Source organism: Tasmannia lanceolata, unplaced genomic scaffold, assembly GCF_043159265.1.
Source record: "Tasmannia lanceolata isolate RefF3 unplaced genomic scaffold, GAP_Taslan_0.1 ptg000018l, whole genome shotgun sequence".
Classification (NCBI taxonomy): domain Eukaryota; kingdom Viridiplantae; phylum Streptophyta; class Magnoliopsida; order Canellales; family Winteraceae; genus Tasmannia; species Tasmannia lanceolata.
The window spans coordinates 49,644,636-49,716,724 of NW_027518695.1; the positions used below are offsets into that span (position 1 = coordinate 49,644,636).

Sequence of the window (72,089 nt, forward strand, 5' to 3'; positions counted from 1 at the left end):
CTAAGCTAATGCAGGTGGTTCCTACAACTTATGTGTAACTAGGCTGTGTTTCCTAAGAAAAACAAAGGGCAGACTAGCGCATCCTATTCTCATCAGTTGGCGATGTGGATAGCCAACTGACCGGACGGAGGCGTTCCTATAACTCTAGAACAAACCCCAAACTCTAAAACAAGCACACAACAAATCAAAGACTAAATCCTAACCCTAAAACTCTCTATCCGGGACAAAATCCTAACTCTAGAGGAAGATTTTTCGAAAACAGGTTTATGAAATATTTTTGTATTTTTTAAAGAGTTTGAATGATTTATTTACAAAGTTTGGCTAGACTTGGGATATGGATCCCAAGCTGCACTACGTACCTCGTGGAAGAGGATCAAGCCAACATAGTTCGAAACGAACTCTCCTAAAGCTTTAAAGCAATTCAAAAAGACTTAAGGTTTTTGATATTTTTCAACTGTTTTTGATATTTTTAAAGTTTCAAATGTTTTTGGATTTTAAACCTTTTCCAATATTTTTTTTAGATTTTAAAGCTTTTCCAATGTTTTTTTGGATTTTTAAAATGTTTTAGATGTTTTCTGAATTTTTAACCGCTTTCACCCTTTTGGTCAAAGGCGTAAGGGAATACACAAAGCAACACCCTAAGGCCAAACCCTAGGGTCAATAGGGGAAACCCCTAAACCAGGTAAACTAATGTCAAAGACAAGGAAACGATATAAGATCCCAAAAGGCAAAGCTCAAATGAGACTGTGCTAGTCTCTAACAAAGAAGATCAACTACAACACTACGGAGAAACTCCTAACTAATAACATTGAGGAGATGAACAAACAAGTCAAAGACTATCTAAGTAATATCATTTAAAGGACGCGTGAGTCAAAGACTCTCTAAATAATACCATTAAAAGGTCAAATGAGTCACAGACTCTCTAATAATATCAAATGAGTCAAAGACTCTCTAATAATACCACTAAAAGGACAAACGAGTCAAAGACTCGCTCCAAAAGAAAAGGGGGACTTTAACATGAGGCTGGATAAGCCTCCTAAGAGAGAAACTCACTAATGAGATAAAGCCTTTCTCCTTAAGAAGGTATGACTTTCTAGTGAGAGAGAACTTGTCTCCTCAAAGATGCAATTAAACTCTAATGAGACAGTGTATGTATCCTATGGGTTAATTTTCTACAAAACTAAAAAAGGGCTCCCCAAGGGATAGATTCTAAAATGACAAGGCATGTCTCCAAAGGAGAATCACCTTAATGAGACCGAGTGTGTTTCCTAATGGGGCTGAGGATAACTCTCTCATTGCCCATGCAATGAGGGGATCTAACGTCTAAAGATCTCTAAAAAGACTAGACAAGTCTACTATACAAAGGAGGGGAGATCTACTTGGACTTGAGCAAATCCCCTAAGGATGGGATTGGGCTAATGCCTTCATCGCCCTTGGCAATGAAGGAAGGACTACTATCTAATGTAAGAAAATATCTAAAAGACTAGAACAATCTTCTAAATAAAGGGGAAAATGCTATTGGGACTGTGCAAGTCTCCTAAATGATGGGCTTGGGATAACTCCTTCATCGCCCCAGCAACGAATAGGTAGAAAGCGATCTAAAGAACTAAGTTAATCCTCATTAAAAAGGGGAACAAGACAAAGAGGTTAAGTAACTAAGGACACCCTCCTCCAATAAGAAAACAACACAATAACCAGTTCACGTAAGGACTAATAATGCCTAAAAATGAAAATTAACTAAAGAATGCAACCAACAGAGCACAGTTATATCAAATGTGATGCATGAAGATTATCCATTATCTAGTCTCAACAATTCAACTATTCTTTTCTTATGAGAAAATCAACTTGAGGCTATGACCAACAGAGAGACACATATACGATTTCAAACATGAATCAACTGAATGCATTTGTCTCTACCTCGCATACATTAGTGGAGGCCAAATGATAAATCAATGAATGATTCCAAACTCTAAAACAGGTGGGTTGAATAAAAATTAAAAAAAAAAATTTAAAATTACCTCAGCAAATGAATAAACGTTCAAATTCAGATCTGACTTTTGATTTCCAGCCACATGAACAGATATCACAAGTGATGCTCCAATCTGAACTCGAAACCTTGGATCTAGTCAATTTCCAGCAAAACTTCTTGGATATTTATTGTAACTCACTAGATCTGAACTATGGATCTTCAGATTTAAAGCATGATGATATGGATCTCGGAGAATAAGCTCTGCAGCTTTACCTTCATCAACACAAAGGAGTTGTATGCCATCAAATGACCTTCTGTACAGCTCTTCACCACTGTAAGCCCAATGGTTTCCACCTTGGCATTCCCATCTTCTTTTAATGATTCCAATACACAAGTGATTTTATATCAATAATGTGTTTGATTGTCTAAGTTGTAGATCATGATTGTGTTGAGACAAGATTGCTTGGATTGAGGCCAAGAAGCTCTCATTGGACTGCATTCGGAAGACCAAAGACATTGGAGATCCAAGACGCATGAAGACTTGAAGCATTGCAATTGAAGATCGAAGTCGTTTTAAAATGTATAAGATCCAATCCTAGTTTCGGTGTTAAGAGGCATAAATAAAGTAATCACACATCCCTCATAACAATTCCAACCTTGTATAAAATGTGGAAGTCTTGAAGCCCAAAACAAACAGCAAAACATATTTGAAAACCAGCTGGAATTAGGCTTCTCGGAACTCCGAGAATATTCTCGGAGCTTGGAATTCCGAGAATATTCTCGGAGCTCGAAACTCCGAGAAATGGTCCAGTAACATTTTTCCAACTTCTGTTTGTATTCCCGGAACTCCGAGAAAATCTCTCGGAACTCTGAGACCACTATGTCGGGAACAAAATTATAGCCGTTGGGGATTTTGCCAGAATTACCACTATGCCCCTCAAACGGTCATATTTGGGTTTTCTATATATATGTGGGTTCTAAACTTCCCAACTATCAATCCTAACACTCTAAAATCCTATTGGAATATCCTAAGAGTGTATTAAGCTTGTTTATGCCTCTCATCCTCTAGAATTAGGATTTGGATCATAGGCTTCAATTTGTACATCTTCTACAAACCTTGTAAGCCCTTGTGAGGGATTTTTTGTTCTTTCTTTCTTGTTCAAACGATTGTATTCGGGCGAGTGTTCGGAGAAGCGAAGCCCACTCTCCGTGGTGAGGATTGCCACCAAGGTTAAAGGCAATTGGAATTGTAATTGGCACCAATCTTCGCCTAAGTTAAGAAGATCAACATAGTGAAGCTATCAACGGGTTTGGTTGGTGGACTGGAGTAGGCCTCGCGTTTTGAAGACCGAACCACTTTAAATCTCGGGTGCAATCTCTCTTATTTCTTGCTTTACATTTGCATTGCACTTAGGATTTAACTTGTATGCTTAATTGCCTTTTTGATCTCCTAAATCTTCAAAATTGGGTTAGAGTTTTCAAAAGCTTAAAACTTGTTAATTTTCCCTTCTCATAAGTTGCCATTAGAATAGTACTCAGGCCTACCTTTAGAATTTCAACCACAAATAACGAAGTTGACAGCCAATTTCTGAAGAGTCTTTCTTTCTTTACTTGAAGCTTCTGGAGGATGTCCCCTGCCTGAAATAAGATTTCTGATATCTGTGTACCAAGGCTTCCCATCTGGACACCTGACTGCAATCTCTATAGCATTCACATGCGCAGGAGCCCACTGAAGTCTGACAACTAGTGGCTGAACCTCCATTGATACATAAATGTCTAACATCGAGGCCAAAGTAGCCAAAGCGTTAGCAAAATGATTTCTGGTCATTGACAAGTGAGTGAATGTGATATTCTTGAATTTTCTGACCAAAGATTCCAAATAAGTGTTATAAGGGATTAATTTATCTTCTGGAGTTTCATTGCCCATTAATTTGACAAATGATCAAGATAGAATCTCCAAACACATCAATGTCTTGAATCTGCAAAGCCAAGGCTACCTCTAGTCCGGCAATACAAGCTTCATACTCTGCCATGTTGTTGGTGCACTCAAACTGCAACTTGATAGAGACAGGAATATACTTCTTCCGAGGGGATAAAAGCACAGCTCCTACTCCCTGTCCTCGATTGTTTACAGCTTCATCAAAGTACATAAGCCACTTAGTACTAGAAGTTTCTTCTTCAATATCCATTATCTCTTCATCTGGAAAATCTGTCTTCAAGAAAGCATTTTCCTCTACAGGAGCATTAGCCAACTGCTCAGCTACAACCCCGCCCTTTACCGATTTCTGAGTGATATAAGTGATATCAAACTTAGATAATAATAACAACCACCTTGCGGTCCTTCCTGTAAGGGCAGGTTTCTCAAACAAGTATTTTAACGGATCCATCCGTGACAGCAAAAGAATCTTATTTGACAGCAGATAATGTCTAAGCCTCTGGGTAATCCAAACTAATGCTAGACATGTCTTCTCCAAAGCTGTGTACCTTAATTCATACTCCAGCATTGTAGACACCCCCATTTTGCTAAACTTTAAAAAAGCAAAAGATTTGGTAGTTTGTCAAGTTTCGAGTTTGTATTCCACCTAGGATTAGGCATCTGTGCATTTTAAGGTAGATTTCGCTTCATTGAAGGAATTCTGAAGTTGATTCGCGATCCTAAAGGTTTCTAGGGTGTTCCAATAGTATCTAGAAGATGAAAATTCAAGTTTCCAACAAACTGAAAAAACCTGTTATTTTTAGAATTTTTGGAGTTTCCTTCATTTTTGCCCATTTTTACACTACAGGGGTATTTTGGTCATTCCCAATGTGTCTCGTTTGACCCCCGAGTTATATTTGAGAAATCTTGAGTGATTTTACAAAATTTGAAAAATCTGCTATTTTTAGAAACTCATGGGGCTTCCACATTTTCATCATCTTATGGATATTTCAATCATTTCTCATATATCTAAAACCATCTTGAAGGTACGGCTGATGGATTATGAGTAATTTCGTAAGATTTGGGAAACCTGCTAAATTTAGATCTCTCAAGATTTTCTCTTAGTCTTGCACTTCGGGGGTATTTTAGACATTTTCAATATATCATATTTGGTCCCTAAGTTGTGTCTAACAAATCTTGAGTCCGTTCATAAATTTTCAAAAATCTGCTATTTTTGGAATTTCTCAGGGTTTTCCCTAGTCTCGCCAAATTCTAGCACCTCGGGGTAATTTGGTCTTTTCCTGTGTAATTCTTTTGATCCCCGAAATATGTCTGAGAGATTATGAATGATTTTCTGAATTTTGGAAAACCTGCTAAATTTAGAATTCTCAAGGGTTTCGCTTAATTTGGAAATTCTAAGTGTTGAGGGCATTTTGGGTATTTTCAGGGGATACCAAATGATCCTGTTTAATATTACTCATCGAAAGGACCCAATTTTAAAAGTTTCTATTTTTGAAGTTTGACCACAAAGACTTTCCATTTTTAATTTTTCCTTTAGGGGTGAACCAATCTGAGGGTATTTTGGTCGCATTTGGATGTCTAAGAGTCAAATAGGGGCATTTTGGTCCGAAAAGTTGTTTCCCAAAAAAGATGGTCCGATCATGTGTGAGGGATGCACCATAAATGTCAAATGACCCTTATTGAATTTTTACGGGAAAACCCGAAACCCGTGTGAAATGTCCCATTGAGCTAAAGCCCGCAAAGATGGAGCTCATGTGGGTTCACCCATATGGGTCGACCACCATGGTGGGCGCCCCAGATGGCTGACCCACATGAGTTGAGCACCCAACCTTGATAATGTCACAATGGAGACATCATATTTGTTAAAAGAAAAATAAAAAGAATAAAAAAAGAAAAGGAAAAAAGAAAAAGAGGAATGATTGCTTAAAAAGGTTTTCTTCCAAAGAAGCAATGTGGAATGATAATAGCATGTCTTGATTGACAAGAAATTAAGATTGGAATCAAATCCAATTTGGAAACAAGAAAGAATGAAAGCAAGAGGGGAAAATTGGAAACACGCAAAAAATGAGAGCTCTCACATTGGAAACTACTATTTCTCTCTTAACCATAGCTTTTTTGTATAAAAATCAAAGCAAACAATCCTAGGAAGGATCCAAAAAAATCCAAATTCGTCCTTTTTCTCTCTCCTCCCAAGAAAAAAAAATAAGAGAAAAAAACCTCCTCTCTCTTGAAGTGTGTTCATCTCTCTCTCAAGTGTTCTTCACAAAAGGAATTCTTGAATTCCTTCTTCTTCTCCAAGGCATCACACAATCAAGGATTATTGGAGTGTTCTTTGAATCTTTTTTAGCATATAAAAGGGTTGGACAAAGCGTATATCTTGGATCACCAACCCTAGAGACAAGGATCGCGATCAACGGTAAGGATTCCTTATCTTTGTGAAGTAGAAAAAGCATGCTAGGGTTTTAATTTTAATGGATCAAATCAACGAGTTTTTCTTTGAAATTCCAGTATGTAATAATATAGATTATGAGTTTTCAAAATCCAAAATTTCATCCAAAAATTAATTTTCCTCCATTTAAAAATGGTTTTCGTTTGTTTTTATTCAATATGGATTTAAATTAGATTATAAAAGCAAGTATTTGAAAACATGGTTTTTTTTAAAAACTGATATTTTCTGGGCTTTATATAAAATACAAAACTATTGGAAACTTAATTTCCAACCGCAGTTCGGCCGTTTTATTTTTCATTCTATTTTTCAAAGAATAACCCCGAAAAGGGTTATTTCTTGATGAATGGAGCCAAAAGTATATCAAATCATGTCTAAATTTAGTGAAAGTTTGTTTCCAATAGTTTTACAAGGTTTTTAGATCACCCAAAAATTTTCATATTTTTTGGAGTTTATTTAATTGGATTATTAATTATTTTAAATTTCGGCCATTTTTAATAAATACCAAATGGTTTTAAACATTGATGAAACTCTCCAGAATTAAAAATTAATAATAAATGAAATTTTCCGTTGAAAATATTTTTAAAAAAAATATGGTTTTTACTGTTTTCTAATCGTTTCCCCGTTTTACGTGCCATAATTCTTTTTCTTATTAAATTAATAAATTTTCAAAATTTTTCCTTACAAACCAGTAACTTAGGTTACTGGAATGTTAGAGAAATATTTTTAATTTATTTTGCAAAGAGTTGATAAGGTTTTATAATTTATTTTAATAAATGGGTTTTAACGCCTAGGAAACAAATTGATCTCTTTTACTTAAAAATCAATTTTAGGGAGGAGCTTTAATTTTCAAATTTTGAAATTTTTATACAAAATCATATGATCTATTATATACCTACTGAAATTTTGACATGATTTTAGGATACCATTTATTCTGCCTTTTAATTAATTCATTGATTTTATCCGAATTTTGTGTGAATTGTAATTGGCATCAAATCTTAATAAAAACCTTTGAAATTTTTACAGTAGTCTAATACCGTGATTCTATCTATGCTGGAAAAGGTTTACTTGATTTGATATTCATATGCTAAGAGTTGATTTGTCAATTTGCAATCTGAACTAAATTTTAGAAATTAAGAAATTTATAGGAAAACTTATTCAAAATTCATGAAACTCTTCCCGTAGTCTAAAACCATTCATATCTTGTTACGGGAAAAGTATCAATGAATTTGAAGTTTGATTACTTTGGGTTACTGTGTAATCCTAGTAATCCGGTCTTAATGATATTAAATCACAATTTAATAGCATATTAGCACAAAAATCAGTAAACATCTCCAAAAAATTCTAACTTTCCATCATAAATTCAATCCCTAACTTGTTCGGAACAGAGACCTTAAAGTTCAGAGATCTCCCATGTAAATTTGCTATATCGCGATAGTTTAACTGCCGAGATCGCAACCGTAATCGTATACTAATTGCGATCAATCCTACATAATTGGAGTGCGTAAATTATAGTATATTATTGGCTCCGAGGTCCGCTGTCCACGAAAATCTTGAGAAATGTACCAGGCAATAAGATACTATAACTTACGTGCTAAATTATACAAGGATTGAGAGCACGATTCCCGTCCATGGTTGCGATTTGAGGTCAAAACTTGCAAACCATAGAGCCTTTGGTATTCCTTAGATGTTTAGGAATAAAAAATCCCCAAAAATAGAAAATCATTAAGTTCAACAAATCGAATTAACTCGATCTGCGTCTTAGGAGCCGTTGGATTACGGTCTCCTATCGCAGGAACCTTTAGGGCCCCTTCACGTCACGTTGTGTCTTAAGTTTTCGGGAGTCCTAGAGTTAGGAGTCCAGCCTCATCACGGCCGTTTGCTATGGATAGCAACCGTGTCATAGATCTAGTTACACTAGTCACCCAATTTTCCCCTACGACAAACCTAGTTACCTAGGATGTAGGTTAACCTGCATTAGTCTAAGGGACTTGCACTTAGATAGGACCATATAGCATCTTAGATGAAGTCCTAGGATAATAAAATCATCAAATTGAACTAAATAATTTCTCTTAAACTATTGAAACAGTCAATCCAATCTAGATCGGTGTCCTAAATGAGTTAGGCATAAGTAGCTTAGTTTAGATGCACCGAACTACGATCGACTCTGATTCCAGTGAGGCGGGGATACGTAGGCAACTTGGATACTTGAGTGGCATACCAAGCCCGAGTCGGCTCCACACATAAGTGGTGGGGTTTTGTACATTAATCCTTAAATTAAAAGTAATTAAATCACTTAGGACTTTCCATGAAATTAGAATTTTAGGAGAACTTTCACTTAGATTGAATTCAAACAAATTAAGAAAATCAAGATACACATTTAGGAATTACATTGAAATTAGATCTTAGGATGCATGTCACGTAGTTCGTACATTAATATAGAGTTAACTGAGCCATTTAAAAGAAATTCAAAAGAGTTAACTTTTGGAATTGAAGACCGATTATCGGGCAGGAATGGTGCATGTGGTGGTAACTTCCCATACCTTCCATTCTCATAACCAGGTAACGAGTCTAGATTTCTGATCAATTATGGGTCCTAGATCCCTCATCTAGGTGGCGACTCTGTCACTCTCTTTTGCGTGGAATTCGGATTGCCTTAGGGATCCCAAGTTCACGAAAAAGATGAATTAAATCACACCTTGCTAGGCTCAGCGGCTTACCCCTGCCCTTATGGGTACTGGATTGCACGTTTGTTTGCACCCTATGACTTGGTTGCTTCCTGCTTGGTTGGGTAATTAAAATCAATAATAAAAAGCACACGCCATTGGCGTGGGTACGAGAGACCAAGAGAGAGGGAGGCGGGTCGCGTCGCCCCTCTCGCGGGATCAGGTCCCACAAGCATATTCTTGCTGATGTAGTAATTAGGCTTCTCCCTTTTAGACTCAATATCTTGTTGAGCAAGCATGCAACCCATCGCTGTATCCGTGGTAGACAAGTACAACAATAACGGCTGGCCTGGCATAACTGGCGATAGAACAGGGGGCAAGGATAAGCATTGCTTAACTTTTTCAAAAGCCGCCTGACACTCTTCCTTCCACTTCTTCGAGGAATTCTTCTTCAAAAGCTTGAAAATGGGTTCACACGTCATCGTCAGATGTGCTATGAACCGTCTTAAATACTGAACTTTTCCAACGAAACTTTGGATCTGCTTTTCCGTCTTAGACGGCTGCATCTTTTGAATCGCTTTGATCTTTTGTGGGTCCACTTCGATCCCTCTTTCGCTGACCATAAACCCTAAGAGTTTTCCTGATGTAACACCAAAGACGCACTTACTCGGATTTAGGCGAAGCTTATACTTCCTGATTCTTTCAAAGAATTTTCTTAATAAAATTATATGCTCCGGTCGAGTCTTGTCCTTTACAATCATGTCATCTACTTAGAATTCGACATCTTTATGAATCATATCGTGAAGAAGAGTTGTAACAACTCTCTGATATGTAGCACCAGCATTTTTCAGACCAAACGACATCATTTTGTAGCAGTAAGTACCCCACTGAGTAATGAACACTGTCTTCATCATGTCCCCAGGTGCCATCTTAATCCGATTGTAGCTTGAAAATTCATCCATAAAGGATAGAAGAGCATGTCCAGCTATATTATCCACCAGGAGATCAATATTCGGAAGAGGAAAATCATCCTTAGGACTTGCCCTGTTCAGGTCTCGAAAATCGACACACATTCGAACTTTCCCGCCTTTTTTGGGCAGCGGTACAATGTTTGCAAGCCACTCTGGGTATTCAATTACTTGTATGAATTTTACTTCTAACAGCTTCTTTACCTCTTCATAAACTTTCAATTCCCATTTAGTTTTGAGTTTTTAGAGTTTTTGCTTCTTTGGTTTAGCATCAGAGATTAAGGGTAAGCGATGCTGAACAATTTCTTCACTTAATCCTGGCATGTCATCATATGACCAAGCAAAAACTTCCTTAGTCATCATGCTTTAAACCTGAAGATCCATAGTTCAGATCTAGTGAGTTACAATAAATATCCAAGAAATTTTGCTGGAAATTGACAAGATCCAAGGTTTCGAGTTCAGATTGGAGCATCGCTTGTGATATCTATTCATGTGGCTGGAAATCAAAAGTCAGATCTGAATTTGAACGTTTATTCATTTGCTGAGGTAATTTTAAATTTTTTTTTTTTAATTTTTATTCAACCCACCTGTTTTAGAGTTTGGAATCATTCATTGATTTATCATTTGGCCTCCACTAATGTATGCGAGGTAGAGACAAATGCATTCAGTTGATTCATGTTTGAAATCGTATATGTGTCTCTCTGTTGGTCATAGCCTCAAGTTGATTTTCTCATAAGAAAAGAATAGTTGAATTGTTGAGACTAGATAATGGATAATCTTCATGCATCACATTTGATATAACTGTGCTTTGTTGGTTGCATTCTTTAGTTAATTTTCATTTTTAGGCATTATTGGTCCTTATGTGAACTGGTTATTGTGTTGTTTTCTTATTGGAGGAGGGTATCCTTAGTTACTTAACCTCTTGTCTTGTTCCCCTTTTTAATGAGGATTAACTTAGTTCTTTAGATTGCTTTCTACCTATTCGTTGCTAGGGCGATGAAGGAGTTATCCCAAGCCCATCATTTAGGGGACTTGCACAGTCCCAATAGCATTTTCCCTTTTATTTAGAACATTGTTCTAGTCTTTTAGATATTTGCTTACCTTAGATCGTAGTCCTTCCTTCATTGCCAGGGGCGATGAAGGTGTTAGCCCAAGCCCATCCTTAGGGGATTTGCTCAAGTCCAAGTAGATCTCCCCTCCTTTGTATAGTAGACTTGTCTAGTCATTTTAGAGACCTTTAGGCGTTAGGTCTCCTCATTGCATGGGCAATGAGAGAGTTATCTGAAGCCCCATTAGGAAACACAGTCGGTCTCATTAAGGTGATTCTCCTTTGGAGACATGCCTTGTCATTTTAGAATCTATCCCTTGGGGAGCCCTTTTTTAGTTTTGTAGAAAATTAACCCATAGGATGCATACACTGTCTCATTAGAGTTTAGTTGCATCTTTGAGGAGACAAGCTCTCTCTCACTAGAAAGTCATACCTTCTTAAGGAGAAAGGCTTTGTCTCATTAGTGAGTTTCTCTCTTAGGAGGCCTATCCAGCCTCATGTTAAAGTCCCCCTTTTCTTTTGGAGCGAGTCTTTGACTCGTTTGTCTTTTTAGTGGTATTATTAGAGAGTCTTTGACTCATTTGATATTATTAGAGAGTCTGTGACTCATTTGACCTTTTAATGGTATTATTTAGAGAGTCTTTGACTCACACGTCCTTTAAATGATATTATTTAGATAGTCTTTGACTTGTTTGTTCATCTACTTAGTGTTATCAGTTAGGAGTTTCTCCTTAGTGTTATAGTCGATCTTCTTTGTTAGAGACTATCACAGTCTCATTAGAGCTTTGCCTTTTGGGATCTTAGATCGTTTCTTTGTCTTTGACATTAGTTTACCTGGTTTAGGGGTTTCCCCTATTGACCCTAGGGTTTGGCCCTAGGGTATTGCTTTGTGTATTCCCTTAGGTCTTTGACCAAAAGGGTGAAAGCGGTTAAAAATTCAAAAAACATCTAAAACATTTTTAAAATCCAAAAAAACATTGGAAAAGCTTTAAGATCTAAAAAAAACATTGGAAAATGTTTAAAATCCAAAAACATTTGAAACTTTAAAAATATCAAAAACAGTTGAAAAATATCAAAAACCTTAAGTCTTTTTGAATTGCTTTAAAGGTTTGGAGAGTTCATTTCAAAATATGTTGGCTTGATCCTCTTCCACGAGGTACGTAGTGCAGTTTGGGATCCATATCCAAAGTTCAGCCAAACTTTGTAAATAAATCATTCAAACTCTTTAAAAAAGTACAAAAATAATTCATAAACCTGTTTTTGAAAAATCTTCCTCTAGAGTTAGGATTTTGTCCCCGATAGAGAGTTTTAGAGTTAGGGTTTAGTCTTTGATTTGTTGTGTGCTTGTTTGTGCTTGTTTTAGAGTTAGGGGTTTGTCCTAGAGTTATAGGAACGCCTCCGTCCTGTCAGTTGGCGATCCACATCGCCGATTGATGACAAGAATAGGATGCTCTAGTCCGCCCTTTGTTTTCCTTAGGAAACACAGCCTAGTTACACATAGGTTGTAGGAACCACCTGCATTAGCTTAGGGCTAACCTGCATTTAGTTAGGATATATAGTGTGTCCTAAAATCCACAATTCACTGGAATTTAAATGATCGCTCAAGAAGATTTAATAATTAGTTCGGTCTTTTAGATCGAGTCTAGGATAGAGGTCTAGGTGTCCTAGGCATCATAGTTTAGAATAGGTGCGAAGAACTATGTTGCCTTGATTCTTAGGGAGGCGGGGATACGTAGGCTTCTTTGGATGAACATCAGACCATCCAAAGACTCGGGCTAAATCGTTTAGAGTCTTAGGATTTGTTGTGTTGTCATGATTTGTATTTTGTTGCGTCATCTTACTTTCATGCGCATACCTTATACCTTTAGCTGTAGCATGCATGCGTTTGTCCACCAGAAGTTAGACACCAGTTAGATATGTCACTCATAACCTAGTTGTGCTTTAGGTGACACATCTTTTATTTTATTTTGTGTGTGCTTATTATTTCATCCCCGAGTCATGCATGATTAGTTAGACGTCTTCTCGGGGATATTTTGTTCCCATTTCACATGATTTTGCCCAAAATTCTTTGGAGTTAATAATAAATGGCATAAGAGACCAAGTGTTCGCACTTGGACGAATTGGGGTGGCTCTTCGGACCTTCTCCATTCGTAATCAGGCACGGACCCATATATATTTCTGGTTATCCATTGCACAGAGGATTTGTTTTGGGGTTCCATGGCCTATCCATGGATGGCGACTCTGAGTTTTTTTTAGGTACGTCTTGGTTTGAGGATTCATCCTTGGATCAAGAGGTATCTCATTTATCGCCACTCGTGCTATGCTATGAGGGTGGCACCTGTTTTGGGAGTTCCTTGGTAGAGCTCTCCTTCACATGTGAAGATCTTTGAGGATTGCAGGGGACTCATCCCTCGGCACTCGTATTCTCTCGGATCGGGGTCCACAGGCTGGCGACTCTGTTGGGGAGTTCTTGAAACATTGCCTAACTCTTTAAAAATGTCATTTTTACTAACTTTGGAGAAATTTGGACTAAAATCATTTTAAATGAGAACTCTATAGTTAGAATCCAGGGGCACCAGATAGGTGTGTAATTAAAACAAATTATTCACATATTGCACAACATATGTTATCATATTCTTTATTTCTTTCATAATTTATTATTATTATTATTATTGGCTCTATGAAGATAGATACAATGCGTGCCAGACTGGGAGGTCATTACCCTGACGGAACTGCTGGATCTATTTTCAATCTATGCGCCGGTGCTGCAGTCGTAGACATTGGGCGTACTTTTGTCTACAGCAGCCGATGAGCAATGAAGCATACTATGTATAACATGGGGCGTACTTGTGTTATACATATTAAGTATGGTTCATACGCTTATTACACGATAGATTGAGTTTGGAGCCCTACTTGGTTTTATATATTATGTATATACTTACTAACTTAGTGAAACCCAACTAGGAAGTACATGTGTTTATATAAGTATATTGCATTCATATAGGGTCGAACATGTGGTACTTACACATGTGAAGCCTAGAGTTAGGAGCTTTGTCCCATTTGTAGACTAGGGTAGCTCATTTTATATGGCTACAAACACGGTCCTAGCACACTCATCAGTCTGTCTTGAATAAAAACTTGCTTAACTCCGCTAGATTAGAATTAGGGCTGGTGCCCCTGGTTAGGATATATGTGTATGTATATATACCTATATATACTGATTATATATATTAAGTTTCTCTTCTTTGTTAGAGTTTCTTATTCATTTCAATCGGTTATATCCATTCTTTATTCAGATCTATATCTAGTCAGTGGTTCTTTCTTGTTATTACCTTGGCCATGATTTGTTCTTCGATCTTTTGGTTATAGGATTTGACCCATTGTCATATGTTCTCACCTATGGTCAGTCCTTCACTTACCTTTCTTTGGTAACCATATTTCGTCTACCGATTATGAGCTGATTTTACCACCATTATTCATATACCTTTGGTTGAGTTGTGTGAATCCTTTCTAGCGTCGTCATGCTGCCGGATTTTATCCAGAATATTTTGAGCATGACTGCTATTCTTTAGAGTTAGCTAAACCATGAGTTTACCTTACCTTGACTTTCTTGTCTAGCCGTTATGATGCCGAATTTTTTGCAGAACATGTTAAGCATGATTGTTATTCTTTAGAGTTAGTTAAACCATGAGTTTACCTTACCTTGACTTTCTTGTCTAGCCGTTATGCTGTTGAATTTTTTGCAACACATTTCGAGCATGATTGCTATTCTTTGGAGTCAGTTTACCTTGCCTTGATTCCCATGTGTAGCCTTGATTAGCTTAGAACCCATTTTTAGTGAGAACTTTTGGTTTGATCAATTGTATTTGCATCCTTTCAGTTTCACTAGGTTAGTGGCCTGTACATGTCGTTCTCGTGGTCATAATTTCTTTGTTACCCTTTGATTATGTATCCACTCTTTTTTTTGTGTCATAAATTCATCTTATGCATATATTACTCAGTAGGGTTAGATCCTTATTTATCTACTCATTATGTCTTAGATCTGGTTGATGGCTTGTCCGCTGTCCTTATGACCATGGTCTATCATTTTGATCCTCTTGATCGCACAGTTGATGATATTCATCGCCAGATTTAGATCCGGTTTATGACCTACTTCTGTCATTTTGGTCTATTTTCTAATCTATTGGTTATCTCTCATCTTTGATGAAAAATTCAATGTCGCAGATTGTATCATTCCCGTTTAATTAATTGTCAAGTTTATTCTTATTATTTACTTAAAAGTTATCTTCCTTCCCTTATCATCTTGTTCTATCTGAGTGTAAGGTCTGATCATGGCGAACAATTTGTTAGACAAGTTGATAGCTGAGACTATTAAATCTTTTTCGCTGAGGTGTGAAGAAAGGAGTGTGGCTGAGCATTTCATCTGTTCATTTACCCATCTGAATAGTCGCGGTAAAAATTGGAAGTTTCTTCAAGCAGCTGCTGGATTTTGGGATCCTGTTTTCCATGTCTTTCGATTTGGGTCTTTTGAACTTTGTCCTATATTTGAAGATTGTTGTGCCTTGTTAGAGCCTCCTTCTGAGGGACTTTGGATCCGACCTTCAAGCGTAGACTCCCCTCATGATCTTTTTTGCAAATTATTCAAAAATAAGATTGTGAAAACTCTGTCATGCTTCATAGAGAAAATATGTGCAATTTCAGGTCCTCATTGAATTGTTTTCCAAAAACGTCGATCCTACTGACTCCCAGTTTCAGGAATGTCGACGTAATGCCTTAGTCTTTGCTGTCTTTGGACGCCATGTCCTTCGTAGAGACTCTAGTACTGCTCCTTTCACCTTGTTGACGATAGTAGATCAGATAAATGAGGGGAGAAATCATGTCCCTACAATGCTAGCCGAAACCTTTTATGGCTTAGACCTTATTGCAAAGTAAAAAGGTGCAGGATAATTTTTCGGATGTGCTAAGCTGTTATATGTGTGGCTATGTGAGAAACTCACTATCCTTCAGCCACAAAATCGCATTGAGTACACTCTTAAGAGTTTTCATTCCTGGAAGACAAAGATTAAGCAACCCCAGCTTAATGAATGGCACCATTGGTTGCAGAATGTAGGAAAAAACCAATTTCGTTGGGTGAGTCAATCCTGTCCACAAATTATCACCAGCACCTACCCATACTCATTTGTCTATCTTATGGGTTTAGAAAAATCATCTTTCTATGCACCTTTGTGTTTCTCTTGTCAAATTACTGGAATTTTGTGTCCTCCTAATGTTATCACACCACCTTGTTGTGAAGACCTTACTCCTGATCTCATTGCATCCATAGTAGCTGCTTGAAGATATAAAATCACGGAGAAGAGATTTGCTTTCGCATCTAAACCGAAGGGAGGAATATTTGGAGGGCCCGCAAACCGGAGAGCTCGGATTGGAGAACCTTGAGGATCTTTGGCACGAGATTATCATTTCTTTATTGTCTTCATTTGTTTTACTTGAATGTAATCAAAGTGAAAGATTATAAAAAATATAAAGAAAGGAGTTTTTACTTAATACATGTTATAGACAGTTGGGGATTCAAAGTTTCATCAATTTTCATGTCGCTAATCGCCATCGTTGTAACCTATTTTGATATAATCAATACAAAATGGTTTGTTTTCTTTTTCTCTATTTGTGAAAACTACCTTATTTCAGTTGTCAATCATTTAATCTAGTTTGTTAACTTCCAATCAGGATTCTGAAAGATAGCAACCATCGCTCCGAAAAAGGACTCCCAGGTTATACCTACCTGGTCTAGACCTACCTCAATGTTTAGACTCGTTAGTCACTTTAATTCTCCTGTGTCATCTACAATACCTTTACCATCTTCAGCAGAGTCATCAGGTTCTTTTGAAGTAAACCAAATGGCTGACCCGACTGACCTTCTGTTGAATATGCAAGAAATGATGAAAAACCTCACTCGAGACATGGCAGGAATGAAAGAGGAGATGGCCCACATGAAAACTCAGATAAGTAATAAGGCTTCTGTATCTAGAGGACCCATACTTCCACCTCCTCATGTCCCATCTCCGGAGTTGAATAGGCCTGCTATCTCGCCTTTCGAGGTCGATTTAGATGATGAACAATACGCTGCAGAGTATTGTGCTCCAAGGGTTGATAGAGAGAAAGAAATGTTTGAGAAACTGGAAAGAGAGAGTTCTGAGAAGTTTGGTAAATTAGCTCAAGAAATGGAACAGATGAAAGTCCAAGGGCCAAAGAAATTCGATATTTCTGAGTTAATAATGTCTTCGACGGTCGCTTTGCCGCCAAACTTCAAAGTCCCTGATTATGATAAGTATGTTGGAACTGGATGTCCACGCAATCATGTGAGATGGTTTTTCATTCTATCCCAGCAGTATGGTCTGAGCTGCGAGCAGATGGCCCAGTTGTTTCCAATTTCTCTGGTAGGAATTGCAAAGAAATGGTTTTTAAGGCTGAAACCAGAGGAGGTGAGAACCTTGGAGGACATTTCTGAGAAACTGATAGAGCAGTTCTCGATGGAAGAAGGTATTGAGGTCACAAAGAGAGACCTAAAACAGCTGAAGGAAGGTTCTGAGGAGACATTTACCTACTTTATCAGGCGTTGGAGACGCAAGTCTGCTCAGCTGAGCCAGAGAATGTCTGAATCATAGTAGATAAAGTTAGTTCTGAAAAGTTTGTCTCCTCAATACTTTCATTTCTTGGCACCGCAGCATTATCCGAACTTTTACCATCTGATCAAGACTGGTACTCAGATAGAGGATGCCATAGCAAAGGGTCTGAGAGCAAAAGTTTCTTCTGAGATCTGAGAGGGTAAAAGGCCGATAATCCAGCCTAATGAAGTTCACACTATCAGTTATACAAGACCTGCGGCCAGAGTTGTTACAGAAGTTGCAAGGATACCAAGGAAGAGGACTTTTGACAGAAAGTTTGATCCCCTTCCGTATCCTATAACGATGATACTCAAGAGGCTTATGAAAGATAGAAAGATCCGGCTCCCGGATATCAAACCTCCACCTAATTCCTTACCATTTTGGAAGATGGATCAATATTGTGAATATCACAGAGGTCCGGAACACTTGACTGAAAATTGTTTGGCCTTGAAGCATGCGATCCAAAATATGATTGACAAGGACGAGCTTGCAGTTGAGAGACCAAACGTCACCCAGAACCCACTTCCTAACCATCATGCTATTCCTCCTCCTGCTACTAATGCCATTTTTACTGATGAACCTCTGCTTGATCCATCAACTCTCATTTGTGCCATTACCACAGAAAAAACCTATGTGATGAAGTTTGACGAGGGGGAGCTGGAAGCAGTGGAAAAGAAAGAATGTTATGTAATTTCGTTTGATGATGATGAATTTGCTGAGTCGTCTTCATCTCAGTCTTGTGTATTTCAGACTGACAATGTAGCAGAGACAAAGAAAGCTCCGTATGTCCTAAGGGCGGATGATTTCAAAGAAGAAAAAGTCAATAAAGCGTCGTATGTTGTCCGAATGGAAGAGGATGAACTGTTGTTCTTAGATGACCAATGTGACGAGATGCGTCATATGACTCGAGGCGGACGTGTTTTCAAACCTCCGGAGTTGAGCGTAGAGAATCCTGCAGAAGTTGCGAGAAATGTAGAAAACCAGAGGTAGAATAAGGTCAGCGTAGATGAAGAAGAGGAGAGCTTGTTGAAACAGCTGAAAAAGACTCAGGCTAATATTTCAATATGAGATTTACTCATGGCCTCATCAAAGCACAGGATGTTAGCCCTTCGAGAGCTTAACTCTGCACAAATCTCTGTCGACACCACTCCTGATGAGTTGGTGAGTTTGGTCACCATGACAAGAGTGTCTAAGACCCTATCTTTCACTGATGATGATCTGCCTCCTGAGGGCCGAGACCATACAAAATCTCTAAAAATCACTGTTGTTTGTAATAAGAAGAAGGTGTCAGAGGTGTTAGTCGACAACGGCTCTGCTTTGAATGTCTGCCCACTGAGTACTGCGACAACCCTTGGATTTGGTCTTGAAGACTTCATCCCGTCTGAGCAGGGTATTTTAGCATACGATGGCACTCGCAGAGATGTAATCGGAACTTTGGTCACTGAGATACGGATCGGAGGAGAAGACTTCGATATAGAGTTCCAGGTCTTGGATATTAAAGCTCCATTTCTATTGTTGCTTGGTCGCCCATGGTTGCACAAGTTTGGGGTTGTTCCGTCTACTCTTCACCAAAAGTTGAAGTTTGTTCACAAGAACAGAGTGATAACTGTGAAGGGAGACCCGTGCCTTGAAATAGGGCATATTACTCAGGATTTGGCTGTGGGAAAGGCCGAGGATATAAGTTTGACTGGGTTTTCGCTAGAAGTGATTGCCATCACCATTGAGGAAGCTATGAATGAGGAAATTTGTTTCCTAACCAGCACTAATTCGAATGTCATCAAGATAATTCACCGACAAGCGTACATACTAGGTGGCGGGTTAGGTAAATATCATCAGGGTTTGACTGAGTTCCCTTAGTTTAAAGCATTCAATGGTCTATTTGGGCTGGAGTACAAACCCACGAAGAAAGAGGTTAAAGAGATGAAGCAGTTGATGATGAAATGGGCAGAATGTCGTCGAAGAGGGTTAGAATTACCGATGGCGCCGATTAATTTGACAATGAACGGCCGGTTCCGGAAAGAGGGTGCAGACTTTTCCTTCTGTGGCTTTGCTGAGACTTGGCTGGATGAGAGTACAGGACAGAGGTTGCCGGGCTTTGAAATTTTCTTTGATCTGGAATTAGAAGATGAGCCGACAGGTATGCAGATCACAGAAGTTGAGTCAGAAATAGATTGGGTAGAACACATAGAGCCGAGCCTTCTGAGTTTGCTGTTTCATAAGAAGTTTCAGACCGTTGCTGTAATCTTGGCGGATTTTGCCGAAATTTTATGGCGAGCACGGTGGGACCCTAACCTCGGTTAGGATGCAATTTGGGCTCCCAACTCACTGATTTGACGAGGGTTTGTACAAGCAACGCGAACTTGGGTTCGGTCAAAATGGGGTGTCTACAAGGCCCAGGAGATGCAGCGACACATTAAGTAGCCATATGAGCCGGACCTCCTAACCGAATGGGAAAATGAAATACAATCACCATTCGTCGAGGCCATATCTAAAGCCCCACTCATCCTGAATTTTCATCTCCCTCGGTTAGAGCTATATGGCGGTAGGGCGATCCATTAAAGTACCTCCAAGCTTACCGCAGAGCGATGGAATTTAAAGGCGCGGGTGATGCCGTTATGTGTCGAGCCTTCTCCTCCTATCTGAAGAGAGGAGCAAATAGCTGGCACACTCATCTCAAGACGAATTCCAAATCATCGTTCCGGGAGCTCGGTCGGGAGTTTGCTACGTACTTCGCTAATAGCCGACCACAGAAGAAACCGGTTGATACACTCCTATCCCTTCGACAGGGAAAAGAAGAAACGTTGCGAGCCTTTATGGTAAGATTCAGGGCAGAGTTGTCCCAAATTAAGGATCCCAATTTTGAGATGGTAAGAGCAGCCTTGCGATCGGCCATTCATGACCGAGACTTTAAAGTATCCTTCAACATGGACCCTCCTCGAGATCTGCAGGAATTAATGGCAGATGCAAACAAGTATGTCAACAATGAGGAATCTTTCGCTAGGGAGAGGGAGATGGAACTCGCAAGAGCCCTAGAGAAACGAAAAGAGGACCCCCGAACAACCAACGACCAGAATAAACCCCCGCGGTCGGATAATAGGCAGCCCGTGGCCAACAGCCAACCCCCCCAGCGCAACAGATGGAAAGGTACAACTACACTCCCCTTAATACTACCTTCTCTAGTATTCTAGTATTCTATACGAGATTAGGGGGGAGGAAGATATTCAGTGGCCCAAAAAGATGAAAGGCAACGGTCGGAAGAGTAACACCAATAAGTATTGCCATTATCATGGTGACCATGGTCATACCAGCGATGAATGCCACCATCTTAAGGAAGAAATAGAGAGATTGGCCTGGCTCGACCATATTGATAAATACCTTCAGAACCCTCGACCGACCCTCAAGTCCGAAGTGCAAAGGTCGATTGGATTGTCTCATCAAGTAAATTAGAATCCCTCCACCTCCGCAACTGAGCAGGCAAAAGCACCTGCTGAGGCAAGACAGTCCCAACTAAAAAGTCGGATACTCTTTTAAGGATCGCCGGGAGTATTGGCGTAATAGTCGGGGGATTAGCCTTAGGAAGACCCACTTTATCAGGGCAAAGAGCATACGCAGCTCAGGTTAACGTGGTGGAGACCCCGGCGAAGAAGCCTGAAATCCCGCTAGGCAACCCAAGAGGGGCGTGAATTGGGTTTCTTTAAAATGCTTATCCTCTTCAAAAACTCTTCACCATAATTACTCTAGTTTTAACTTTTCTCAATCAAGTTAATTTGATTAATTAAGCTTAATAGTAATTATGTAAACTTCATTTCCTAGTTGATTTTATAACTTGATTAGAATGATGAAAGGCTTAATTAGTAAGAGATGAATATGCAATTTCAACTTAAGTGCTAATCACTCACTCAAGCAAGGGTATGAATATTAAAGCACATACAAGAGAGAGTAAGAGAGATATGTACCAATCACCAATCAAGAGAAGGAGGTAGAGAGACACGAGGCTTTGACACAAGGGCTTTTATAGTGGTTCGGTCTTAAACCCAAGACCTACTCCACTCTTCTCAAGTTTGCTCTCCTTGAGGTATCCACTATCTTCCAAGGAACTCAAATACGGTGTTCCTTTCGGCTTGTACAATCCGAGTGTTCAAGCTCTAAGGGTCTTAAATATGGCGCCCTCTGTTGCCAAATACAATGAAGAGAAGAAGGTGTTGTTCACTTGCCTCTAGATAGGCTAATACAAAGTAAAGCTCACAATGCACTCTCAAAGATGATTACAAGTAATGCCTAAACCAATCTCAAATAATTTTCTCAAATCAATGCACAAGAGGTTGGTGAGAGAAAATTAACCCAAAAATAGTTTCAAGTAGTTTTCTAGGGTTATTTAGAATTGGAGCATTATCATCTAATCTTTTGGACCATTTGAATGGGTATATATGAAGTCCCAACTCCATATGACCGTTTAGGGGGCAAAACAGTCAAAACTGGGTCAAAAAGTCAACTAGCCGTTGGGCCTCCAACGGCTATATTTTTTTTGAACAAATACACTGCTCGGAGTTCCGAGCTCGGAGCTCTGAGGGTATTCTCGGAGTTCCGAGAAACCAAACAGGGATTTAATTTTAAGAACCTGGAGCATTTCTCGGAGTTCCGAGACTGGATTTCCAACAATCAGTGTCCAACTTGAAAAATTCATATCTCCTTCGTTTCTATTGGATTTCGACTGTCTTATACTCTATGGATATGAGAAAAATGAGAGCTATCTGTTAAAAATATTTTCAAAAATATTTGAAAATTTTTTAAACACGTTCGGATAGGATTTAGTTGCTGGTCCAGGTTGTTCACTTGGAACTCTGTTTTGTTCAATGTTATGTTGAATGCCATATGGGACCCAACATGTTGGTGCACCACCATGGCCATTCACTTATCCATTTAAGTCTTTAAACAGTGTGTTAGTCTCTTTGAAAAATATATTTTTAGGGGTTTTAAGATGTGCCTTGATCAAGAGAAAACACAAGAGAGAAAGGTGATACATACTACCATTCTAAGTACTCTCTTGTTCTCTTGAGCCAATCTTCATTTGATCTTCAATGGTGTGCTTGGCTTGCTTTGGGATCTTCAAGGTTGAGCTTCTTTGCTTGACACCTTCCAAGGATGATGTCACCATTTGGTTCAAGCTCCTTTGCAAGTTGTTGATCCACAAGCTTTGGCCTTCATTGATCTTCCTTTGTTTGTGCAATGCTTTGAGATGGTTGTTGGAACTTCTCCTTGGTTGATCCTCCAAGGTATGGTTTGTCCAAGTATGCTCTAGCTTCTTTGTCCTTTGTTTGGTTCATCTTCAAGCATAGGTCATCAATGGTGTGTGCTAGCATGGATTGACATGTGAATTCCCTTTGTGTAGCACAACACTCAAGGCAAACAATTAGTCCATAAAAGACTAATCAATTTGTATTTGTTAATCATCAAAACAAGGTGATTGATGAACCCATGGGGCACCCTTGGGCTTACAAAGCCTCGTTCCGAGTCTACAGATAATGAGGATCTGATAACTTTCTCGGAGCAAGACTACGGAACAATTCAGCGGGATCAGGATCGAGGCAGTTGTATCTACGCCTCACCTCAAGATCAAATTTCCTATGAGCGCGGGCGTTGGGGAAGTGAAATGAGACCAGGAAAAGGTCAGAAAATGCTACACTGAATACATAAGGATTGCAAAGAGAGGCGAAGAAGCACTCCATATCGCCACCACTGACCCTCGGTCAGACAACTGAATGACTCGGGGAGAGCTGGTAGAGGAATTGGACCTAGTACCCCTCTTCGAGGAAGATTCGATACAGACGGTTCAGATCGGATCCCTCCTTACTGGTAAGTCCCGAACCAACTTAGTCAGTTTTTTTAGGACTAACACCAATATTTTTGCCTAGTCTACTTTAGATATGCCAGGTATACCAACAGGTGTAGCTGTGCATTTACTCAGCATCGATCCATCCTTCCGGCCAGTAAAACAGAAGAAACAGAACTTCGTGCCAGAATGCCGAAAGGCCATAAAGGAAGAGGTCGATAAACTCCTACAGGCAGGATTCATTAGGGAAATCCATTACCCAGAGTGGTTGGCCAGCATGGTGATGGTCAAGAAAGCGAGTGGGAAGTGGCAATATGTGTTGATTTTACCGATCTAAATCGCGCCTGCCCAAAGGATCATTATCCTCTCCCTCGGATCGATATGTTGATAGACGCTACGTCCGGTCATCAGATGCTGAGCTTTATGGACGCCTTCTCCGAATACAATCAGATACAGATGTATTCTCCCGACATCCTTAAGACATCCTTTATCATAGAACAAGGGTTGTTCTGTTACAAGGTCATGCCGTTCGGCCTTAAGAATGCGGGAGCAACGTATCAATGATTGGTGAATAAGATCTTCACTTCACAGATCGGTCGGAATATGGAAGTATATGTCAATGACATGCTCGTCAAAAGTCTAGAAACCTCCAGCCATATTATCGACCTCCAAGAAGCATTCTCCATGCTACGGAAGTATCAGATGAAGTTGAACCCCTCGAAATGTGCTTTCAGGGTAACCTCCGGCAAGTTCCACAGTTTTATGGTAAGTCAGCGAGGTATTGAGGCCAATCCAGAGAAAATTCGAGCCATCCTCGATATGGCACCACCAAAAAATATAACTGAGGTACAGCGACTCAACGGGAGGGTAGCGGCTTTAAGCCGGTTTATGTCAAGGTCTGCTGAGAAATGTTTTCCCTTCTTCAAATATAAAAGACTTCCAGTGGACAGACGAGTGTCAGGAAGCTTTTGACAAGCTGAAGTCGTACATCCAGACTCCCCCGGTACTCACTAAGCCCACATCATCTGAAGAGTTATACCTCTATCTGCCAGTCAGTCCGTTGCAGTCAGTGTTGTCCTAGTCAAGCAAGAAGGCAAGGCTGAACAACCAATTTAACAACCAATTTAACAACCAATTTACTATGTTAGCCGAGTCTTGCATGACACCGGGACTAGGTCCCAAACCATTGAACAGTTCGCCTTTGCTGTGGTTGTGGCCGCTAGAAAATTACGGCCGTACTTTCAGGCCCACACCATAGTGGTCCTGTAGACACCCCATTTTGACCGTACCTTGAGCCTCCCGTGTTTGAGTAAAAACCCCATCAAATCAACTAGGTAGGGTCCCAAACTTCACCCTAAGCTTGCTTAAGGTCCCTGCAAAATTTCGTCGAAATCCGAGCGCGTTTGCCTAGCGAATGAGCTGAGAGAGGATCGCAGTGCAAATACGCAAAAGGGGGGTGGATTATCCGGAGCGGTGCAGATCGTGGTCTTAATAAGACACGATAGAACCGCGCGCCCATCAATTTTTGCGTCAACCGCGCGCCCATCAATTTTTGCGTCAACCGCGCACCAATCAAAAAGCATAGTGCCAATATCAACTCTGTTATTTTCTTATAAAAGTAAAAAAAAATCATAAAAAAGGAGGAGGCCTCATTTTCGTTTTATAAAGGATTAGAGAGAGAGATCCCCAAAATCACAAACCCTAATTCCCCGTCGTGAATCATCTTCTCCGGCAAGCTTGGCCGGATTTCGGCCAATTCTCATCGACGGCAAGTTTTTCTTCTTCCTTCTTAGTTAGCCTCTGCTGCTATTTCCCTCCTTTTATAACTTCGAAACCCTAGATCTGCATAGATCTGTGAGACTGAGGGATCGGATTTCTTTTTTTTCTTTTAAAAATCTAGAGAAATAGAGAGAGAGAGAGAGAGAGAGAGAGAGAGAGAGAGAGAGAGAGAGAGAGAGCTAAGGTTTTAGGGTTTCATCATCTCCGTTTTCTTCTCCGGCGAATTTGGCCGAATTCCGGTCAACCTTCCGGCCATTCTTGCTTCAGATCCGCAAGTGATCTACAAATTGCATGCTCGTATCACACTATGGCTAGCTCAGATCTGATGTTTGGAAAGCTTCAGTGATATAAGGAGAGATCGAGAGATTGAGAGAGAAGAAAAGAGCAGAAAGGAGAGTTTTTGAAAGAAAATTTCAGAGAGCTTCATTTTCATATCAAAGAATTGGAGAAAGAGGAGAGAGGAATCTGTACTAAATCTAAAATATATGGCTACTTTTGCTATTTTCTCCATCTTCGAATCTCAGATCTACAATTTGAAAACCTAACTAAGAAAGGAAGAGCTGAGGAAAAGAAGAGAATTCAATGGCCATTTCAGAGTTTTTTTCTGCCATATAATCGTTTCAGAGAGAATTTAACATAGGTATTTTTTAATCTAATTCAAATTTTTTTTATGAACTATGTGTTAAACGTCTGCGTTAATCTTTGTCCGTATGAATGGTACTTAATCCTTACTTGACTTCATGTTTTAGTCATGATTTTTGTTTTGAATGAAAATTATCATAGTTGTGATGCCATTATTCTAGAGTTTCTTGGAATTCATGTCTTCTTTAACCTAGTGTAAAGATGGTGTCATGAGAGAATCCTACAAATTTTTGTGTATTTGGTGGTAGCTGGTTTAGGGTCTTACCTGTCCTTTGGATTTGCTTGTTTAGCTTCTGAGATTTGTATTAAATTCTACCTGATTCGTGGAATGTTTTTATTGAACCAGCTTCATGTGTACTAAATGGTTGTATAAACACTCAGCTTATTTGGATTATAGGCTCATGATTATGTCTTAACTGTGTTCATACGCTCACGCAAATTTGCATAAATTTAGCATATGTATCACTTTATCTCTTCTTTAATGTTCTTTCTATTTATTTGATTGTCCAGGTTGGTGTATTTAACACCATAATTTTGAGCTTGTATATATGCTTCTTTTAATATGTCTAGATAGTACAGGAATGCAGTGTATATTTTCATCTATGGGTTTTTCTTCACTAGGGCCTAGTTAAGTTTAGTAGCTTATTCTAATTCAGCTCGAACTAGTTCAGATTTGGGGAAATAACTTTGTACAGATTATGCATTAGTTGTCTTCTTTTACTGGTTACATATAATGGCTTACTCTTTCATCTAATTCCCTTTGAGCTAAAAAGTAGATGAGTTTATTTGGTCATTTGACTGGTTGTGGAGCTGTGATGTTATCTTTGCATTCTTTTGCCAAAGTATTTAGATCTTATGTTAGAGTTACTTAGAACTTTTCATTTCCTTGGTGATTTTGATACTCTACATAACTAATTCATTACTAATCTGTTAAATGATTCAAATGTTATGGAAAAAATTGTCAAAAGGGCTGATCTCTGTACTCTTTTACTTTAATAATATCAGTCCTACTATTATTTTCTATTCATTTCAATAGGTGTGAAGAGCCTCTACCCCATTGAAAAGTACCGAAATGAGAGTGGGTAGCAGAAAGAGTAGTCATATCGGGTTAATGTATTTGTATTGTTCCTTTTTGTTCAAACCATTATACTAATTCTCTATGTGGTCTAAGAATACCAAAAGAAAGAGTCCATGTCAATAGCTTATTGTTTGGTCTCTCATTCAAGTCTTCTAAGAGTATAAAGCTTACTTGATTTTCTAATTAGAGTTCTGAGTTTGCTTTGTAAAATCCCACAGTTGATGTTCACTCATGTATATTCCCATTGTGAGCATCTCAGCTGTATCATATCCTTTAGACAAATTTTGTATAGTTTAGATTTTTAGAAGCTTTGGGTTCTGATAGATTGTAACACGTAAATCCAACATGTACCTTGATAGTGGCAGCCCTCACACCAAGGCGATGAAGGCGCTAGCCCAAGCCCATCATTAGGGGACTTGCTCAGTCCAAGTAGCACTCCCCTCTTCTTTTCAAAAGACTTGACCAGTCTTTTATATGTGTATCTCCTAGACATTAGCAACCCTTTCATTACAAGGGTAATGAAAAAGTTCTCTAGAGCCCTCTTAGGAGACAAGCTATGTCTCGTGCAGTAATGTCTTACCTCTTTAATAGACAGGCTTTGTCTCATTAGTGAGTCGCACATAGGAGGCTTGCTTAGCCTCATCATTAGAAACTCCCTTCTTAGTTGAAGACCGACTTGGTCTGTTAAAAATCATACCCTTCTTATCTCCTCTTCTCTAGGAGACATGCTATGTCTCATTAGCACCTCTCTTTGAGTCATTTTGTTTTGAGTCAGTCTTTAGCATAGGAGTCAGTCCTTCAGTCTTTCAGGAGTCTGTCCTATCATCATAGGGGTTAGGATTCTTTCCAACCTCTCATCAAATCATGTGATTTTTATCCACTCTTGCAAGGTATAGTATGCTGTCCAATCTTTGCAGAGTCGTGTCTTTTCCCCTGTAAAGCATAGGATGCTGTCCAACCTTTGCGGGATATTCAGGAGTCTGTCCTCCTCTTATGATGATAGGATTCTGTCCTCTTGTATCAAAAACATTTGAAAAAACCAAAAATCTCAAAAATCTTGAGTCATTTAAGAGAAGTTAGGAAATCTATTCCGAACTACGTTGGCTTGATCCCTTTCAACAGGGTACGTAGTGCAGCTTGGGATCCACACCCCAAGTCCAGCCAAACCTTTAAAAATAAACATTTCAAACTTTTCAAAATACAAAAATTCTTCAAAAACTTTTCAAAAAGATCTTCCCCTAGAGTTACGAGTATGTCCTAGCTGTTTAGGGTGTTTTAGAATTAGGAGTCTGTCTTGATTTGTATTGATATGGTGTGTCCTGTCGTGTGAGTGTCCCTAGAGTTAGGAGGCCTCGAGTTGATCGGTTAGACATTTAGTCGAACCGATGGCTAGACTAGGAAGCATATAGTCAGCCCATGGTTTCTTTAGGATGCACAGCCTAGTTACACATAGGATATAAGGCCCACCTGCATTAGCTTAAGGCTAATCAACTTGCATTAGTTAGGGCATATAGAGTCCCAAAAATTACAACTCACATGAACTTAAGCAATTGTACAAAAAAGCTTTAAAAATCAGTCGAGTCTAGTGGATCGAGTCTAGGATAGCGGGTCTAGATGGTTAGGCATAGTAGTTTAGAATAGGGCATCGAACTACGTTGACTCCGATTCTTCCCGAGGCCAGGATACGTAGAGCAGCTGGGATGGACGGCCATCTTGGTCCGAGTCAAGTCGCATTAGAGTTTTAGGATTCATTTTGTCCAGTCATGTATAGAATTGAATTGTATTGTGTGTTTTGCTGTGTTTTCTTACTTTCATGTACAGATCCTATACCTTTAGCTCTAGCATGCATCTGTTTGCATACCAGAACTCAGACACCAATTAGGTATGACACTCATAACCTAGCTATTATTTGGCGACACTTCTTTCATCCTTTTTATGTGTGCTTATTATTCATCTCCGAGACATGCATGATTAGATAGACGTCTTCTCGGAGATATTCGTTCCCATTTCAGATGACTTTTGCCCAAAACTCTTCAAAATCAATAAATAAATGGCATAAGAGACCAGGTGTTTGCACTTGGGCGGACGAGGTGCTCTTCGGACCTTCCAAATTCGTAACCAGGCACTGACCTTTCTTTTATAATCTCTAATTATCCATTGCAACAGAGCATAGTATGGGATCCTTGGCCCACTTCCTTGGATGACGACTCTTCTTTGTTTAAGGTACGCCTCGAATCTGGGCTAGTCCCCGAATAGAGAGGTATCTCACCTTTGTATCGCCACTCATGCTGTGAGAGGCACTTCTTTCGAGACTTCCTTGGTAGAGCTCTCCATTCACGTGGATGATCCATAGAGACTTAGCGTGTGGGGACCCGTCCCCCGCCTCTCTCGGATCGGGGTCCACAGGTCCTTACCAACCAACCGCTCTGCAAGATTCTCCAAGGGTCAGAGACATCCGGATGAATGATTAGTTGGGTGGTAGAGTTGGGGGAATTCAATATACAGGTGAACCACGCCCCGCTATAACCTCCCAAGGAATGGCGAATTTTATCGTCCAATGCACGGGACCGATACAAGACTCTAGGCACAGGGGGAATCACTAGCCAAATAACAAGATAAACAGTACCCGTGGATGCTATTTGTCGACGGATCAGCCAATTCGGGAGGAAGCGATGCTGGATTAGTCTTGACAGGTCTCGACAGATTCTTGGTCTAGTACGCCTTGAAACTCGACTTCGATGCTTCAAACAACGAAGCCAAATATGAGGCACTCCTAGCCGGGCTATCACTCGCCCTAGAACTAGAGGCCGATAGACTCAAAGCACACACCGACTCTCAGTTGAGTGTAGGACAGATCAATGGATTCTATGAGGCAAAAGATCCGAGGATGCTGAAATACTTGGAAAAGGTCAGAGGAAAAATCTCCCTATTCAAATAACTTGAAATCGTTCAAATTTCAAGAAATCTTAATTCAAGGGCGGAGACTTTGTCCAAGATGGCTTCCTCAGAAACCACGAATTGGGGTAAGGTGTATACTGAAGTACTCTCTCGCCTCAGCATTGAGAGAGATGAGGTTGCCCAGATTACGCCTGAGCCCAGTTGGATGGACCCTATAGTACAGTACCTCAAGGACGATACTCTACCTAAGAACCGAAAGGAAGCGCAAAAAATTACTGCTAAGTCCGCCTTATACGTCTTGAAAGGCGAGGTACTTTACAAACAGTCATTTTCATGGCCGCTACTCAAGTGCCTACGACCTTCGGATGCTGACCGAGCAATGGCTGAAGTACATGAAGGCATATGTGGCGATCACTCGAGGGGCAAGGTGCTGGCCCACAAAATCCTTCGCCGAGGATTCTTTTGGCCGACAATATTGGACGATGCTCAGAACTATGTGAAGAAATGCGAGCAGTGCCAAAAGTTTTCATCAGTACCGTGACAGCCCGCCACTCAGGACATTCCCATTTCCAGCCTCATCCCCTTTGCTATGTGGGGAATGGACCTATTGGGCCCCTTTCCTCCATCGGTCAGTGGACATACGATGTTGTATGTCGCGATAGACTACTTCACCAAATGGGTAGAGGCCAAAGCGGTAAAGAAAGCCATTTCCAAAGTAACAGAGACCTTCTTTTATCATGACATTATCTGCAGGTACGGGATACTGATGGTGTTAGTTACCGATAACGGGCCACAGTTCGCGAGCGAACAATTCAGAAGTTTCTACGACGGGCTCGGAATCGAACAAAGATTTACTTCGGTCGGTCACCCTCAAGCAAACGGACAAGTGAAGGTCAGCAACTATATCCTTCTTCAAAGCTTCAAGAAGAGGGCGAAGATGCCAAGAGCACTTGGGCATCAGAATTACCGAATGAACTCTGGGCCTACCGTACTACTCCTAGAACCGCAACAGGGGAATCTCCATTTAACTTAGCATTCGGGGTGGAAACAGTTATACCGGTCGAGATAGTGATCCCTTCTCCGAGAGTCGAGAGCTATGATGAGCATCTGAACAATGAACTGATGAGGAGTAGCCTCAATCTCATTGAAGAAAGCAGGGAAAAAGCTCGGGTCCAAACTGCCGCATACCAACAAAGGGTTGCTAGGTACTACAACCGTCGGATGAAGGAAAGGGCCCTTAAAGAGGGAGATCTGGTGCTCTGTCGGGCAGTGATATCAGACCCAAAGAGCTCCGAAAAACTCGCCCCTTCATGGGAAGGTCCCTACTGAGTTATAAGGATCCTACGCCCAGGAGCTTACCAATTAGAAAGTCTAGATGGAACACCGGTACCTAGGATCTGGCACATGCAGAATCTGAGAAGGTACTATCAGTAAGTTGATTTCATTTATTTTCCGCCGTTATCTTGTTTTTCTTGTTTTCTTTTTTTAGATGCAGGAATAAGTAGAGACAGTTCTCCTACAATGATGTAATAAGGAATCACTTTAATGAAATAAAGTTGAAATTTGTTTCAAAATGTTCGTGTTATATTTCTACTTGTGTTTGAAAAATGTTTGATGTTATTTAAGCTTTGTAAATATAATCCCTGATGATTGTGTATATAAACTAATCTAGCACGATAAGGCATTCGTCTAATCCCTAAAACGGAAAGACACAAGGTCGATAAATTTCTTTACTAAAAAATTTATACATATGTTAACCTTATAAGGTCAGCGCCCACCGACAGAGAGTATAAACCGGTTGAAGTAGGATGAGGCACTTGTCTGACCCCATCGGCTGGAGGACCCGATGCCCAGATCTTCGGATCAAGCAGATGATACATAGGTGCAACTGAGGCTGATCACCCTGGATACCACCACAAACATCACTGGATAATAAGGCCCCTCTTTTCAAGGACGGGCGGGTCAGTCAACTTCGAACTGATCGATCGAAGGACGGCGACCGACGTGCAAAGCACAAAGGGAATACCCAATAGAGCGTATACCGTAACTAAAATGGGGGAAGCGGAATAGGACTGAACGTCCGGCCCACCCTCACATGGATTCCCCTTCTTATTCTTAAATAAGCATGAACGAAGGAACAACCAGAACAATACAAAGTAAAGCCTTGCCCCTCATAGAGGAAAGGCATGAGACTCAATATATATAAAAGAAAAAAATAAGTTCCATCCCCACCACAGAGGTGGGAATAAAGCCTCTGTATAAGTTAAGAGGTACCTATAGGTACCGAACAAACAGTGCCAACATAAGCACCAAAGTATGCACCCCATCTGGAGGTAAGTAATACAGACCAAAAAAGTAAATAAGTCTTTGCACCATAGTGCACCCAAAACAGAATTTATAACATGGAAAGAGAAAGAGTTTAGGAGTCAAGCTCGGCGATAGTTGGGGTTTCAGCCGAGGCGCTGCCTGAGGAATGTGAAGGCGCTCGACGGGGAAATTTGGCATGATCTCTAATACTTGTTGTTTGCATTTGGCAAACCTCTTTACCTCGAAGTCAAGGGCTTGGAGAGCCACCTCAAAAGCAAACTCTTCACTCCCTTTGAACATGGCCAGCGCCTGCGCCTCTACCGACTCCCGGTCCGCCGCCGATTTTTGCAAAGTTTCCCTTAACTCAGATACTGTCTTTTTCTCCCCTTCTAAACTCGTGCGTAAAGCTGCTACCGCACTTTCGTCTTCCTGACCCTTTTGCTCCAACTCCAAAACCCGAGTCTCCAGAAGCGTGTTCTTCTCCGTTAGTTCATTGACGGTGTTTTTGAGCTTCAGGATCTCGGCTAGCCCATCCATGATCATATTGGAAGCTGAGGCACTGAGATCGCTTACCTGGAACAAGGGAAGAAAGATTAAGGAAAGCACTCGAAAAAAATTGCGACTACGTAATAAACGGGCTGCCTTCTTTTGCTCATGTAGCAGTGTGCGACTTAAAACTCCGGGGCTCCAGGTTTTTAGTTCGACCCTGTCTATTGGGAGAAGACTGGTTAGGCTCATCTCTACCCCGTCCCTCTGGTTGTGTCGGGCCGAGTCTTTATCCCCTACCTTCCAGGAGGGATTAAATTGATCTCCCTACATCTGCGCATGCTTTTCAGGAATGTCAATGTGGTGGAAAAGAAGTCGGGTCCATGCACACCCATCAATAGAAAGTGGAGAAGGGACACTGGGAGTTCCATCGCTCGAAAACTCAATAATGGTCTCTCTGAGCTTCTTACTGGGGTCAGACCTCTCCCCCTCAGGGAACTCTGTGGACTGACCGAAAAGACTCTGCAGAGGTGGGGCGGTTGAAAACTGGACCCCGAACTTGCTTTCCGAGCTCTCTCCAACACTGATGAGGAAATCACAAGGCCTGACTCGGAAGGAGCCTCAACTCTCTTAGGGGCCTGAGGCTGCTTGGAGGGTTCAGCCTTTTTAGGAGACTCGGTAAACTTTGGAGCTTCGGCCTTCTTTGGAGGTTCTATCCGTTTGGGATCCTCGCCTTTCTACCTCGGCTTTCTTGGGAGCTATGGCCTTAGTAGAACCCCCAGTTTGTTGGGAAGCCACTCCTGCATAAAGAGGGAAGACAAAGAGCTCTCCATTAATTCAGGCGCGATTGATCAAATTAATGTAAGGAAATAGGAATTACCGCTCTTTGAAGAGCCAACGGCCTTGATAGAAATTTTGGGACGAGAGACCTTTTTGCATAAGCCGTACTCAACAAGCTTTTCTTATCCTTGAACCCGCAAACATCTATGTTAAAGCCCGAAGAAACGGACTTAAATATCTTTGTACCCAGTTCTCCTAGCATCGGAATAATTTTTAGTCGGTCAGCTGAAGGTGTCCTCTAGTCGAAAGGAAACCGCCAGCCGGCATTGGCAGGGGGACGGAAGAAGAAAAACTGGTTCTTCCAGACCTTAATTGAGGAAGGAGTCTTCGCACCAATCATTATTTTTCTTCGATGAGTAATGGTCAGCTACTCTCCGTCGTATACGAGTTTAAAACACTGGCGGAAGATATCTATCGATACCTCGGCATTCAGAATATGACTCTTGGCCAAGTAGGCCAGGAGGTTTCTCCAACTATTTGGAAAGAGTTGTTGAAATCCCAGGGTGATGGCAACCCAAGAGGGGGGGGTGAATTGGGTTTAAAAACTTTGCCAAAAATATTGCGGAATTAAAAACTAAATGGCAATTTAAACTTTAAGCACAAATGCACAAAAATATAGAGAGAGATAGAAAGAGTGCACCCGAGATTTATAGTGGTTAAGTCACTACCAAGGACCTACTCCACTCCACCAAGACTTCATGGTGATTTCAACCATGGATTCCCTTAATGGCGGGTAATCAACCCAATTACAACTTGGTTCGGCTCCGCCTCACAAGACTCGCCACGAACCGGAGAAAGCTTCACGTCTCCTTGCACTCGCTCTCGTGGAAATGGCTCTGCGACTCCACGCTCACTTGCCAAATACAATGATCTTTAAACAAGAAAGAAAACTAAAATCCCTTCAAGAGGGTTACAAAGGATGGTGTGGGACCCAATCCTGTGAGAGAGTCGCGAGCGCGCGAGGCGCTACACTCTCTTTTGGTCTCTCGTACCCACGCGAATGACGTGTGCTTTTTATTATTGATTTTAATTACCCAACCAAGCCGGCAGCAACCAAGCCATAGGGTGCAAACAAACGTGTAACCCAGCACCCATAAGGGCACGGGTAAGCCGCCGAGCCTAGCAAGGTGTGATTTAATTCATCTTTTCCATGAACTTGGGATCACTAAGGCAATGCGAATTCCACGCAAAAGAGAGTGACAAAGTTGCCACCTAGATGAGGGATCTAGGACCCATAATTGACCAGAAATCTAGACTCATTACCTGGTTACGAGAATAGAAGGTATGGGGAGTTATCACCACATGCACCATTCCTGCCTGATAATCGGTCTTCAATTCCAAAAGTTAACTCCTTTGAATTTCTTTTAAATGGCTCATTTAACTCTATCTTAATGTGTGAACCACGTGACATGCATCCTAAGATCTAATTTTAATGTATTTCCTAATGTGTATCTTGATTTTCTTAATTTCTTTGAATTCAATCTAAGTGAATATTATCCTAAAATGCCAATTTAAGGGAAATCCTACATATTCTAATTAAGAATTTATAAAAAAAACTAATATACAAAACCCCACCATTTATGTGTGGGGCCAACTCGTGATTGGTATGCCATCAAGCATCAAAGCTGCCTACGTACCCAAGCCTCACTGGGATCAGAGTCGACGTAGTTCGGTGCACCTAAACTAAGCTACTTATACCTAACTCATCTACGACACCGATGTAGAATGGATTGGCTGTTTTAACAGTTTAAGAGAAATTATTTAGTTCAAGTTGAAGATTTTATTATCCTAGGACTTCATCTAAGATGCTATATGATCCTAGCTAAGTGCAAGACGTCCCTTAGACTAATGCAGGTTAACCTACACCCTAGGTAACTAGGTTTGTCCTAGGAAAAAATTGGGTGACTAGTGTAACTAGATCTATGGCACGGTTGCTATCCAAAGCAAACGGCCGTGATGAGGCTAGACTCCTAACTCTAGGACTCCCTAAAACTTAGGACACAACGTGACGTAAGTGTTCCTAAGGAGCCCTAAAGGTTCCTACGATAGGAGACCGTAATCCAACGGCTCCTAAGACGTGGATCGAGTTAATTCGATTTGTTGAACTTAATGATTTTTGATTTTTGAGGATTTTTTATTCCTAAACATCTAAGGAATACCAAAGGCTCTATGGTTCGCAAGTTTCGGCCTTGAGTTGCATCCATGGAAGGGAATCATGCGCTCTTCCCTTGCGCAATTTAATACTTAAGTTATAGCACGTTATTGCCTGACATGTTTCTCAGGATTTTCGTAGACAGTGGACCTCGGAACCAATAAGATACTATAATTTAAGTACTCAAATTGTCAATGATCAATTGCAATTGGGATACAATTATGGATGCAGTGTCGGCATCTAAATTATCCTAGCATGTTATTTTACAAAGGAAATCTATTACTCCTAAGATTTCTGTTTCAAATGGCTTAACGATTGAATACATGATGAAAATTTAGAGTTCTCTAAAAATTTTCAAGGTGCTTTGAATTAATTTGGATTTTTAGATGAATTTATCACAATTGAATCAGATTAATGATTTTACAAAGAAGCCTATAGTTAATTAAGTTATCTGTTCCAGAAAATGTAGGATATGATGTTGTCTTTCAAAATATATTCTTCTTGAATTTTTCATGATTTTAGATATTGAAATTAAATTTTTAATTGATTTTCCACTTTCAGGTCAGATTGTTAATATTACACTAACAAATATAGCAACTTAATTCCAAATCCAACTCAACTTTTACTAGAACATTCTTGGACAAATATAAAATTATGTGAAAATTTTCAGACATTATTTCGTTACTTTTCTATTTTTAACAGATATATTTATGTTCTGGTCAGCGCAATTAAAACTCAATAAAAATATTAAAATATGTCCAAAATTCCTGAGAAATTCATAATATGATTTTGACTAGTCAATTCATCTTGCTACCAAATTTCAGCTTTTCAGAAGTTTGTGTAATGATATGTCCTTCATATACTTGAAAATCAGTGATTTTACCAAAACAATTCCAATAAAAATAATAAATGAACTCCAAATCTTTTGAGAATTTTCGTATGATATTGAAACATTAAAATTATTCTGAGGACCAAATTTCAATCAGTTTTGAGTTGTTTTGTTATATGAACGATTTTTAGAACCATTAAAATCTTATTTCCGGATTTTATTTAAACGAATTTTTGAGCCATCAAAACAAATGAAATCTACCGGAATTTTTTAATTTTTGGGGTTCTTTTAACTTCATTAAGTCTCAGAAAATATAGCTTCGCGAAAAACCCTTGGTTTTAAAACACTCACTTTGTAAAATGATTCAAAAGCCACTAGATATCCCAATCGGTTAAACACCCAATTTACTCATATAACGATTCCTTTTTTTACCAAAATCGATAATCAAATAAACTGACCCACCAAAATCATATTAGATCATGCATGGTAGCTTTTACAAAAATCATGAAGAAAACAAAGAAGAAACGGCCATAAGCATGCTTTTCAATCTTTGATATTATAAAAATGGAGGAACCTACCGTTGATCGCGCTCCTTGTCTCTAGGGTGCGTAAATCCGAGGTATACGCTTTATCGCACCCTTTTATACGCTCTAGAAAAGCCCCTTTTGATGACGCTTTGATAGGAAATCGAGAGAACGTTAATCCGAGAGCGTTATTTGATGCCAAAATTCAATATCAATTGAATGGAGTAGATGAGGGCCGCCAATATCAATTGATGAGAGGGCTGCTAATTTTCAAATGAATAAGAAGGCTACCAATATCCAAGTGATCAAAGGGCTGCCAATATCCCAAAGGAAGCAAGGGACAATCGTTGAAGAAGACGGGTGACACAAGAGCTTCATCCCCCAAGTGTGTGAACGAGATCTTCTCCCCCAAGCGTATGAAAACCTCCCAAACAAAAGTTTCAGCCCACAATATTGATCATAGAGGTGAAAGTGATGAGAGAGAGGGAGATACACATCCCAAAAGTAATTGTTTTTTTTTTTTTTTTGTTGGCCTACCCTCTCAATTTCTCTTTATATCTGTCTCCCTTAGAGTCGAATTTCCCAAGCCTTTTCATTGCTGGCCAAAAAAAGTCGTGATATCCAAGCATAGGAGTTGCCAAAATTCAACCCAAAGAGAGTTTCAAAGAATAAAGAAACTACCCCAAAATTCCCCAAGTGTATCCATGTGATATTGGAAAATAACTTTTCTAAAAAAGTTTCCAATAATAAAAAAAAAACTTCAAAGCTACTGTTTCCAATAACCAATAGCTTTTCCTTAATTATGAAAATGCCATGCCATCTTTGTAAATCTCCACATACGGAATCCTATGTCAAGATAGAAACTTAATAAAATTTAATACTTAACACTAATTTCCGTGTAAATTTCAAAAACCAGTATCTCAAAAAAAAAAATTGTAAAGTTTACGTGTGATTGACAAAAATCTTGGCTATAGCTACAATTAAGAGTGGCAAATACCAAAACCAAGGAGTGGGTTTCCCAAGATATATTTTACTTTTAGCAACTGAATTTCCAGGGAATAATGTGCATATGGAAACTCACGGATTTCTACTCGTGTGATGCAAGGGAAGAAAGACACAATTATCAAAAGCCATCCATTTGAGAATGTCCCCTTTCTATTCTAGTAGCCTTCTTCATTTGATATTCAACTCCTCAAAAGGTACAACCAAATTTGGCTGACCGCTTTATAAATATGGTGATGGGCCCACACCATGTTGGGCGCATGTTGAGCCCCATCCCATGGCTAAAACACATGGGTACATCTCATAGAAATCAATTTTTCAATGTTGATTCCAAGTAAAGCAAAAATGCATTTTTTTATGGAAAAGTGTACGGCTCCATTGCTTGACCCAAATTTAAGCAAGATGAAAATGTGGGCCCTACTTATTGTTACCGAATTCCTTTGAATAAAATTTTATATTTTCTTAAAAAAAACATGTCGATCATCCCCGGATCCAATGGAATAGAATTTTTCAAAGATGGGTGGACCCCACTTGGGTTGCGCCAAATAAGATTAAAAATTCAATTTCCCTTATCTCTTTTTTATTGTGGCCCACACCAAGTTGGAAACATTCCATTAGAATTTGAACATGGCAGACCCCACTCCTTGGCCGAACATCCTAGAATAAAAATCCTATTTTATAATGGTGAATTCGACCCCCAAATTCAAAAATCAACATTGGCGGGCCCCATTGGCCGAATTCCATACCCTTTTAGCCCATCTTCAAATTGGTCAAATACCCATGGTACAAAAATTAGGATTCTTGTATTTGGTAGACCCTACACTGAGTTGGACAAATGCTATGTGGAATAGATTTAGTGCTTTTGATACAAGTGGGCCCCCTCTATTCGACCTAATGAAAATTGATTTTTACACTTTGCTAGGCCCACTTATTCAGTAAAAATTCATGAATTGAGAATACGGCTGGCCTTACTAATTTGGGTAGAGACTCATAATGAAATTTACATGGAAATTAGACGGACCCATTATTATGTTTGGAATCAATAACAACGGCCCCACACCCAATTTTTGATAAAAAAAAATGAAATCCATAAAAAAAAACTCCAGAAATTTGGGAATGATCTGAATTGTCCGTTTGTTGAACCACAAAGCCTTAAGTTATCCCGCCAAAATCAATCTGAATAAATGATCCAAACCATTGATTAATGGGCTACAATGGATATTGGCAAAATATATATGGACCCCCTAGAGACCTTTAGGATTGTGGATCAACTTCCAAACACCTAAAATTAGATGAAATTTACCTTAAAATGCATGGATGCCTAATCTATTGTGGAATATGGACTCAAGACTCGACAGAGCAACTAAATCTTTTGCTTTCTTAAGGCGTAACAAAATGGGGGTGTCTACAGATGGACTCAAGACTCCACATCCCTGCTTAGAGATGAGAGAGTCACTTAAACACTTTGATTTTCTCTTTTAGATCTTCAAGATAATGCCAAAAGATAATTTACAAAGGTTTAGATAGTGTATATATAGCCCATTTGAAAATATGACCATTTGGGGGTAAAACTGTAATAAAATGGTTGAAAAAAGTCAACCTGCGCAAGCCCCAATGGCTAGTTTGCCAGGCTGCGGCGATCGACCAGGCCACAGCGGTCGCCCGCCCTTATCGGGCGCCTTTTTTATTTTTAAATTTCTACCGTCGCGGTCGACCGGCCCAATGGCGGTCGTCCGGCGAGGACTACCCTCGATCAAAATTTTAAGCTCAAAACCTTTCCGCGATCGACCGGCCTATGGCGGTCATCCTCCCAAACTATGCTAGATTTGTTTCTGTGAAACAGAAACTTATCCGCGGTCGACCGGCCCGCTATTGGATAGAAGGTGCTGGATTTCCAACACTGCTTTCGCGGTCGCCCAGGACGCCCCCGGTCGACCGGCCCTGTATAAAATTCCTTTATTACTTTTAAACTTCGGGGGCTTTTAGGCCATGGTCTTTGGGCTTTAGTCCTAGGTTTTCAAATACATTTTAAGCCTTTATTAAGTGCCTTTGACTTCTCTAAAAACAAAGGAGAGGAGTACAAACTCTACAGACTTGAAAAGCACTTCAATCTTCTCTTGAACTTCAAGACTCAAGTCAACTTCACTTCTTGGATCTTCCTAGCTTTGGTACTCCAAATGCTTTCCAATTAAGCTTCTAGGCCTCGATCTAAGCTTCCTCGAATGCATACTAATGGGATCTACAACTAAAGACAATCAAACTCATTACTGATACAAAATCACTTGAGATTGGAATCATCAAAACAAGAATGAGATGCCAAGGGTGGGAACCATTGGGCTTACACTTGTGAAGGTGCTATACCATAGAATTCAAAAAGGGGATCGATTATGTCATGAAGAGGGAATCTCAGACCGCCTTTGAAGGCCTCTACGTAAAAGGCTGTCTCACCCTCGACCGAACTCTCACAAGCCCTCTCCTCAGAAGTCGGTAATGGAATGACAGTCATTATGTATATGATATTCACTCCAAAGATCAGAATATCCTTAGAAAGGAGATTGCAAACCAAAGAGGTAACAATTTTCGGTCTAATGGGTGCTCCAAGATCACCCATAACTTTGTAGTGATCGGCTTACTCTTACACCAAACAAGCGTGTTGTTCATCTATTGACTCTCTAATTAGCAGATTAGAAAGGATTTGGCCAGGCCGATAACTGCTTATAGTTGCCTCCGAATCAGTCTTCGCCTTTTTGGACTTCATCGGGACCCTCTCCTTTTTACTGGGATTCCTCTTTTTAGTAGGTTCTTTTGGAGCCTGGGGCTCACAAGTACTCGCCTCATCTCTATCCTCTTGGGGAGATATTGGAGGGGATTCAGAATCCTCCATATGTTCCCCGCTACCGGAAGGATTTTGAGAATCCGTAGCTTGAGGCATTGTTTAGCAAGTGAGTGGGTATAGAAGAAAAGAGAAGCAGGAACAAAAACTCACCGGAGAAAGGAGAAAAGATCACCTAAATCCCGTCCAAGACAAACGTGGATGGCGCCGAATACTACTCGTCCCAAAAGTTGAATTTTCAGAGAAAAGATGAAAAATCTTGGAGTAAAAGTAAAATGGTAAAGTGAAAACTACTGGGAGAAATGAGGCAGCCCCTTACGTGCTTACACGTGTCAAAAACCTAAAGGCTGACGCTTCAAATCTCCCATCATTGCACGCAAAATTAATGACGGTTGCCATTATAAGAAGGGCACAATTCTCCAAGTAACAATTGTTAAGGTTTTCGCAAAGGCGGTTCTGAGAAAAATTGGTCGGTGCCGATTCTCTCCAACCGTCGGATGGATCATAACTACTTGAGAAAAATGGTGACATATATTTTTAGGTATGTTTGTACCTCGTTACTGCTCCACTACAAGGGTTAACGGATTCTGGTAAGTGATCCAGTAAAGCTTTAAGGCGATTAAGGTCATGTCTCGGTAACTATCTCTTCTCAAAGGTAAACATCGAACAGACATGAATTCTAATGCTCAAGTCACATGGAATTCCAAGTTTTACCTCGGTAACGATCCACTACAAACGACAACTCCTAAGTAACATATGTTTACTCATTGCTGTGGTAGAACCTTTACAAGTTACCAATTAAAAAGAAAATTGAACGAGACAATTCATACAAGTAAAAGGGAAATTTCATTGATTTGTCAGTTAGTTACATTGGGGGGCTTCAAGGCCAAAAAGTGTGAAATGCAAAGAAAAGAAAAAAGACTGTAAAGACAGGAAGATGATGAAGGTAGCTGAAACGCCCGCGCCATGGCCAAAAAGAAGCTTCCCGGATTGATAGGGAAGTACAAAGAACAATATCTCGCCTTCTTGATAACGAGATCAGAATCCGGGGGTGCCGAGGGAAGTCACTCGGCAGGAGGTGATTCGGGAGGAACTTCCGAAGAATGGGCTCCACCCGATGACTCCCAAAGGCAGGCTTTCAAAACTGCGTTCTCTCCCTCCAGTAGGGCCACCTTCATCTGGAGGTCACACAGCTCCTCTGCTAGCTTCACGAACTGGGCAGCGAACTCCAAACTCCAATCCCGGGCACGCCTCGCCAAGCAACGGAAGTCACGGGCATAAGCCCGGAGCTCCCTCATCTCATACATATTGCACGTTTCCTCCGGTGGCACACGAGACAAGGAAGCGGCTTTCGCCGGTGCCGGCCTTTTGTTGGCTGCCGGCGGTGAAAGGGCGATAACTGCGGTGGGCTCCTCCTTCTCCTCCTCCTCCTCCTCTTTCTTCTCCTCCTCCCTCTTCACCACCTCCTTCCCCATGGAGGCCCTTCTGGTTCTTTTCGCCACCGGTTCCATGGGCGGCTCCGGTGGAGGCGTTAGGATAACCTCCTCTGGCATGGCCTCAACATCTACTATTTGGGCCTCGAAGAGCCCGGGAGTGGAAAGGTCTAAGTCTTGTGCCATGGAACTTGCAGAGAAGGTAGAAGAAGACGAAGGGAAAGAGAGAGAAAAAGAAAAGAGGGAAAAGGAATGAAGAAGTCACTATCAAATAGATTTGGTGAATAAAATAAAGGGGGATGTGACCCTATATATAGAGTTTGAAAGGAGGCGAAAAGGTAATCAAATGCCATTTGGGTTTTTCCCGTCTCTTTGCCATGTGGCAAGGTATCACTTGCCCCGGAAACACTGCCAATTATGGCAAGCGTCTCTTCCCATCACATCATTACTATGTCTCCATCGTTTCTCTTTCCAAGAATGATTTGACTGTTCTTCATGATGTCCAACGAGGAACGAGAAGAGTAAATGGGCTTGCGCCCATAAAGCTCGGTCTCACCTCTAGTGACCGACCGAGTAATTTGAAAGATCGGATTGATCACTGAAAGAGACTCATGCAATCATCGGTACCGACTAAAGCGTTAAAAACTACCGACTAAAGCCTTAAAAACTAGAAAATTCCTGAACTACTTCGCCGACCCAAATGCAGCCCGAGGAAGTGGGGGGCAATATGTTGGGCGTAAAATCGGCACTAACCGTTGATGATAGACATGTGGCATTTCCGAACAAGTAGAAACCGACTCACTGGTTTTAGAAGGAAAGATAATGGAGTATCATCCTTCCCTTTTAAATAGCAACGTCCCTAGTTGGGAAATCGTCCCTCAAAAGAGGTAGTATGGACTAAGGCAGTGACTTTCCACCTATGGGAATCCTATTAACAGTAACTTACATGTTCAGGGAAATAGGATATCTATTAAAAATAGATATAAACTTATCTCCCGGGGAAGTCAACCAATTAAGCAAGACTCCTAAAACAATAAGTTTCTTATCGTTGTGGACTCCTCTCTCTATATAAAGAGACCCTCTAAATCAAAACAGGGATGGACAATCGTTGGTAACACTTGCTAACTTCTTCCTTTTCCTTCCGTTCTAGTTGTGGTACCGATTTCGGACTTGAGTGTCGAAGTGGACGCCCGAAGCCACAACTCTGGGTCCACTAACTTTGTTTCTGTGAGTGCAAGTTCATCATTGGAAGAACTCTACCACTGTTAGATCGTGAAAGACGGATTTCGGCATCATCATCACCTGGGATTGGATTTCAAGCAATTTAGAAGAAGAGGTGAACGACACTTCTTCCTTGGACTCCTCTGCCTTTACACAGATGAAATAGACTTTTCACAATACAGATGTGATGCCAAATGTCGAGATGTCAACACATGAAAAATGTGAACGACATGGCAACATAGGAAGAATGTGAATGACTCATGATTGGTCAAATGTTAATGTGCCTGGAACGGAAACGGTTTCGTTAATGCCTTCAGATTGCAAATGACTCTCATGGGTTGACAGACCGTCTTACTCATGCTAAACGACAAAACGACACCAAGAAAATGCCAGTGTGAGGGATAGCTGAATTAAAGAAAAAGACTCACCTAGGAAAATGAATTCATTAATTCCTTAATCTACATAAATGCTACAACTACAGAAAAGTAAAAAAGTATAGTGCTGAAAAGATAATGACAAAATGCTAAAATATGTTTGGATTTGATTTTGGAACATCTTCCTTGGAAACAGATGGCTCCTTATATAGCTTTTTTAACCTAGACTTTTCTAGGAACCCGGGACGAAACCTTAAATTTTATTAATGAGAAAAAATAGTGACAAGAGGAGGACATCAAACCTTGCCTCTAACCCAAACAAGATACACGAAGAGGAAAAAAGAATAAACCCTTTGCACCTTTATTTCTTAACAAAGAAACAAACAATTTTTATTTAGTGTGAATATAAGGAATACATAATCGGTCGCATCTAACAACTCTTGTAGGGTTATTGGGAGTGAAACCCATTCTCAAAAGGATGCATTAGTGTTGGTGTCACAAGCATGATTGGCCAAGTTATCCGAATCCACAACAAGATTACCTTCCTTGAAAAATGTGAGTAATAGCAAAAACCATAAGAGATAGTGTATACCTTATCTCTTTTATAATATAGTGGATGTGCCACAGGATACTGCCTTTACATTTGATGATATTGACAAGGACAAGACTCCAATCCAGATTTTTTTAATACTTAAAGCAACACAATAACGAAGACCATTTCTCATATCTCTAGCTTCTACTAGCATGTTAGCATTCACATCATAGAAATGAGAGAAGCAATTACGACCCGACTAATATTATCCCTGATAATACCTCAGCCCCTAGCACTACTAGGATTTCCATCGACGTTCAACTTCAAAAAATTGCCACTAAATTTTGGGAATTGCTAGCGTCTTTTGTCTCCATTCACAAGGTGGGTGGTCTGACATGCGACAGACCATCTGCGAAATGCCTTCTACGAAGGACCCTAGCAAATCCCCTAGGTTTTTCAGTAAACCAAAGATAATTTTTCCGATAGAACTGTTCTAGAGATAATCTTTCCATTAGGTTGCACTTGGACATTGTTTTTGCATTATTTCCTTGATCCCTAAACCATGTTGTGATTTTTCTTTTAATATGATTAGTATCTGTCTTTTGATTTTCCATTCTTCTTTTGCATCTTTCTAACCGGATTTCCCATATTATAATGGAGGGGACAATTTTGACGAGTATGTGTCCTTATATATAGCTTTGTTTGGGTAACTGCTCCTCATTTCCCCATGTTCTTTTATAAGGAACTTTTTGGTAACTATCTATGTTAAGCTCTGTTATTCTCACGTCCTCCATTTTTCAGGTGGTTATCATCCACCTTTCCACGATTTGCAATTGTGATGCCACATCTTTTAATCAGTCCATCAAGATGGTGTCCTGACAACTCAGTCCCATTTGCCTAATAACCTTAAAGATAAACATATTCTAAGGAAGAGTCTGAAATACAGGTGTGACAATCCAAGAGGGGGGTGAATTGGTCAATTAGAAATTTTAGGCCTAATTAAGGGAGATTAAAAATTAATCTTCTAATTAAGCACTAATTAGTCTAACCGTTGTTTAAATATGTATATCAATAAAATCTAGGATGTAGACTTTCTAATCATGAACATTTACTAACCCTTGTTCAAATGGATATCATAATGCAATTAGGGTTTATAACTTTTAACACAAGTGCATTTACTAACCCTTGTTCAATTAAAGCATAAACACAAGTAAGATTAGAGATTACCAATCACCACACGTGCAAGAGAGAAGGAAAAGAGACATCCACAAGGAACACAAGATTTATAGTGGTTCGGTCGCAACTTGACCTACTCCACTCTTCCGAGTTTACTTCCTTGGGATCTCCACTAAAATGATGAAGCTGCACACCCGACTCATTCATCCCCAAAGGGAACAAACCCTTGCTTTTCCATTCTCAAGGGCCAAAGCGAAGCCCCTCGCAAGAAGCCTTTGGCAAGGGAACAAACCCTCATATGCCGTTTTCACCTTTCTTAGGCCGAAGAGGAGACCCTTGTCTTCACGTTTCTTCACGGGCCGAAGAGAAGACCCTCTTCTTCATATTTCTTGCTGGGCCGAAGAGAAGACTCTCAATGAAGAACAAAGAAAATGAAAAACACTCAGTGCCTCTTAATAGTATGATTACAACTTTAATAGCTCACAATAACTCTAAGAAAATACAAGTGTAAAGCCCTATGAAGTGCCTCTTGAAAGAATGTGAAAATACAAGTTCAAAGAGGTTTTTGCTTTTGAATAAAAAGTTAAAGCTCAAAGAGAAATGGGATTTGATCTTGTAAGCCCAAGGGTCTAGCCTCCTATCTTGTTTTGATGATTCTAAACATAATTGATTATGTTCTTGAATACTAATCAATTTGCCTTGATGTGTTGTGTTAAGATAGGTTGATCATTGAAGAAACCAACACACCACATGGTCATGCTTGAAGATGTACCACACAAGAGTCAAAGGAGCTAAGTGGAGCTCACATTATCTCTCAAGCAAGCATATACAAAATGGAAGACCAATTGAAGACCAAGGCTAAAGAGAAGCTGAATGTTACCTAGATTTCATTGTACATCTTTTCTCTTTAGATTTCTAAGTCAAGGCAAAGTTTTTAAAAATAGTTTCTAAAACAACTTAAGAACTAAAATGGTTAAGTGAATGGTTATGTGGTGGACCAACATGTTGGATCCCTCATAAACATTCCAAATTATCATAGGAATTGAGTTCCAAAAGCCCAAAATCAAATAAGCAATAAAAACATAAAAATCTGCTTATTTTAGGCTTCTCGGAGCTCCGAGCTCAGAACTCCGAGAAGTTCCCTCGGAACTCCGACAAATGGTCCAGTAGTATTTACAACTTCTGGCCATTCTCTCGGAACTCCGAGAAATGGTCCAGTAGAATTTTCCTTCTTCTGGCCGTTCTCTCGGAACTCCGAGAATTTGTCTCGGAACTCCGAGATTTTCTCGGAGCTCCAAGAAGGTTCTCGGAACTCCAAGAACGTCGCGACAGCATAGAAAAGAGCCGTTGGGATTTGAATTAAAATTTAGTTTTTGATATTAACACCCCCAAACGGTGATATTTTGTCAAGAGGCTATAAAAACACATTCAAGATGTTTATTTTTCTCTCTAGAATATTTTGAAAAACCTCCTTAAGCATTCAAACAACTTGCAACTCATTTTAGCTTAAGAATTTATTTTTCTCCCCAAACTTGCCTTGCACTTGCAAATCTTTTGAGTTTGGATTTAGGGCTTTCATTTGCATTCTATCGTGGAGAAGCATTCAAGGGGACTACATCGTGCATCAAGCTTTCAAGAGAAGCCAAGCATTTCATCTTCTATTCTTGTAAAGGTGGCTAGGACATCCAATCTTAATACCTTAGGGAGTATCGCTTAGAACTCGGCGAAGAAGGAGAGTCGGTGTAAAGGTGTCAAGGGCATCCTCATTTAATATCCCTTGGAAGTGTAATTGCCTCAGAGCCGGGCATCGTGGAGGTCTCGCATAGTGGAAACCCTTAAGGATGATCTTAAGAAGAGTGGGGAGTTCCTGCATTCACCTGCCTATCATGTCACTCCACACACACCTCATAATCAATTTTGTTTGTCATCATAAAAAAAGGGGAGATTGTAAACCCAAGGGTCTACTCTCCTATCTTGTTTTGATGATTCTAAACAAAATTGATTATGTTCTTGAATACTAATCAATTTGCCTTGAAGTGTTGTGATAAGATAGGTTGATCATTGAAGAAACCAACACACCACATGGTCATGCTTAAAGATGTACCACACAAGAGTCAAAGGAGCTAAGTGGAGCTCACATTATCTCTCAAGCAAGCATACACAAAATGGAAGACCAATTGAAGAACAAGGCTAAAGAAAAGTTGAAGGTTACCTAGATTTCATTGTACATCTTTTCTCTTTAGATTTCTAAGTCAAGGCAAAGTTTTTCAAAATAGTTTCTAAAACAACTTAAGAACTAAAATGGTTAAGTGAATGGTTATGTGGTGGACCAACATGTTGGGACCCTCATAAACATTCCAAATTATCATAGGAATTGAGTTCCAAAAGCCCAAAATCAAATAAGCAATAAAAACATAAAAATCTGCTGATTTTAGGCTTCTCGGAACTCCGAGATTTTTCTCGGAGCTCCGAGCTCGGAAGTCCGAGAAATGGTCCAGTAGTATTTTACAACTTCTGGCCATTCTCTCGGAACTTCGAGAAATTTTCTCGGAACTCTGAGAAATGGTCTAGTAGAATTTTCCTTCTTCTGGCCGTTCTCTCGGAACTCCGAGAATTTGTCTCGGAACTCCGAGATTTTCTCGGAGCTCCGAGAACGTCGCGACAGCACAGAAAATAGCCGTTGGGATTTGAATTAAAATTTGGTTTTTGATATTAACACCCCCAAACGGTCATATTTTGTCAAGAGGCTATAAAAACACATTCAAGAGGTTTATTTTTCTCTCTTGAATATTTTGAAAAACTTCCTTAAGCATTCAAACAACTTGCAACTCATTTTAGCTTAAGATTTTGTTTTTCTCCCCAAACTTGCCTTGCACTTGCAAATCTTTTGAGTTTGGATTTAGGGCTTTCATTTGCATTCTATCGTGGAGAAGCATTCAAGGGGACTACATCATGCATCAAGCTTTCAAGAGAAGCCAAGCAATTCATCTTCTATTCTTGTATAGGTTGCTAGGGCATCCTATCTTAATACCTTAGAGAGTATCGCTTAGAACTCGGCGAAGAAGGAGAGTCGGTGTCAAGGTGTCAAGGGCATCCTCATTTAATATCCCTTGGAAGTGTAATCGCCTCGGAGCCGGGCATCGTGGAAATATTTAAGGATGATCTTAAGAAGAGTGGAGTAGGGCTTTGCCCGAACCACTATATATCGGTGTGTTCTTTCTTTGTCTTGGACTTTCATTCTTGATTTTGGTTTGGCATTTCATTTTGTTTGATCTTATTTTGAACTAACCAAAATCTAATCAAGAGAAGAAAAATCAAATTAGGTTTAATACTTAAATTTAAAAAGGCATAAATTAGTGTTAAAACCAATTCACCCCCCCTCTTGTTTATTTCAGATCTTTCTCAAATGTTCAAAAGCTTTTATAGATAAGTTTTAATCATGTATATATAGTGTATTTGAAAATATGACCGTTTGGGGTAAAACTGTAAATAACTGGCTTGAAAAAGTCAAGCTGAAAACGCCCCAACGGCTAGTTTGCATGACTGCGGCTGTCGACCGAGCCATCGCGGTCGTCCGCCCCTATCGAGCGCCCTTTAATATTGTCAAATTTCTTACCGTCGCGGTCGACCGGCCCCATGACGGTCGCCCTATGAGGGCTAACACTTTGTTCAAAATTTTGGCTCATAAAACCTATCCTGGTCGACCGACCCACAACGGTCACCCGTCCTAGACCAAATTGGATTGCTTCTGTAGAAACAGAAGCGCATTCGCGGTCGCCCGGATCATCCTGGTCAACCGGCCAGATAAATTCTGAGATGCCCTGGATTTCCAGGTTCCATCCTGCGGCTGCCCGGAAGAGCCCAGTCGACCGGCCCTTTGTGAAATTCCATTTTTAACTTCAAAAATTAGGGGCTTTTGGGTTATGGTCTTTGGGCTTAAGTCCAAGATTTTCAAACACATTTTTGGCTGTGCTAATAGTTTTCAAAGATGTAAAATGTTAAGTATAAAAATCATTTGAAAACCTTTTGAAAGTGCATTTAAACATAAAATCAAGAGGACTCTAAATACATTCTAAAAATAAGAATCTTGAGTCTTCTTGGAATGTCTTGGCTCCTTTGCACTTTCTTGGACTTCTTTGGCTTGTGAGTGAACTTCTTGACCTTGTTTGGCTCTTGTGACTTATCCTCCAATCTTCAATGCATGTTGAGGTACATGAAGTGTCACCAATGACTAGTTCAACTCGAAGCTCCTTCTTGACACTTGCTTAAGAACTTGTGGGATCTTCATGTTGAGCTTCTTGACTTGAGCATCTTCAAATGGGGATGTCTCCAATGTAGGTGCAAGCTCTTGGTTCCTTTGCTCCTTGATCCACAAGTCATGTGATTTGAAGAGTTATGTAATGGCGATAATGACATGAAATTCCTGTATACAACACAACACCTCAAAGCAACACATCAGTCCATAAATGCTAATCAATTTGGTTTGCTAGCATCAAAACAAGAAGGTAAGGTGAATGATTAACCCATGAAAACCCTTGGGCTTACAAAATCTTATAGTAAGTATCTAACCTTTGTAGTATACGCACGTTCCCCCACATGTTTGTCAAATGCCAGCGTGGCATATAACTATATCCACTCTGTCTAAACAAGTCGCCACTTGGAGATTTGGTCTTCATGACCAATTATGTCCAAAATGGGTGCAAACAACCTTATACTTTTTTGGGGGCGTTGATAAATTCAAACCCCCCTCCAGATGACTTGATCCCCTTTTACCCCTTTTTACCACACAACCGGTATAACACAGTACCATTATTGTCTCTCTGTACAACCATCACACATTCACACTCACTTACTGTAGACACCCAATTTTGTCAAGGAATTATTAGTGATAGGTGACGCAAGGAAGAACCTTATGACGAGTTCCAGAGCACCAGTTGTGTTTCTCTCAATCTCTCTTTAGAGCAAAGAACTATTTCTAAAAACTGTTTTAGCCACCGAAAGCCTGTTTTAACACAGCACCCGCCTTTTTCCGGCAAAACCAAAAGCCTGTCTACACAGCACCCGCCTTTTACGGCATAAACCAGTGAGCCTGTAAACACCCCGATTTTGCTATACTTTAAAAAGCAAAAGATTTGGTAGTTTGTCAAGTTTCGAGTCCGTATTCCATCTAGGATTAAGCATCTGTGCATTTTAGGGTAGATTTTGCCTCGTTGAAGGAATTCTGAAGTTGATTCGTGATCCTAAAGGTTTCTAGGGTGTTCCAATGGTATCTAGAAGATGAAAATTCAAGTTTCCAACCAACTGAAAAAAACCTGTTATGTTTAGAATTTTTGGGGTTTCCCTCATTTTTGCCCATTTTTACACTACAGGGGTATTTTGATCATTCCCGATGTGTCTCGTTTGACCCCCGAGTTATATTTGAGAAATCGTGAGTGATTTTACAAATTTTGAAAAGGCTGCTATTTTTAGAAACTCATGGGGCTTCCACATTTTCATCATCTTATGAATATTTCAATCATTTCTCATATATCCAAAACCATCTCGAGGGTACGGCTCATGGATTATGAGTAATTTCGTAAGATTTGGAAAACCTGCTAAATTTAGATCTCTCAAGATTTTCTCTTATTCTTGCACTTCGGGGGTATTTTACACATTTCCAACATATCATTTTTGGTCCCTAAGTTGTGTCTAAGAAATCTTGAGTCCGTTTATAAATTTTCGAAAATCTGCTATTTTTGGAATTTCTGAGGGTTTTCCCTAGTCTCGCCAAATTCTAGCACATCGGGGTAGTTTGGTCTTTTCCTGTATAATTCTTTTGATCCCCGATATATGTCTGAGAGATTATGAATGATTTTCTGAATTTTTGAAAACCTGCTAAATTTAGAATTTCTCAGGGGTTTCGCTTAATTTGGAAATTCTAAGTGTTGAGGGCATTTTGGGTATTTTCAGGGGATGCCAAATGATCCTGTTTAATATTGCTCACCGAAAGGACCCAATTGTAAAAGTTTCTATTTTTGAAGTTTGACCACAAGACTTTCCATTTTTAATTTTTCCCTTTAGGGGTAAACCAATCTGAGGGTATTTTGGTCGCATTTGGATGTCTAACAGTCAAATAGGGGCATTTTGGTCCGAAAAGTTGTTTTTCAAAAAAGATGGTTCGATCATGTGTGAGGGATCCACCATAAATGTCAAATGGGTTGGGTCTATATATAGAATGTTGAATTTAGAAAGATTTTATTGAAATTTTACGGAAAAACCCGAAACCCGTGTGAAATGTCCCATTGGGCTAAAGCCCGCAAAGATGGAGCTCATGTGGGTTCACCCACAATGGTTGGAATAAGCATGTCTTGATTGACAAGAAATTAAGATTTGAATCAAATCCAATTTGGAAACAAGAAAGAAAGAAAGCAAGAGGGAAAAATTGGAAACAAGCCAAAAATGGGAGCTCTCACTTTGGAAACTACTATTTCTCTCTTAACCCTAGTTTTTTTGTATAAAAATAAAACAAAACAATCCTAGGAAGGATCCAAAAAAAATCCAAAATCGTCATTTTTCTCTCTCCTCCCAAAAAAAAAAGAGAAACAAACCTCTTCTCTCTTGAAGTGTGTTCATCTCTCTCAAGGGTTCTTCACAAAAGGGATTCTTGAATTCCATTTTCTTCTTCAACAAATCACACGTCAAGGATCTTTGGGGTGTTCTTTGGGTCTTCTTCATCATATAAAATGGTGCGACAAAGCGTATACCTCGGATCTACGCACCCTAGAGACAAGGAGCGCGATCAATGGTAGGATCTTTATCTTTGTAATATTAAAAGTAGAAAAGCATGCTAGGGTTTTACTTTTGATAGATAAAATCAATGAATTTTTTCTTGAAATTCCAGTATGTTATAATATATATTATAAGTTTTCAAAATCCAAATTTTCACAAAAAAATTAATTTTCCTCCATTTAATAATGATTTCCTTTCGTTTTTTATTCAATATGGATTTAAATCGGATTATCAAAGAAAGTGTTTGAAAACGTGAGTTTCTTTAAAAACTGATATTCTTAGGGATATTTATAGAATAAAATACTGCTGGAAACTTAATTTCTAATCGTGGTTTGACCGTTTTAATTTTCATTCTATTTTTCAAAAAATAACCACGAAAGGGGTTAGTTCTTTATGAACGAAGCCAAAAGTATATCAAACCATGTCCAAAATTTGTGAAATCTTGTTTCAAAACCAATGTTTTGATTTCCAGACCACCCAAAAATTTTCCTATATTTTTGAATTTGTTTAATCCGGTTTTAAACTATTTTAAATTTTGGCCATTTTTAATAAATATCAAAAGGTATTAAAAATTGATGAAACTCTCCAGAATTAATGTTCAATAATAAATTGAATTTCCCATAAATTGTTTTTTTAAAAAAAAGTTTTTTTATTTGTTTTCTAATCACTTCGTCGTTTTACGTGTCGTAATTCTTTTTTGTATTAAATTAATGAAATTTTGAATCTTTTTCCTACAAACTAGTAGTTTAGGCCATTATAAGGTTAGTGAAAATTTTTTAAAAGATTTTACAAAGGTTTAATATGATTTCATAATTTTCTTTTAAAAAAACAGGTTTTAATTCCTAGGAAACGAAATCCTCTTTTTATTCCAAAAATAATTTTATAGAGGAACATTAATTATTAGGTCTTGAAATTTTGACAGTAAATCATATAACCTATTTTATATATACTGGAATTTGTACATGATTTTAGGATACCATTTAATCTACTTTTTAATTGATTCATTGATTTTATCCGAATTTTGTGTGAATTGTAATTGGCATCAAATCTTGATAAACACCTTTGAAAATTTTACAGTAGTCTAATACCATAATTCTATCTATACTGTAACATGTTTACAGATTTGCGATTCGTATGCTATGAGTTGCTGTGTTAATCTACAATCTGACTTGAATTTTGAAAAATTAGAACTTGTTTAGTAAATCTTGATGAAAATTCATGAAATATTATCTGTAAGCTATAATCATTCATATCTTGTTACTACAAAAGTTTCAATTGATTTGAAGTTCGATTGCTTAGGGTTACTGTGTAATCTTACCAATCTGGTCTTAATGTTAATAAATGACAACTTAATAGCAAATCAACACAAAAGTTAGTGAAAACTTTCAGAAAATCCTAATTTTTATCATATATTTAACCTTAAAATTTTTTGAAACAGAAACCCTAGAGGTTATAGATTCCCTTTGTAAATTGACTATGCCGAGACGGTTTAACTGCCGAGATCGCATTCATAATCGTATACTAATTGTGATTGTTCCTGCATAATTTGAGCATGTAAATTATAGCATGTTGTTGGCTGCGAGGTCCACTGTCCACGGAAATCCTGAGAATCATGCCAGGTAATAATATACTATAATTTATGTGTTAAATTATACAAGGATTGAGAGCACGATGCCCTTCCATGGATGGAACTTAAGGCTGAATTTGCCAACCATAGAGCCTTTGGTATTCCTTCGATGTTAGGAATCGAAAATCTTTGAAAAATTAAAAATTATTTACTTAATAAATTAAGATCATTTGATCAATGCTTTTGGAACCGTTGGATAACGGTATCTCTTCGTAAGGACCTTTAGAACCAATTAGGAACACTTATCTCGCGTTGTGTCCTAGGTTTTAGGGTGTCCTAGAGTTAGGGAGTTCAGCCTCATCACAAATGATTGCTATTATTAGCAATTGAGTCATAGATCTAGTTACACTAATTACCCCTTTTTCCCATAGGACAAGCCTAGTTACCTAGGATGTAGGTTCACCTGCATTAGTCTAAGGGATGTCTTGCACTTAGATAGGACCATATAACATCTTAGATGGAGTCCTAGGATAATAAAATCTACTCAAATTGAACTAAATAATCTCTCTTAAATTGTTGAACGAGTCCTTCCAGTCTAGATTGGTGTCCTAGATGAGTTAGGCATAAGTAGCTTAGTTCAAGTGCACCGAACTACGTCGACTCTAATCCCAGTGAGGCTTGGGTACGTAGGCAGCTTGGATGCTTGATGGCATACCAATCACGAGTTGGCCCCACACACAAATGGTGGGGTTTTGTATATTAGTTTTTTTTATAAATTCTTAATTAAAGTATATAGAATTTCTCTCAAATTAGTATTTTAGGAGAATATTCACATAGATTGAATAAACAAATTAAGAAAATTAAGATACACATTAGGGAATACATTGAAACTAGATCTTACGATGCATGTCACGTAGTTCGCACATTAATATAAGAGTTAAATGAGCCATTTAAAAGAAATTCAAAAGTGTTAACTTTTGGAATTGAAGACCGATTATCGGGCAGGAATAGTGCATGTGGTAGTAACTCCCCATACATTCCATTCTCGTAACCAGGTAACTAGTCTAGATTTCTGGTCAATTATGGGTCCTAGATCCCTCATCTAGGTGGCAACTCTGTCACTCTCTTTTATGTGGAATTCAGATTGCCTTAGTGATTCCAAGTTCTTGGAAAAGATGAATTAAATCACACCTTGCTAGGCTCGGTGGCTTACCCCTGCCCTTATGGGTACTGGGTTGCACATTTGTTTGCACCCTATGCCTTGGTTGCTGCCTGCTTGGTTGGGTAATTAAAATCAATAATAAAAAGCACACGCCATTCGCGTGGGTACGAGAGACCAAGAGAGAGCGTGGCGGCTCGCGCCTCACCCCTCTCGCGGGATCGGGTCCCACAGAGCCCGTCCCTGCACACGGCATCCCATTCGGTAGGTTAACCTAGGGCCAAAAACTCTCTTTTAGGCACCCAAAGGACACCCTGTCTCTCGCAAACACTCGATTTTTGGACCATTGGAGAGCCTTGAACACAACGAATCCAACAGACCAGACCGCGTGCGAATTAGAGTCCAATCGGAAGAGATATGGACGACCAAATGCATTGTAAGGGACGACAACACCACCACCCGAAAGCCCATTTTAACACGGCAAACGCCATTTTAACACGACAAATGCCTTTTTCGGCGAACCAAAAGCATGTCCACTCAGCACCCGTCTTTTACGGCACAAACCAGTAAGCCCGTCTGCACACGGCATTTCCAATCCGTAGGTTAACTTTGTATCTAAAACTTTCTTTTACCATCCAAAGGACACCCTGTCTCTCAAAAGCACCCAGTTTCTAGTTCATTGGAAAGCCTTGAACACAAGGAATCCAACGGACCTGACCACGTGAGAATCAGAGTCCAATCGGAAGAGATATGGATGATCGAACATTTCGATAAGAGACGAAACCACTACAAAACAAAATGGAGAAGAGTCGAACTATCACGACGACCGAGGACGACATCACCCAGATATTTATGGGTGATGTCATCCTCCAATTCATCCCAAACGAATTTTGGTTCGACCAGATATTTTTTATCCCCTGGAGGGGGGTAAGAGTTTAACACACCTCTTCTCTCTTTCTCCCCTCAGGTGTATACACCATTCCTTCGTTGTATTTCTCCCTATTTTCAAAGCCTCGAACCCCTGCAGAAAATCAGACAGAAACCCTAGCTAGCTTGCTTTAGAAGAGAGAAAGTAGAGAAACACTAGGTAATTCTTTTCGAATGTCGGCATTCTGCCGAACTTCTAAGGTTCAGAGCATCGTTTCTTTTTTTGCGCTGTTGTTCTGCCGAATTTCGCAGAACTACGAGCTACTCCTCCATAGTAGCATCGTTGTTCTGCCCAAATCTCGGTAAACTTGGAGGCAAATTGGCTATACAGTGCCGTTGCATCGCCGATTTCTCCGCAACCTCAGGGCTCCCTTTCCAACACAGCGCGGTAGCACTGCCGAATTTCAGAGAACCCAACACCCTATTCTCAATATAGTGCCATGGTTCTGCCGAAACTTCGGCAATCCTTAGAGTCTTATTCTCAAAACAAGTGCGGTTACGCTGCCCAACTTTCCAGTGGTAAGATAAAAACCTAAAAAATGTAATCCATTTACTTTTCTGTCGTAAAGTAAGTTGCGAAATCAGGCTCTGCTGAAAGCAACTTACAATACAAAGCTAAAAGATATAATTCCTTTACTTGCTTCTGTTGCTTTCATTTTTTTTTCATTTTGGCAAGTTTGCAAAAGATATGAAGCGGGGTACTCCGATCGTAGTCAGCTTAGGGGTATCTAAGATATTCTGATGATAGTAGACGATCAGGATCAGAGAAATCACCTCTTCTTTTCATCTTTGCTTGTGCTTTTACTGCTATACTTTACAAATTCAGCATTTTACTACTTTCTGTACTTTTTACATTTCATAGTACGGTACGAGGTTGAGGGGTCAAAAAGACTTGTTCCGCTACGGACGAGCGCTTCAGACATTATTCCCTCCGACTTGTTTTTATTTTCTGTACTTTACTGCTTTACGAAAGTAAGGTATGTGGTGGGTAATAAGTTCCCGGCCCACGGCAAACTTATATAAACCCTGCTATCTTTCTTTTGTTTTACTTTCTGTACAGTTATTTTCCGTTTGATTTAACTTAACCTGTGCTGTGAGTAAGTTGCGATATCTGGATCTTCCGTAAGCAACTTACAATATCAATCAAGTTAATTATCGCTTATTTCTTATTTCTTTTGTAAATTCAATTCATTTACATTCGGAATTAAGCGTAATCTAACAAGGCAAATAAAATCAAATTATTTCATTTTAAATCCTTCGAAAATGCCAATCTAAGTTAAGAGACCGGATTAAACCGGGCAAGAGGGGTGCTTCACACTTTACCAATTGTAACCACAACCCTTACCTAGATATCTGTAAGGACCTCGCCTTAAAAAACAAAGCAAAATATAAGGTTCACAAGCCCAGAGCAAACGAACCCCGTTCATTTCTATTCTTTCAACGAAATTCGAGCCCAATGCTCATTTTCTTGAAAGAACAGACATGGGTCCTAGGCCCAAACCTAGGTGGCGACTTTGAAACCTCTCTATCTTGCGAAGTTAGGACCTCAGTCCTGCGTTCGTAAGATATGCAGATCAAATAACACCCCCTACTATAGAAATCCCAATCGTGCGTGATCCCCCACCATCCTGTGCAAATGAGGGAAAAAACCAGCTCCCATATACTGGCGAGTTTGCTGGGGAGAACTTTAAACATGATATTCCCTCGGGAGAACTTTAAACATGATATTCCCTCTCAAGCAGAGCCCGTTATCAAAATAAAATAGTTTGTAGCTCTATATAATCAAATTGGCATTTTTCAAGAATTTAAAATCAACTAATTTGATTTTTTTTCTCCTTTCTTGGGTTATCCTTAACCCGATATAGCCTTCAGGAATATTCGCAAGCTGCGAACTTTTTCATAAGTTGCGAACGCTCCCGACGAGCGGAAAAAAACAGCAAGTGTCGGATTTACTTTCCAGAATATATATATATATATATACACACACACTAGCTGCACTTTTTCTACATGGATTGCAAGAGCTAAAGCTCAAAATTGCTAAGAGCTGTGGGACATGATCCCGCGAGAGGGGTGGGGCGCGAGCCGCCGCGCTCTCTCTCTTGGTCTCCCGTACCCACGCGATTGGCGTGTGCATTTAATTATTGATTTGAATTCGTCTTTCATGTGAACTTGGGATCACTAAGGCAATCCGAATTCCACACGAAAGAGACTGACAGAGTCGCCACCTAGATGTGGGATCTAGGACCCGAAATTAACCAGAAATCTAGACTCGCTACCTGGTTACGAGAATGGAAGGTATGGGGAGTTATCCGCCACATGCACCATTCCTGCCCGATAATCGGTCTTCGATTCCAAAAGCTAACTCTTTTAAATTTATTTTAAATGGCTCATTCAACTCTATGTTAATGTGCGAACTAAGTGACATGCATCCTATGATCTAATTTCAATGAGAATCCTAAATGTGTATCTTGATTTATTAATTTGTCTGGATTCAATCTAAGTGAAGGTTCTTCTAGAATTCTAATTTCATGGAAAGCCCTAAGTGATTTGATTAAGTATTTACAAGAAAATTAATATACAAAACACCACAATTTGTTGTGGTGCCGACTCGCGGGTGGTATGCCATCAGACATCCAAGCTGCCTACGTACCCAAGCCTCACTGGGATCAGAGTCGACGTAGTTCGGTGCACCTAAGCTAAGTTACATATGCCTAACTCAACTAAGACACCGACCTAGACGGGATTGACTGTTTCAACAGTTTTAGGAGAAGTTATTTAATTCAAGTTGAAGATTTTATTATCTTAGGATTTCATCTAAGATGCTATATGATTCTCATCTAAATGCAAATGGTCCCTTAGACTAATGCAGGTTTGCCTTACATCCTAGTTTACTAGGCTTGTCCTAGGGAAAGATTGGGTGACTAGTGTAACTAGACCTATGGCACGGTTGCTATACATAGCAAGCGTCCGTGATGAGGCTGGACTCCTAACTCTAGGACTCCCTAAAACTTAGGACACAACACGACACGACACCATTGTTCCTAAATTGGGCTCTAAGGGTTCTTACGACGGAAACCATAATCCAATGGTTCCGAGAGACACGAGATGAATCGAGATGATGAATAGTGTGAGGGAATGGGAAAGATAGAGAAAGGTGCGACTGAACTTGGGAGTGCCAAATTGCCTACGTACCCCGTGATGGGGATCAAGCCACACGTAGTTCCACTGGGGAGGTTGCTTGGATTTTGGAAGACAGAATTGGTATTTGGATCTGGAATCGGGTTTGTATTTGAGCATTGGACTTGAGATTCAGAAACATTGATTTATCAATGGGATTTTGGAATTGGGAATTTGCATCAAAGAATTGAGCATATAGGAATCATCAAGGGTTTGAATTTTGGGAATTCAAAATGGGCGGGCTTATGAGATTCGGCCAAATGGATTCAGACATGCGACTCGGATTGTGTTGGGATATTACTTGGTTGGATTGGGTTAATGGTTAGGGTCAAGTGAGTCGGGTCTAAGTTAGGAGCAAACCCGATACTAGCCATGGTCTAACTAGGAGGAAGCAGGGTACAAACCAGGGTGCGGACCAGGGTGCACCAGGGTGCGAACCAGCAGGGAACCAGGGTGCGAACCAGCAGGGGAACTAGGGTGCAACCAGCAGGGAACCTGGGTGCAACCAGCAGCGAACCTGGGTGCGAACCAGCAGCGAACCAGGGTGCGAACCAGCAGGGGAACCAGGGTGCAACCAGGAGGGAACCTGGGTGCAACCAGCAGCGAACCTGGGTGCAACCAGGGTCTAACCAGAGTGCGAACCAGCAGGGAACCAGGGTGCGAACCAATATCGAACCAGGGTGCGAACCAGTAGGGAACCAGGGTGCAACCAGCAGGGAACCAGGGTGCAACCAGTAGGGAACCAGGGTGCAACCAGCAGGGGAACCAGGGTGCGAATCAGTAGGGAACCAGGGTGCAACCAGCATCGAACCTGGGTGCAACCAGCAGCGAACCTGGGTGCAACCAGGGTCTAACCAGAGGCTAACCAGGGGGAAAACGGACCCTACATGCTTCCTAACATGGTTTTTCTTTTAAAGTAAAAGATATGCATGAAAACAGACCCTACATAGAATTGAAATAAATGCCTACCTCTTTGGAAACCCACTTTGTGTTTGATTTTTCTTTGATGTTAATTCCTTGAAGATGATTCCTTGCTTGATAATGACTGCTTTTGATATATATCACCCAACGTATAAAATCACCCGATCCGGCAAGGATGGCCGAACCCTTGAAGAGATGAGGGAGAGAGATGAATTTTCTAAGAGAGGGGTTTTCTTTTCTTCTCTTTTTCTGGATGGTGGGATGAGAGGGTATTTATAGGAGAATGGGATAGGAGGTTAGGTGAGGTTAGGTGAGGTTAGGTAAGGTTAGGTGAGGTTAGGTGGTTAGGTGAGGTTAGGTGAGGTTAGGTGAGGTTTGGATGGTTAGGATGAGAGGAGAGGTTAGGTGAGGTTAGGTGAGGTTTGGATGGTTAGGATGAGAGGAGAGGTTAGGTGGTTTTGGATGGTTAGACCCAGGTCAAGATCTGCCATTGATCTAACGATTTACGGAAATCGGGTCTCGGAATGGAATCAGGGTTCGGGCTATGAAGTGACCCTATCTTATTTTGTCCCGATTGATGATCCGTAAAGTCAGATCAAGATATTAATGACCTAAAACATATATTAGGTTATTGTTGGTTAAAGTAAAGCAAAATGTGGGTGTCTACAGATGCCCCTCTTTGGTAGAGACGACGTAGTCATCGAATACCAAAGTTAAAATGACAGAACCATTTTGCGTAACTTTAATCGACAAAGGAACCCCCTAAACACAATGCAACCTAATATAATGCAAGACCTTAGATGAAATCCTAGAATTGGAATGCAATAAAACAAACCCGCTGCGGTGCCGCTGGCAACGAGAGAAATGGGATACCATTTTCAAATGGATTTTCGGAGGGAAAGGAATATCGCTTTTGAACAGCTTCAGAGGAAATGAGACGTCATTTTCAAATGGTCTCAGAGAGAATAATGGATGACTTTTGAAAGATTCTTAATGAAAATGCAGCATCATTTTTGAATGGGCTTGGGCAAGATAAAATACCGTATTTATACGGATTCCAAGGAAATGAGACATCATAGTTGTATGATGTTCAAAGGGTATAAGAGATCATTGTTGTATGGACTTGAAGAGAATGAAATACCGTATTTGTACGGATTCCAAGGAAATGAGACATCATAGTTGTATGATGTTCAAAGGGGATAAGAGACCATAGTTGTATGGACTCGAAGAGAATGAAATACCGTATTTGTACGGATTCCAAGGAAATGAGACATCATAGTTGTATGATGTTCAAAGGGTATAAGAGACCATAGTTGTATGGACTCGAAGAGAATGAAATACCGTATTTGTACGGATTCCAAGGAAATGAGACATCATAGTTGTATGATGTTCAAAGGGTATAAGAGACCATAGTTGTATGGACTCGAAGAGAATGAAATACCGCATTTGTAAGGATTCCAAGGAAATGAGACATCATAGTTGTATGATGTTCAAAGGGGATAAGAGATCAAAGTTGTATGGACTCGAAGAGAATGAAATACCGTATTTGTACGGATTCCAAGGAAATGAGACATCATAGTTGTATGATGTTCAAAGAGGATAAGAGACCATAGTTGTATGGACTTGAAGAGAATGAAATACCGTATTTGTACGGATTCCAAGGAAATGAGACATCATAGTTGTATGATGTTCAAAGGGGATAAGAGACCATAGTTGTATGGACTCGAAGAGAATGAAATACCGTATTTGTACGGATTCCAAGGAAATGAGACATCATAGTTGTATGATGTTCAAAGGGTATAAGAGACCATAGTTGTATGGACTCGAAGAGAATGAAATACCGTATTTGTAAGGATTCCAAGGAAATGAGACATCATAGTTGTATGATGTTCAAAGGGGATAAGAGACCATAGTTGTATGGACTCGAAGAGAATGAAATACCGTATTTGTACGGATTCCAAGGAAATGAGACATCATAGATGTATGATGTTCAAAGAGGATAAGAGACCATAGTTGTATGGACTCGAAGAAAAGAGGCACCGTTCACAAACGGGCTCAAGGAGAAGACAAGACCATTCACAAATGGACTCGAGAAATGAGGCACCATTCACAAACGGGCTCAAGGAGGACGATACCATTCACAAATAGATTCGAGAAAAGAGGCGCCATTCACAAATGGGCTCAAGGATAAGACAAGACCATTCACAAATGGACTCGAGAAATGAGGCACCATTCACAAACGGGCTCAAGGAGAAGACGAGACCATTCACAAATGGATTCGAGAAATGAGGCACCGTTCACAAACGGGCTCAAGGAGAAGACAAGACCATTCACAAATGGACTCGAGAAATGAGGCACCGTTCACAAACGGGCTCAAAGAGGACACGAGACCATTCACAAATGGACTCAGAAAATGAGGCACCGTTCACAAACGGGCTCAAGGAGAAGATGAGACCATTCACAAATGGACTCAGAGAATGAGACACCGTTCACAAACGGGTTCAAGGAGAAGACGAGACCATTCACAAATGGACTTGAGAAATGAGGCCCCGTTCACAAACGGGCTCGAAGAATTTAGAGATATTTTATGAACTTGAATTTGACGTAGGATTGGATTTTTTTTATTTTTTTATTTTTTTTTTTTAATTAAGGATTTGGATTTGATAAATTTTTTTATTTTTGGAAAATGAGGTACCGTCCGCAAACGGGCTCAAGGAGAAGATGAGACCATTCACAAATGGCCTCGAGAACAGAGGCACCGTTCACAAACGGGCTCAAAGAGGACATTAGAGCATTCACAAATGGACTCAGAGAATGAGAAACCTGTTCACAAACGGGTTCAAGGAGAAGACGAGACCATTCACAAATGGACTCGAGAAATGAGGCACCTTTCACAAAAGGGCTCAAAGAGGACATGAGATTTTTCATGAACTTGAATTTGACGTAAGATTGGATTTGTTTGAATCGGGGATTGGATTTGATGAATTTTGGATTTTTTTTTTTTTTTTTTTTTTTGAACTCAATGAAATCGGGGACATTATAGATCGTGCCCAGTAAAGATATTGGAAACCAAGACTTTGACGAATGATGAGACGACCAACCTTATGAACGAAGAACCATTAGTAACAAGAATGGATTAGGAACACTTTTATGAAACTTCAACAAGATTTTTCTCAATGAGACTGTTGGTCTTGTCTTCTGGGGATTTTGATAACTGAAACCTTGAACAAGATACTTGAAATTGGTAATTTAGAACAACGGCTCTCTAACATGGAAAAGCGGGATCTGTTTTTTGACAGGTGCTTAGATGAACATTTCTTGACCAGGATAGTATTTAACTAACCGGAAGGAAATTCTGAATTTTAATGGTTCATCTTTCTGAGAAATTGGCTCAACCACCATTGCATCTGGGGCTCTTCCAAGCTTAAGGTGCCTTCCTGGGGTATGATCTTTTTACGGAAGCTGGGCTTTCTGATGTTTCTACTTCTGAACTCTTCTGAGTTGATCTTCTTTGAAATGTAGCTGTTTGACTAGATTCTCGAACCCTTTCAGGTATAATTGCAGGGAGCTGCCTAGGCCGGGCCTCCTTCACCAAGACAGTTACATCATTTGGACATAGGAACGACGATTGACTCTTTCTAAAGAGAAAACTTAGATGAAAGGCACTACTCAAAGGATTGAGCAGCCCTGAAGGAGTGAACTTAGAATAACAAAGATTGACTGACTATACTGACAAACACAGTGATGCTTCTGACTTAGTTAATATTTTGTTTGGTAAGTCTATCCTTTCGAGGAATAGTTTTTCAATTGGTAAACACTGGACTTTTTCCTTAAAACAGTAATGCCTCAAGGATTTAATTACGCCCCCTAAGATTGCTTAGCTTCAATGCCCCCAGTTTTGAGGATATCACTTGAATTTGCTTGAACTTCAGTTGATCTTCAGTCTTGATACCAGCTGTAGCCTTCTTATAATGATTCTCTTACCGTGACCAAGTCACCTCTTCGGGGTTTTTAACTTGGCGGACCGCGCTAGCCTTAACTTTTGCCTGAACCACCATTCTAGGTTTTCGATCCAGCAGGCTATCCCCTTAGCTTTTGCCTAAGCCGCCCTTTCGGGTTTTCAACTTAGCAGGGGAATGATCTTAAATTTTGCCTAGACCGCCCTTTCAGGTTTTCAGTCTAGCAGATCTTCAAACTCCGTTCGTTTTCTTATTCATCATTTTTTTTTATTGTGTCTCGGGACCTAGCTCATTAGTTCTGAACACCAGAAGGACTTTATAGGTAGGATAGGGCTTTTCAAAGAATGGCTTAAGGTTCAACAAAGATTTCGACCGAACCTGTGAACAGGTTGCCTACATATCCCAAGGTAGGAATCAGGTCGTGTGTAGGTCAAGGCGAATGCCCCTAGTTTGAAGATCAATTGTTTGAAGGTTAATTGATTTTTTTCCTTTTTTCTTTTCTTTCTGGAACAATTAACTTCTCTTCTTTTGGAACTTGTCCCTCTTTTTTTTTCTGGAACGATTGATTTTTCTTTTTCTTTTTTTTTGAATCGACCGAACTCGGTTTAACTGAGCTGCCTACGTACCCCAGTGTAGGGATCAGATCTCGCGTAGTTCGGGGCGGATGCCCCTAGTTTGATGGGTTTTCAAGAAAATTTGATTCAGGCTCGAAGGGTTTGCAAACCGGTATTCTTTTGACGTTGGGTTCTGATTTTGGGATTTATTCGGCCAAAGGAGGCCTTCCGATGTTCAAATTGGGAATCGATCTAGGTTACTAGGGTCCCTCTGGTACTGATTATTTATTTATTTTTTCTTTTCTTTTTTTTCACAGAATTTGACGGCATTTCCAGGTAAGAGATAATGGATCTTCTTCTTCCAAGATTCTAATACGTGCTTTTGATTTTCATAGAGTGAAACTTGTTCTTTGACATCCTCCATCTATGGATTCGTACTCTCGATATCTGATGATCACTTTTCATTGTTTGCTCTTGAACTTTTCATCTTGAATTTGTTGGCTTTATGTTATGAATTTGAGAACCAAGGTCATTGATTGGAAATATGAAAGTTGTTTCCACTCTATGCCCCTTGTATAGCATATATCTTCTCACTTTCTTCATTTTCTTTGAGCTTTCCATCTATGTCTTGCCCCTGGTATCGGTTGTAGCTTTTCTAGACAATCTTCTTATTCTTGAAATAATTTTATCAATTCTTCACACTCTTTAGAGGGTAATGTATTTTCAATCGGCATTCACTGAATCAAAGTTTCAGTGCCAGTGTTTATCATTTCAATTTCATCTTTGAAAGGTTGGGATTGGCGCTCCTCCTCTCGTTCAAGTAATTGCTGTGACTCAAGTGGAGTTTCGTCAATTTTGTCCTCATTTGAAGAGGGAGTCTTATTTTAAGATCAGAAGCACACTTAAGAACAGACACAAGTGAACTTTTTGGAACTGACTGAAATTTTATTTAAAGAAAAGCTATTACATCAGACGACCTATCCTGAACATGCTCAGGATTCACAACTCTAAATAAGAAAGGGAAACAGAAGATAACTTGCCTGGACTAGGCATTGACCTTTAACTGTAAGACCGGACTCAACAATTATACTGACCATGATGACTGACTCAACATAAAATAGTAAGTGACTAAAACTTTAACTGCTGCAACTGTTTGGCGTTGAAGGCTCGGCGAAGGCTGGTTCGTTCTGAACATCATCATGGCTGATACTTTCAATTTTGGACAATGATGACTGATTCGCATAGGGAAATGCCCCTAGCTCAAGGATTCTGAGAGTGAACTCTGAAGGACTTAGCAAAATAATCTTGAAAAAGGTAGCCCCTAGAGGAGGAACAGACCAGGGGTACAAGCAAGATTGGATTATCTGGACCAGGCATGATCAGATCATGAGAACGCATAATCGAAAGATTGTGAGATTCTGCATCTGCCAGTTAGGGGATGGCATGAAGATACGATCGAATCGTATGACAGAAGAACGAAAGGCGCACGATCAAAAGATTAGATGAGATAGCATAAGATTGCTTTCAACGGATAGATCATGAATGACTAATCCTATGAGATCTTTGGAAATGATGGGATTTATATCCTAACCCAAAGGGAATTTTTTTTTTTCACATTTTATCAGTGTTACCTGAAGGCATCAACCTTAATCCTAATCTATCGGAGTGGAGAGAGAATCTCGACTCATGACTTTGTTCGTGTATATAAGGACCGATCGTGACCATTGGAAGATGGACCACGGCCTAATCTAGACACCAATGGGTAGGATATCCTAAACTAGGCTCACACACGTGATGCACATGTGTTCGTATACTACATGCATGTGTAGGTTAATCTAGGGGTAAGGCCAAAAGTTCCCTTAGCGCGAATCCCTGCTCGATATACTGTACCAGTGTCCGGCGTATCAGTACGTGAACAAGAGATCCGTTTACGTACCATAAAGGTACCAGGCTAAGGGTGGAATGCTTCTCTAGCACAGAGGCACCAGGTGATGAAATCCCAGTCAACCATGCTAGATAACACTCCGGGTTCCTAAAATAGGACGTGTGTGCACGTGAGATGCAAGAGTTTAGATGCAAGTGATGTAAGTGTGTGCAATATGTTTGCGCAATCTACGATGCCTTCAGGTTTTGTTAGATTAAGTTCAAGTAAAATGTGATGAGAAAATAAAACAAGACAAAGTAATCTATCAAGTATAGAGTTTTTATGAGCCAGTTAAATTAAATTCAAATGAATTATCTTTTGAAATTTTAATGAAGTTAGGTGATCCCCAGCAGAGTCGCCAGACTGTGGGACATGATCCCGCGAGAGGGGTGGGGCGCGAGCCGCCGCGCTCTCTCTCTTGGTCTCCCGTACCCACGCGATTGGCGTGTGCATTTAATTATTGATTTGAATTCGTCTTTCATGTGAACTTGGGATCACTAAGGCAATCCGAATTCCACACGAAAGAGACTGACAGAGTCGCCACCTAGATGTGGGATCTAGGACCCGAAATTAACCAGAAATCTAGACTCGCTACCTGGTTACGAGAATGGAAGGTATGGGGAGTTATCCGCCACATGCACCATTCCTGCCCGATAATCGGTCTTCGATTCCAAAAGCTAACTCTTTTAAATTTATTTTAAATGGCTCATTCAACTCTATGTTAATGTGCGAACTAAGTGACATGCATCCTATGATCTAATTTCAATGAGAATCCTAAATGTGTATCTTGATTTATTAATTTGTCTGGATTCAATCTAAGTGAAGGTTCTTCTAGAATTCTAATTTCATGGAAAGCCCTAAGTGATTTGATTAAGTATTTACAAGAAAATTAATATACAAAACACCACAATTTGTTGTGGTGCCGACTCGCGGGTGGTATGCCATCAGACATCCAAGCTGCCTACGTACCCAAGCCTCACTGGGATCAGAGTCGACGTAGTTCGGTGCACCTAAGCTAAGTTACATATGCCTAACTCAACTAAGACACCGACCTAGACGGGATTGACTGTTTCAACAGTTTTAGGAGAAGTTATTTAATTCAAGTTGAAGATTTTATTATCTTAGGATTTCATCTAAGATGCTATATGATTCTCATCTAAATGCAAATGGTCCCTTAGACTAATGCAGGTTTGCCTTACATCCTAGTTTACTAGGCTTGTCCTAGGGAAAGATTGGGTGACTAGTGTAACTAGACCTATGGCACGGTTGCTATACATAGCAAGCGTCCGTGATGAGGCTGGACTCCTAACTCTAGGACTCCCTAAAACTTAGGACACAACACGACACGACACCATTGTTCCTAAATTGGGCTCTAAGGGTTCTTACGACGGAAACCATAATCCAATGGTTCCGAGAGACACGAGATGAATCGAGATGATGAATAGTGTGAGGGAATGGGAAAGATAGAGAAAGGTGCGACTGAACTTGGGAGTGCCAAATTGCCTACGTACCCCGTGATGGGGATCAAGCCACACGTAGTTCTACTGGGGAGGTTGCTTGGATTTTGGAAGACAGAATTGGTATTTGGATCTGGAATCGGGTTTGTATTTGAGCATTGGACTTGAGATTCAGAAACATTGATTTATCAATGGGATTTTGGAATTGGGAATTTGCATCAAAGAATTGAGCATATAGGAATCATCAAGGGTTTGAATTTTGGGAATTCAAAATGGGCGGGCTTATGAGATTCGGCCAAATGGATTCAGACATGCGACTCGGATTGTGTTGGGATATTACTTGGTTGGATTGGGTTAATGGTTAGGGTCAAGTGAGTCGGGTCTAAGTTAGGAGCAAACCCGATACTAGCCATGGTCTAACTAGGAGGAAGCAGGGTACAAACCAGGGTGCGGACCAGGGTGCACCAGGGTGCGAACCAGCAGGGAACCAGGGTGCGAACCAGCAGGGGAACTAGGGTGCAACCAGCAGGGAACCTGGGTGCAACCAGCAGCGAACCTGGGTGCGAACCAGCAGCGAACCAGGGTGCGAACCAGCAGGGGAACCAGGGTGCAACCAGGAGGGAACCTGGGTGCAACCAGCAGCGAACCTGGGTGCAACCAGGGTCTAACCAGAGTGCGAACCAGCAGGGAACCAGGGTGCGAACCAATATCGAACCAGGGTGCGAACCAGTAGGGAACCAGGGTGCAACCAGCAGGGAACCAGGGTGCAACCAGTAGGGAACCAGGGTGCAACCAGCAGGGGAACCAGGGTGCGAATCAGTAGGGAACCAGGGTGCAACCAGCATCGAACCTGGGTGCAACCAGCAGCGAACCTGGGTGCAACCAGGGTCTAACCAGAGGCTAACCAGGGGGAAAACGGACCCTACATGCTTCCTAACATGGTTTTTCTTTTAAAGTAAAAGATATGCATGAAAACAGACCCTACATAGAATTGAAATAAATGCCTACCTCTTTGGAAACCCACTTTGTGTTTGATTTTTCTTTGATGTTAATTCCTTGAAGATGATTCCTTGCTTGATAATGACTGCTTTTGATATATATCACCCAACGTATAAAATCACCCGATCCGGCAAGGATGGCCGAACCCTTGAAGAGATGAGGGAGAGAGATGAATTTTCTAAGAGAGGGGTTTTCTTTTCTTCTCTTTTTCTGGATGGTGGGATGAGAGGGTATTTATAGGAGAATGGGATAGGAGGTTAGGTGAGGTTAGGTGAGGTTAGGTAAGGTTAGGTGAGGTTAGGTGGTTAGGTGAGGTTAGGTGAGGTTAGGTGAGGTTTGGATGGTTAGGATGAGAGGAGAGGTTAGGTGAGGTTAGGTGAGGTTTGGATGGTTAGGATGAGAGGAGAGGTTAGGTGGTTTTGGATGGTTAGACCCAGGTCAAGATCTGCCATTGATCTAACGATTTACGGAAATCGGGTCTCGGAATGGAATCAGGGTTCGGGCTATGAAGTGACCCTATCTTATTTTGTCCCGATTGATGATCCGTAAAGTCAGATCAAGATATTAATGACCTAAAACATATATTAGGTTATTGTTGGTTAAAGTAAAGCAAAATGTGGGTGTCTACAAGAGCCAATGCTCGCAATTATCGCATAAATTGTTTGAGCCAATGCTCGCAATTTAATTACGAAAATGCCCAGGGAGGCACCTAGGTTTACCCTCTTTTTTTAAAATTTCACTCACACACCATGGGAGTACATCGCCCACTTGCATACCTATTTACCCGGGCGTAACTAGCCCTTGGAACGGATTTAGTACCACTTTGGATTTCATCACCTGAAGTGCAGCTAATCCCGCATCCATTTGAGGTGAAAGCACCACCTCTTTGCACGTCGCCCTTGTGGCGGAGTTAAAACGATGGTGTATTAACTTCACACGGCGTTGGGTCACCCCTGACATGTGTTGTTATGCACATTGGCAAGAGGGACTTTGAAGCCTTCATCCCCTGCATAGCCCAGCATATTGTGCACTTAGATGTAACCGTGTCCTGTCTAAGGACATGTTGAGCTTAGAGTTAGGTAATCCTACCAGTTACTCTCGAGAGATGTGAGTATCATCTAAAGAGGGATACACTAAACCCCCAGCCCACCTTAGGCATGTTGAGCGAGTCTTGAAAGGTGTCCCCGGGTTGCCTCAATTCTTACCCTAGCCCGATGCGCAAACGGTCGCAGCTTCTCTTACCCAAATTTAGGGGTTATGTCTAACCTCTAGTTTTGTCCGAAGTCATGTTTGCAAACCCATATCATCGCATTCCTTGGCTAAGCAAACCATTGTACTCTGGAAGAATGTCCGTCTTACGGTTAATGCGCTTAACCAAAAGATGTCTTCATTCTGGTACCATCCACCAAAGTTATTATAACCCCTCAACCATTTCTCTTCAAAACCATACCAATTTGGTTTTTGCCATGTCAGGGTCTACTATTTTTCGCACTTCTATTTTTGACTATCGGTATAGCCAAGGCGACAAATAAAGTCTACCCCGTTCAAGGTTATTCTCTCCACACAGAGATAAACCTTTCGTGACCCCTCTTGTGGTCAAATAGCGGCAAAGCTCTGCCCAATTTTCTGTCAAGGTTATCTCTCCACACAGAGATAAACCTTCCTTGACCCCTCTTGTGGTCAAATAGCGGCAAAGCTCTGCCCAAATTCCTGTCAAAGATTATCTCTCCACACAGAGATAAACCTTCTGAGACCCCTCTTGCGGTCAAATAGAGGCAAAGCTTTGCCCAATTTCTTGTCAAGGTTATTCTCTCCACACAGAAATAAACCTTCCTTGACCCTTCTTGTTGTCAAATAGCGGCAAAGCTCTGTCCAATTTCCTGTCAAGGTTATCTCTCCACACAGAGATAAACCTTTCCTGACCCTTCTTGTGGTCAAATAGCGGCAAAGCTCTGCCCAAATTCTTGTCAAGGTTATTCTCTCCACACAGAGATAAGCCTTCCTTGACCCCTCTTGTGGTCATAGCAGCAAAGTTGTGCCAAAATTCCTGTCAATGGTTATCTCTCCACACAGAGATAGACCTTCCTCGACCCCTTTTTTACGGTCAAATGACGGCGAAGCTCTGCCCAATTCAACCCGTCTTCTGGTACGAAGATACCCCTGTCTAAGCCATTTGTTATGGTCACAGTACCCGAGCCCTGTTAGTCTTTTCATAGTATTTGACTTATTCTTAACCAGCTCATTGTGACAATTAAGGGCAAAACTCTGCCAGATTTGCCTTTATCTTCTTTCTTGGAATGCCCATCTTCTTGATCTGTTACGTTCAAAATGTCAGGTCTCTGTGTATGTACCTTCTGATAAGAAGATATTTCCAGCCAAATCTTGGTCGTAACCAGGTATCGGACCTTTGTCTGTTTATCATCTTAAGGTCAGGATTAGATCTTTATCTAAAGCCTGTTTGAGCTTAGCCTCCGAGGGATGTTTCCCAATTTTCAAATCGCCAGGGCAGATATTGCTGTCTTACCCTAATTCGTGATTCGTCCATAAATTTGTAAAAATTACAAAAAAGTGCTAACCAAAATACAAGAAGAAAAGTTGCTTTCTTTACGGTTGCTTTACCGAGTTTTTGGTTCTCTGTCTATTGTGTAGATAAATCAAGAACTACCGGGAAGAATTGGATGATTGGACCTACAACTGCTACAATGTCGAGAATTTTGATTTCAGCCAATGGTTCACCAACGCCTTCGAGCAGTACTTTCCTTTGCTTTCGTCCATCTAAGTTGATTGGAATTTCCTCCGAGCATCCGTTCAATTTTGGGACAAAGATAATCATGTTTTTCGATTCGGATTAGAAGAAATCTGCCCCCACCTATGAGGAATTATGTACCCTAATAAATGTACCTGAGGATGGACCCACTGTCAAACCTGTTGACAGGCTAGGTTATGTCAGGCAAGTCATGAAGCACTTCTGCTTCCAAGGACAAATCCCCTCAGATTTCATGACTTCAGAAGGAGTTCTCGTTAATCAGTTGATTGAGGCTTTTTC

At 40.2% G+C, this 72,089-nt stretch overlaps 2 protein-coding genes across 2 annotated transcripts; both read left to right on the forward strand.

The window, feature by feature from the left end:
• The first annotated feature begins 30,019 nt into the window (after positions 1 to 30,019).
• On the forward strand, positions 30,020 to 30,463 carry LOC143850385 (uncharacterized). Its single transcript, XM_077359640.1, has one exon. It carries the CDS (start codon positions 30,020 to 30,022, stop codon positions 30,461 to 30,463), a length of 444 nt encoding a protein of 147 aa, XP_077215755.1.
• Positions 30,464 to 30,597: 134 nt separating this feature from the next.
• LOC143850386 (uncharacterized) lies at positions 30,598 to 31,251 on the forward strand. Its single transcript, XM_077359641.1, has 2 exons — positions 30,598 to 30,616; positions 30,719 to 31,251. Exons 1-2 carry the CDS (start codon positions 30,598 to 30,600, stop codon positions 31,249 to 31,251), a joined length of 552 nt encoding a protein of 183 aa, XP_077215756.1.
• The last annotated feature ends 40,838 nt before the right edge of the window (positions 31,252 to 72,089 follow it).

Bases quoted from the DNA above. Each gene is read 5' to 3' on its own strand.
- LOC143850385 (XM_077359640.1), top strand. From the start codon at position 30,020: ATGGCTTCCTCAGAAACCACGAATTGGGGTAAGGTGTATACTGAAGTA.